The sequence below is a fragment of the Larus michahellis genome, chromosome 25 (assembly GCF_964199755.1).
Source record: "Larus michahellis chromosome 25, bLarMic1.1, whole genome shotgun sequence".
In the NCBI taxonomy this organism is placed as follows: Eukaryota; Metazoa; Chordata; class Aves; order Charadriiformes; family Laridae; genus Larus; species Larus michahellis.
In genome coordinates this window covers 943,401-1,010,489 of record NC_133920.1, presented here as the reverse complement: position 1 = coordinate 1,010,489, position 67,089 = coordinate 943,401, and positions in this window count along the sequence as shown.

The following is a 67,089-nucleotide window of genomic DNA, read 5'->3' as shown; positions in this document are numbered from 1 at the left end:
GAGGCTGACGGCCGCCGCAAAGCCCGCATCCCCACGGGCTGTGGGGCCACGCGAGCGGCTGCCAAAGAGCTTTCCAACGAGGCACGGCTTTCCCTCCTGGCTCTTCGGGCGTGGGAGCTGTGGCCAGAGCCGCGGCCCTACCGGAAAATGCTTCGGGGGCTGGCGCGGCGGCGCCAGGTGGGCGCCGGTGGCGCCGAGGCTGACGGCCGCCGCAAAGCCCGCAGCCCCACGGGCTCTGGGGCCACGCGAGCGGCTGCCAAAGAGCTTTGCAACGAGGCACGGCTTTCCCTCCTGGCTCTTCGGGCGTGGGAGCTGTGGCCAGAGCCGCGGCCCTACCGGAAAATTCTTCGGGGGCTGGCGCGGCGGCGCCAGGTGGGCGCCGGTGGCGCCGAGGCTGACGGCCGCCGCAAAGCCCGCAGCCCCACGGGCTCTGGGGCCACGCGAGCGGCTGCCAAAGAGCTTTCCAACGAGGCACGGCTTTCCCTCCTGGCTCTTCGGGCGTGGGAGCTGTGGCCAGAGCCGTGGCCCTACCGGAAAATGCTTCGGGGGCTGGCGCGGCGGCACCAGGTGGGCGCCGGTGGCGCCGAGGCTGACGGCCGCCGCAAAGCCCGCATCCCCACGGGCTGTGGGGCCACGCGAGCGGCTGCCAAAGAGCTTTCCAACGAGGCACGGTTTTCCCTCCTGGCTCTTCGGGCGTGGGAGCTGTGGCCAGAGCCGCGGCCCTACCAGAAAATGCTTCGGGGGCTGGCGCGGCGGCTCCAGGTGGGCGCCGGTGGCGCCGAGGCTGACGGCCGCCGCAAAGCCCGCAGCCCCACGGTGTGTGGGGCCACGCGAGCGGCTGCCAAAGAGCTTTCCAACGAGGCACGGCTTTCCCTCCTGGCTCTTCGGGCGTGGGAGCTGTGGCCAGAGCCGCGGCCCTACCGGAAAATGCTTCGGCGGCTGGCGCGGCGGCGCCAGCTGGGCGCCGGTGGCGCCGAGGCTGACGGCCGCCGCAAAGCCCGCAGCCCCACGGGCTGTGGGGCCACGCGAGCGGCTGCCAAAGAGCTTTCCAACGAGGCACGGCTTTCCCTCCTGGCTCTTCGGGCGTGGGAGCTGTGGCCAGAGACGCGGCCCTACCGGAAAATGCTTCGGGGGCTGGCGCGGCGGCGCCAGGTGTGCGCCGGTGGCGCCGAGGCTGACGGCCGCCGCAAAGCCCGCAGCCCCACGGGCTGTGGGGCCACGCGAGCGGCTGCCAAAGAGCTTTCCAACGAGGCACGGCTTTCCCTCCTGGCTCTTCGGGCGTGGGAGCTGTGGCCAGAGACGCGGCCCTACCGGAAAATGCTTCGCAGGCTGGCGCGGCGGCGCCAGGTGGGCGCCGGTGGCGCCGAGGCTGACGGCCGCCGCAAAGCCCGCAGCCCCACGGGCTGTGGGGCCACGCGAGCGGCTGCCAAAGAGCTTTCCAATGAGGCACGGCTTTCCCTCCTGGCTCTTCGGGCGTGGGAGCTGTGGCCAGAGCCGCGGCCCTACCAGAAAATGCTTCGCAGGCTGGCGCGGCGGCTCCAGGTGGGCGCCGGTGGCGCCGAGGCTGACGGCCGCCGCAAAGCCCGCAGCCCCACGGGCTGTGGGGCCACGCGAGCGGCTGCCAAAGAGCTTTCCAACGAGGCACGGCTTTCCCTCCTGGCTCTTCGGGCGTGGGAGCTGTGGCCAGAGCCGCGGCCCTACCGGAAAATGCTTCGGCGGCTGGCGCGGCGGCGCCAGGTGGGCGCCGGTGGCGCCGAGGCTGACGGCCGCCGCAAAGCCCGCAGCCCCACAGGCTGTGGGGCCACGCGAGCGGCTGCCAAAGAGCTTTCCAACGAGGCACGGCTTTCCCTCCTGGCTCTTCGGGCGTGGGAGCTGTGGCCAGAGCCGGGGCCCTACCGGAAAATGTTTCGGGGGCTGGCGCGGCGGCGCCAGGTGGGCGCCGGTGGCGCCGAGGCTGACGGCCGCCGCAAAGCCCGCAGCCCCACGGGCTGCGGGGCCACGCGAGCGGCTGCCAAAGAGGTTTCCAACGAGGCACGGCTTTCCCTCCTGGCTCTTCGGGCGTGGGAGCTGTGGCCAGAGCCGCGGCCCTACCGGAAAATGCTTTTGGGGCTGTCGTGGCGGCGCCAGGTGGGCGCCGGTGGCGCCGAGGCTGACGGCCGCCGCAAAGCCCGCAGCCCCACGGGCTGTGGGGCCACGCGAGCGGCTGCCAAAGAGCTTTCCAACGAGGCACGGCTTTCCCTCCTGGCTCTTCGGGCGTGGGAGCTGTGGCCAGAGCCGCGGCCCTACCGGAAAATGCTTCGCAGGCTGGCGCGGCGGCGCCAGATGGGCGCCGGTGGCGCCGAGGCTGACGGCCGCCGCAAAGCCCGCAGCCCCACGGGCTGTGGGGCCACGCGAGCGGCTGGCAAAGAGCTTTCCAACGAGGCACGGCTTTCCCTCCTGGCTCTTCGGGCGTGGGAGCTGTGGCCAGAGCCGCGGCCCTACCGGAAAATGCTTTTGGGGCTGTCGTGGCGGCGCCAGGTGGGCGCCGGTGGCACCGAGGCTGACGGCCGCCGCAAAGCCCGCAGCCCCACGGGCTGTGGGGCCACGCGAGCGGCTGCCAAAGAGCTTTCCAACGAGGCACGGCTTTCCCTCCTGGCTCTTCGGGCGTGGGAGCTGTGGCCAGAGCCGCGGCCCTACCGGAAAATGCTTCGGGGGCTGGCTCGGCGGCGCCAGGTGGGCGCCGGTGGCGCTGAGGCTGACAGCCGCCGCAAAGCCCGCAGCCCCTCGGGCTGTGGGGCCACGCGAGCGGCTGCCAAAGAGCTTTCCAAGGAGGCACGGCTTTCCCTCCTGGCTCTTCGGGCGTGGGAGCTGTGGCTAGAGCCGCGGCCCTACCGGAAAATGCTTCGGGGGCTGGCACGGCGGCGCCAGGTGGGCGCCGGTGGCGCCGAGGCTGACGGCCGCCGCAAAGCCCGCAGCCCCACGGGCTGTGGGGCCACGCGAGTGGCTGCCAAAGAGCTTTCCAACGAGGCACGGCTTTCCCTCCTGGCTCTTCGGGCGTGGGAGCTGTGGCCAGAGACGCGGCCCTACCGGAAAATGCTTCGCAGGCTGGCGCGGCGGCGCCAGGTGGGCGCCGGTGGCGCCGAGGCTGACGGCCGCCGGAAAGCCCGCAGCCCCACGGGCTGTGGGGCCACGCGAGCGGCTGCCAAAGAGCTTTCCAACGAGGCACGGCTTTCCCTCCTGGCTCTTCGGGCGTGGGAGCTGTGGCCAGAGCCGCAGCCCTACCGGAAAATGCTTCGGGGGCTGGCGCGGCGGCGCCAGGTGGGCGCCGGTGGCGCCGAGGCTGATGGCCGCCGCAAAGCCCGCAGCCCCACGGGCTGTGGGGCCACGCGAGCGGCTGCCAAAGAGCTTTCCAACGAGGCACGGCTTTCCCTCCTGGCTCTTCGGGCGTGGGAGCTGTGGCCAGAGACGCGGCCCTACCGGAAAATGCTTCGCAGGCTGGCGTGGCGGCGCCAGGTAGGCGCCGGTGGCGCCGAGGCTGACGGCCGCCGGAAAGCCCGCAGCCCCACGGGCTGTGGGGCCACGCGAGCGGCTGCCAAAGAGCTTTCCAACGAGGCACGGCTTTCCCTCCTGGCTCTTCGGGCGTGGGAGCTGTGGCCAGAGCCGCGGCCCTACCGGAAAATGCTTCGGGGGCTGGCGCGGCGGCGCCAGGTGGGCGCCGGTGGCGCCGAGGCTGACGGCCGCCGCAAAGCCCGCAGCCCCACGGGCTGTGGGGCCACGCGAGCGGCTGCCAAAGAGCTTTCCAACGAGGCACGGCTTTCCCTCCTGGCTCTTCGGGCGTGGGAGCTGTGGCCAGAGACGCGGCCCTACCGGAAAATGCTTCGCAGGCTGGCGCGGCGGCGCCACATAGGCGCCGGTGGCGCCGAGGCTGACGGCCGCCGCAAAGCCCGCATCCCCACGGGCTGTGGGGCCACGCGAGCGGCTGCCAAAGAGCTTTCCAACGAGGCATGGCTTTCCCTCCTGGCTCTTCGGGCGTGGCAGCTGTGGCCAGAGACGCGGCCCTACCGGAAAATGCTTCGCAGGCTGGCGCAGCGGCGCCACGTGGGCGTCGGTGGCGCCGAGGCTGACGGCCGCCGCAAAGCCCGCAGCCCCACGGGCTTTGGGGCCACGCGAGCGGCTGCCAAAGAGCTTTCCAACGAGGCACGGCTTTCCCTCCTGGCTCTTCGGGCGTGGGAGCTGTGGCCAGAGCCGCGGCCCTACCGGAAAATGCTTCGGGGGCTGGCGCGGCGGCGCCAGGTGGGCGCCGGTGTCGCCGAGGCTGACGGCCGCCGCAAAGCCCGCAGCCCCACGGGCTGTGGGGCCACGCGAGCGGCTGCCAAAGAGCTTTCCAACGAGGCACGGCTTTCCCTCCTGGCTCTTCGGGCGTGGGAGCTGTGGCCAGAGCCGCGGCCCTACCGGAAAATGCTTCGCAGGCTGGCGCGGCGGCGCCAGGTGGGCGCCGGTGGCGCCGAGGCTGACGGCCGCCGGAAAGCCCGCAGCCCCACGGGCTGTGGGGCCACGCGAGCGGCTGCCAAAGAGCTTTCCAACGAGTCACGGCTTTCCCTCCTGGCTCTTTGGGCGTGGGAGCTGTGGCCAGAGATGCGGCCCTACCGGAAAATGCTTCGGGGGCTGGCGCGGCGGCGCCAGGTGGGCGCCGGTGGCGCCGAGGCTGACGGCCGCCGCAAAGCCCGAAGCCCCACGGTGTGTGGGGCCACGCGAGCGGCTGCCAAAGAGCTTTCCAACGAGGCACGGCTTTCCCTCCTGGCTCTTTGGGCGTGGGAGCTGTGGCCAGAGATGCGGCCCTACCGGAAAATGCTTCGCAGGCTGGCGCGGCGGCGCCAGGTGGGCGCCGGTGGCGCCGAGGCTGACGGCCGCCGCAAAGCCCGCAGCCCCACGGGCTGTGGGGCCACGCGAGCGGCTGCCAAAGAGCTTTCCAACGAGGCACGGCTTTCCCTCCTGGCTCTTCGGGCGTGGGAGCTGTGGCCAGAGCGGCGGCCCTACCGGAAAATGCTTCGGGGGCTGGCGCGGCGGCACCAGGTGGGCGCCGGTAGCACCGAGGCTGACGGCCGCCGCAAAGCCCGCATCCCCACGGGCTGTGGGGCCACGCGAGCGGCTGCCAAAGAGCTTTCCAACGAGGCATGGCTTTCCCTCCTGGCTCTTCGGGCGTGGCAGCTGTGGCCAGAGACGCGGCCCTACCGGAAAATGCTTCGGGGGCTGGCGCGGCGGCGCCAGGTGGGCGCCGGTGGCGCCGAGGCTGACGGCCGCCGCAAAGCCCGCAGCCCCACGGGCTCTGGGGCCACGCGAGCGGCTGCCAAAGAGCTTTCCAACGAGGCACGGCTTTCCCTCCTGGCTCTTCGGGCGTGGGAGCTGTGGCCAGAGCCGTGGCCCTACCGGAAAATGCTTCGGGGGCTGGCGCGGCGGCGCCAGGTGGGCGCCGGTGGCGCCGAGGCTGACGGCCGCCGCAAAGCCCGCATCCCAACGGGCTGTGGGGCCACGCGAGCGGCTGCCAAAGAGCTTTCCAACGAGGCATGGTTTTCCCTCCTGGCTCTTCGGGCGTGGGAGCTGTGGCCAGAGCCGCGGCCCTACCAGAAAATGCTTCGGGGGCTGGCGCGGCGTCTCCAGGTGGGCGCCGGTGGCGCCGAGGCTGACGCCCGCCGCAAAGCCCGCAGCCCCACGGGCTGTGGGGCCACGCGAGCGGCTGCCAAAGAGCTTTCCAACGAGGCACGGCTTTCCCTCCTGGCTCTTCGGGCGTGGGAGCTGTGGCCAGAGCCGCGGCCCTACCGGAAAATGCTTCGGCGGCTGGCGCGGCGGCGCCAGCTGGGCGCCGGTGGCGCCGAGGCTGACGGCCGCCGCAAAGCCCGCAGCCCCACGGGCTGTGGGGCCACGCGAGCGGCTGCCAAAGAGCTTTCCAACGAGGCACGGCTTTCCCTCCTGGCTCTTCGGGCGTGGGAGCTGTGGCCAGAGCCGCGGCCCTACCGGAAAATGCTTCGGGGGCTGGCGCGGCGGCGCCAGGTGGGCGCCGGTGGCGCCGAGGCTGACGGCCGCCGCAAAGCCCGCAGCCCCACGGGCTGTGGGGCCACGCGAGCGGCTGCCAAAGAGCTTTCCAACGAGGCACGGCTTTCCCTCCTGGCTCTTCGGGCGTGGGAGCTGTGGCCAGAGACGCGGCCCTACCGGAAAATGCTTCGCAGGCTGGCGCGGCGGCGCCAGGTGGGCGCCGGTGGCGCCGAGGCTGACGGCCGCCGCAAAGCCCGCAGCCCCACGGGCTGTGGGGCCACGCGAGCGGCTGCCAAAGAGCTTTCCAACGAGGCACGGCTTTCCCTCCTGGCTCTTCGGGCGTGGGAGCTGTGGCCAGAGCCGCAGCCCTACCGGAAAATGCTTTTGGGGCTGTCGTGGCGGCGCCAGGTGGGCGCCGGTGGCGCCGAGGCTGACGGCCGCCGCAAAGCCCGCAGCCCCACGGGCTGTGGGGCCACGCGAGCGGCTGCCAAAGAGCTTTCCAACGAGGCACGGCTTTCCCTCCTGGCTCTTCGGGCGTGGGAGCTGTGGCCAGAGCCGCGGCCCTACCGGAAAATGCTTCGGGGGCTGGCGCGGCGGCGCCAGGTGGGCGCCGGTGGCGCCGAGGCTGACGGCCGCCGCAAAGCCCGCAGCCCCACGGGCTGTGGGGCCACGCGAGCGGCTGCCAAAGAGCTTTCCAACGAGGCACGGCTTTCCCTCCTGGCTCTTCGGGCGTGGGAGCTGTGGCCAGAGCCGCGGCCCTACCAGAAAATGCTTCGCAGGCTGGCGCGGCGGCTCCAGGTGGGCGCCGGTGGCGCCGAGGCTGACGGCCGCCGCAAAGCCCGCAGCCCCACGGGCTCTGGGGCCACGCGAGCGGCTGCCAAAGAGCTTTCCAACGAGGCACGGCTTTCCCTCCTGGCTCTTCGGGCGTGGGAGCTGTGGCCAGAGCCGCGGCCCTACCGGAAAATGCTTCGGCGGCTGGCGCGGCGGCGCCAGGTGGGAGCCGGTGGCGCCGAGGCTGACGGCCGCCGCAAAGCCCGCAGCCCCACAGGCTGTGGGGCCACGCGAGCGGCTGCCAAAGAGCTTTCCAACGAGGCACGGCTTTCCCTCCTGGCTCTTCGGGCGTGGGAGCTGTGGCCAGAGCCGCGGCCCTACCGGAAAATGTTTCGGGGGCTGGCGCGGCGGCGCCAGGTGGGCGCCGGTGGCGCCGAGGCTGACGGCCGCCGCAAAGCCCGCAGCCCCACGGGCTGCGGGGCCACGCGAGCGGCTGCCAAAGAGGTTTCCAACGAGGCACGGCTTTCCCTCCTGGCTCTTCGGGCGTGGGAGCTGTGGCCAGAGCCGCGGCCCTACCGGAAAATGCTTTTGGGGCTGTCGTGGCGGCGCCAGGTGGGCGCCGGTGGCGCCGAGGCTGACGGCCGCCGCAAAGCCCGCAGCCCCACGGGCTGTGGGGCCACGCGAGCGGCTGCCAAAGAGCTTTCCAACGAGGCACGGCTTTCCCTCCTGGCTCTTCGGGCGTGGGAGCTGTGGCCAGAGCCGCGGCCCTACCGGAAAATGCTTCGCAGGCTGGCGTGGCGGCGCCAGATGGGCGCCGGTGGCGCCGAGGCTGACGGCCGCCGGAAAGCCCGCAGCCCCACGGGCTGTGGGGCCACGCGAGCGGCTGGCAAAGAGCTTTCCAACGAGGCACGGCTTTCCCTCCTGGCTCTTCGGGCGTGGGAGCTGTGGCCAGAGCCGCGGCCCTAACGGAAAATGCTTTTGGGGCTGTCGTGGCGGCGCCAGGTGGGCGCCGGTGGCACCGAGGCTGACGGCCGCCGCAAAGCCCGCAGCCCCACGGGCTGTGGGGCCACGCGAGCGGCTGCCAAAGAGCTTTCCAACGAGGCATGGCTTTCCCTCCTGGCTCTTCGGGCGTGGGAGCTGTGGCCAGAGCCGCGGCCCTACCGGAAAATGCTTCGGGGGCTGGCGCGGCGGCGCCAGGTGGGCGCCGGTGGCGCCGAGGCTGACGGCCGCCGCAAAGCCCGCAGCCCCACGGGCTGTGGGGCCACGCGAGCGGCTGCCAAAGAGCTTTCCAACGAGGCACGGCTTTCCCTCCTGGCTCTTCGGGCGTGGGAGCTGTGGCCAGAGACGCGGCCCTACCGGAAAATGCTTCGCAGGCTGGCGCGGCGGCGCCACATAGGCGCCGGTGGCGCCGAGGCTGACGGCCGCCGCAAAGCCCGCATCCCCACGGGCTGTGGGGCCACGCGAGCGGCTGCCAAAGAGCTTTCCAACGAGGCATGGCTTTCCCTCCTGGCTCTTCGGGCGTGGCAGCTGTGGCCAGAGACGCGGCCCTACCGGAAAATGCTTCGCAGGCTGGCGCAGCGGCGCCACGTGGGCGTCGGTGGCGCCGAGGCTGACGGCCGCCGCAAAGCCCGCAGCCCCACGGGCTTTGGGGCCACGCGAGCGGCTGCCAAAGAGCTTTCCAACGAGGCACGGCTTTCCCTCCTGGCTCTTCGGGCGTGGGAGCTGTGGCCAGAGCCGCGGCCCTACCGGAAAATGCTTCGGGGGCTGGCGCGGTGGCGCCAGGTGGGCGCCGGTGGCGCCGAGGCTGACGGCCGCCGCAAAGCCCGCAGCCCCACGGGCTGTGGGGCCACGCGAGCGGCTGCCAAAGAGCTTTCCAACGAGGCACGGCTTTCCCTCCTGGCTCTTCGGGCGTGGGAGCTGTGGCCAGAGCCGCGGCCCTACCGGAAAATGCTTCGCAGGCTGGCGCGGCGGCGCCAGGTGGGCGCCGGTGGCGCCGAGGCTGACGGCCGCCGCAAAGCCCGCAGCCCCACGGGCTGTGGGGCCACGCGAGCGGCTGCCAAAGAGCTTTCCAACGAGTCACGGCTTTCCCTCCTGGCTCTTTGGGCGTGGGAGCTGTGGCCAGAGATGCGGCCCTACCGGAAAATGCTTCGGGGGCTGGCGCGGCGGCGCCAGGTGGGCGCCGGTGGCGCCGAGGCTGACGGCCGCCGCAAAGCCCGCAGCCCCACGGTGTGTGGGGCCACGCGAGCGGCTGCCAAAGAGCTTTCCAACGAGGCACGGCTTTCCCTCCTGGCTCTTTGGGCGTGGGAGCTGTGGCCAGAGATGCGGCCCTACCGGAAAATGCTTCGCAGGCTGGCGCGGCGGCGCCAGGTGGGCGCCGGTGGCGCCGAGGCTGACGGCCGCCGCAAAGCCCGCAGCCCCACGGGCTGTGGGGCCACGCGAGCGGCTGCCAAAGAGCTTTCCAACGAGGCACGGCTTTCCCTCCTGGCTCTTCGGGCGTGGGAGCTGTGGCCAGAGCCGCGGCCCTACCGGAAAATGCTTCGGGGGCTGGCGCGGCGGCACCAGGTGGGCGCCGGTGGCACCGAGGCTGACGGCCGCCGCAAAGCCCGCATCCCCACGGGCTGTGGGGCCACGCGAGCGGCTGCCAAAGAGCTTTCCAACGAGGCATGGCTTTCCCTCCTGGCTCTTCGGGCGTGGGAGCTGTGGCCAGAGACGCGGCCCTACCGGAAAATGCTTCGCAGGCTGGCGCAGCGGCGCCACGTGGGCGTCGGTGGCGCCGAGGCTGACGGCCGCCGCAAAGCCCGCAGCCCCACGGGCTTTGGGGCCACGCGAGCGGCTGCCAAAGAGCTTTCCAACGAGGCACGGCTTTCCCTCCTGGCTCTTCGGGCGTGGGAGCTGTGACCAGAGCCGCGGCCCTACCAGAAAATGCTTTTGGGGCTGGCACGGCGGCGCCAGGTGGGCGCCGGTGGCGCCGAGGCTGACGGCCGCCGCAAAGCCCGCAGCCCCTCGGGCTGTGGGGCCACGCGAGCGGCTGCCAAAGAGCTTTCCAATGAGGCACGGCTTTCCCTCCTGGCTCTTCGGGCATGGGAGCTGTGGCCAGAGCCGCGGCCCTACCGGAAAATGCTTTTGGGGCTGTCGTGGCGGCGCCAGGTGGGCGCCGGTGGCGCCGAGGCTGACGGCCGCCGCAAAGCCCGCAGCCCCACGGGCTGTGGGGCCACGCGAGCGGCTGCCAAAGAGCTTTCCAACGAGGCACGGCTTTCCCTCCTGGCTCTTCGGGCGTGGGAGCTGTGGCCAGAGCCGCGGCCCTACCGGAAAATGCTTCGCAGGCTGGCGCGGCGGCGCCAGATGGGCGCCGGTGGCGCCGAGGCTGACGGCCGCCGCAAAGCCCGCAGCCCCACGGGCTGTGGGGCCACGCGAGCGGCTGGCAAAGAGCTTTCCAACGAGGCACGGCTTTCCCTCCTGGCTCTTCGGGCGTGGGAGCTGTGGCCAGAGCCGCGGCCCTAACGGAAAATGCTTTTGGGGCTGTCGTGGCGGCGCCAGGTGGGCGCCGGTGGCACCGAGGCTGACGGCCGCCGCAAAGCCCGCAGCCCCACGGGCTGTGGGGCCACGCGAGCGGCTGCCAAAGAGCTTTCCAACGAGGCACGGCTTTCCCTCCTGGCTCTTCGGGCGTGGGAGCTGTGGCCAGAGCCGCGGCCCTACCGGAAAATGCTTCGGGGGCTGCCTCGGCGGCGCCAGGTGGGCGCCGGTGGCGCTGAGGCTGACAGCCGCCGCAAAGCCCGCAGCCCCTCGGGCTGTGGGGCCACGCGAGCGGCTGCCAAAGAGCTTTCCAAGGAGGCACGGCTTTCCCTCCTGGCTCTTCGGGCGTGGGAGCTGTGGCCAGAGCCGCGGCCCTACCGGAAAATGCTTCGGGGGCTGGCGCGGCGGCGCCAGGTGGGCGCCGGTGGCGCCGAGGCTGATGGCCGCCGCAAAGCCCGCAGCCCCACGGGCTGTGGGGCCACGCGAGCGGCTGCCAAAGAGCTTTCCAACGAGGCACGGCTTTCCCTCCTGGCTCTTCGGGCGTGGGAGCTGTGGCCAGAGACGCGGCCCTACCGGAAAATGCTTCGCAGGCTGGCGTGGCGGCGCCAGGTAGGCGCCGGTGGCGCCGAGGCTGACGGCCGCCGGAAAGCCCGCAGCCCCACGGGCTGTGAGGCCACGCGAGCGGCTGCCAAAGAGCTTTCCAACGAGGCATGGCTTTCCCTCCTGGCTCTTCGGGCGTGGGAGCTGTGGCCAGAGCCGCGGCCCTACCGGAAAATGCTTCGGGGGCTGGCGCGGCGGCGCCAGGTGGGCGCCGGTGGCGCCGAGGCTGACGGCCGCCGCAAAGCCCGCAGCCCCACGGGCTGTGGGGCCACGCGAGCGGCTGCCAAAGAGCTTTCCAACGAGGCACGGCTTTCCCTCCTGGCTCTTCGGGCGTGGGAGCTGTGGCCAGAGACGCGGCCCTACCGGAAAATGCTTCGCAGGCTGGCGCGGCGGCGCCACATAGGCGCCGGTGGCGCCGAGGCTGACGGCCGCCGCAAAGCCCGCATCCCCACGGGCTGTGGGGCCACGCGAGCGGCTGCCAAAGAGCTTTCCAACGAGGCATGGCTTTCCCTCCTGGCTCTTCGGGCGTGGCAGCTGTGGCCAGAGACGCGGCCCTACCGGAAAATGCTTCGCAGGCTGGCGCAGCGGCGCCACGTGGGCGTCGGTGGCGCCGAGGCTGACGGCCGCCGCAAAGCCCGCAGCCCCACGGGCTTTGGGGCCACGCGAGCGGCTGCCAAAGAGCTTTCCAACGAGGCACGGCTTTCCCTCCTGGCTCTTCGGGCGTGGGAGCTGTGGCCAGAGCCGCGGCCCTACCGGAAAATGCTTCGGGGGCTGGCGCGGCGGCGCCAGGTGGGCGCCGGTGGTGCCGAGGCTGACGGCCGCCGCAAAGCCCGCAGCCCCACGGGCTGTGGGGCCACGCGAGCGGCTGCCAAAGAGCTTTCCAACGAGGCACGGCTTTCCCTCCTGGCTCTTCGGGCGTGGGAGCTGTGGCCAGAGCCGCGGCCCTACCGGAAAATGCTTCGCAGGCTGGCGCGGCGGCGCCAGGTGGGCGCCGGTGGCGCCGAGGCTGACGGCCGCCGGAAAGCCCGCAGCCCCACGGGCTGTGGGGCCACGCGAGCGGCTGCCAAAGAGCTTTCCAACGAGGCACGGCTTTCCCTCCTGGCTCTTTGGGCGTGGGAGCTGTGGCCAGAGATGCGGCCCTACCGGAAAATGCTTTTGGGGCTGGCGCGGCGGCGCCAGGTGGGCGCCGGTGGCGCCGAGGCTGACGGCCGCCGCAAAGCCCGCAGCCCCACGGTGTGTGGGGCCACGCGAGCGGCTGCCAAAGAGCTTTCCAACGAGGCACGGCTTTCCCTCCTGGCTCTTTGGGCGTGGGAGCTGTGGCCAGAGATGCGGCCCTACCGGAAAATGCTTCGCAGGCTGGCGCGGCGGCGCCAGGTGGGCGCCGGTGGCGCCGAGGCTGACGGCCGCCGCAAAGCCCGCAGCCCCACGGGCTGTGGGGCCACGCGAGCGGCTGCCAAAGAGCTTTCCAACGAGGCACGGCTTTCCCTCCTGGCTCTTCGGGCGTGGGAGCTGTGGCCAGAGCCGCGGCCCTACCGGAAAATGCTTCGGGGGCTGGCGCGGCGGCACCAGGTGGGCGCCGGTGGCACCGAGGCTGACGGCCGCCGCAAAGCCCGCATCCCCACGGGCTGTGGGGCCACGCGAGCGGCTGCCAAAGAGCTTTCCAACGAGGCATGGCTTTCCCTCCTGGCTCTTCGGGCGTGGCAGCTGTGGCCAGAGACGCGGCCCTACCGGAAAATGCTTCGCAGGCTGGCGCAGCGGCGCCACGTGGGCGTCGGTGGCGCCGAGGCTGACGGCCGCCGCAAAGCCCGCAGCCCCACGGGCTTTGGGGCCACGCGAGCGGCTGCCAAAGAGCTTTCCAACGAGGCACGGCTTTCCCTCCTGGCTCTTCGGGCGTGGGAGCTGTGGCCAGAGCCGCGGCCCTACCGGAAAATGCTTCGGGGGCTGGCACGGCGGCGCCAGGTGGGCGCCGGTGGCGCCGAGGCTGACGGCCGCCGCAAAGCCCGCAGCCCCACGGGCTGTTTGGCCACGCGAGCGGCTGCCAAAGAGCTTTCCAATGAGGCACGGCTTTCCCTCCTGGCTCTTCGGGCATGGGAGCTGTGGCCAGAGCCGCGGCCCTACCGGAAAATGCTTTTGGGGCTGTCGTGGCGGCGCCAGGTGGGCGTCGGTGGCGCCGAGGCTGACGGCCGCCGCAAAGCCCGCAGCCCCACGGGCTGTGGGGCCACGCGAGCGGCTGCCAAAGAGCTTTCCAACGAGGCACGGCTTTCCCTCCTGGCTCTTCGGGCGTGGGAGCTGTGGCCAGAGCCGCGGCCCTACCGGAAAATGCTTCGCAGGCTGGCGCGGCGGCGCCAGATGGGCGCCGGTGGCGCCGAGGCTGACGGCCGCCGCAAAGCCCGCAGCCCCACGGGCTGTGGGGCCACGCGAGCGGCTGCCAAAGAGCTTTCCAACGAGGCACGGCTTTCCCTCCTGGCTCTTCGGGCGTGGGAGCTGTGGCCAGAGCCGCGGCCCTACCGGAAAATGCTTCGCAGGCTGGCGCGGCGGCGCCAGGTGGGCGCCGGTGGCGCCGAGGCTGACGGCCGCCGGAAAGCCCGCAGCCCCACGGGCTGTGGGGCCACGCGAGCGGCTGCCAAAGAGCTTTCCAACGAGGCACGGCTTTCCCTCCTGGCTCTTCGGGCGTGGGAGCTGTGGCCAGAGCCGCAGCCCTACCGGAAAATGCTTCGGGGGCTGGCGCGGCGGCGCCAGGTGGGCGCCGGTGGCGCCGAGGCTGATGGCCGCCGCAAAGCCCGCAGCCCCACGGGCTGTGGGGCCACGCGAGCGGCTGCCAAAGAGCTTTCCAACGAGGCACGGCTTTCCCTCCTGGCTCTTCGGGCGTGGGAGCTGTGGCCAGAGCCGCGGCCCTACCGGAAAATGCTTCGCAGGCTGGCGCGGCGGCGCCAGATGGGCGCCGGTGGCGCCGAGGCTGACGGCCGCCGCAAAGCCCGCAGCCCCACGGGCTGTGGGGCCACGCGAGCGGCTGCCAAAGAGCTTTCCAACGAGGCACGGCTTTCCCTCCTGGCTCTTCGGGCGTGGGAGCTGTGGCCAGAGCCGCGGCCCTACCGGAAAATGCTTCGCAGGCTGGCGCGGCGGCGCCAGGTGGGCGCCGGTGGCGCCGAGGCTGACGGCCGCCGGAAAGCCCGCAGCCCCACGGGCTGTGGGGCCACGCGAGCGGCTGCCAAAGAGCTTTCCAACGAGGCACGGCTTTCCCTCCTGGCTCTTCGGGCGTGGGAGCTGTGGCCAGAGCCGCAGCCCTACCGGAAAATGCTTCGGGGGCTGGCGCGGCGGCGCCAGGTGGGCGCCGGTGGCGCCGAGGCTGATGGCCGCCGCAAAGCCCGCAGCCCCACGGGCTGTGGGGCCACGCGAGCGGCTGCCAAAGAGCTTTCCAACGAGGCACGGCTTTCCCTCCTGGCTCTTCGGGCGTGGGAGCTGTGGCCAGAGACGCGGCCCTACCGGAAAATGCTTCGGGGGCTGGCGCGGCGGCGCCAGGTGGGCGCTGATGGCGCCGAGGCTGACGGCTGCCGCAAAGCCCGCAGCCCCACGGGCTGTGGGGCCACGCGAGCGGCTGCCAAAGAGCTTTCCAACGAGGCACGGCTTTCCCTCCTGGCTCTTCGGGCGTGGGAGCTGTGGCCAGAGCCGCGGCCCTACCGGAAAATGCTTCGGGGGCTGGCACGGCGGCGCCAGGTGGGCGCCGGTGGCGCCGAGGCTGACGGCCGCCGCAAAGCCCGCAGCCCCACGGGCTGTTTGGCCACGCGAGCGGCTGCCAAAGAGCTTTCCAATGAGGCACGGCTTTCCCTCCTGGCTCTTCGGGCATGGGAGCTGTGGCCAGAGCCGCGGCCCTACCGGAAAATGCTTCGCAGGCTGGCGCGGAGGTGCCAGGTGGGCGCCGGTGGCGCCGAGGCTGACGGCCGCCGCAAAGCCCGCAGCCCCACGGGCTGTGGGGCCACGCGAGCGGCTGCCAAAGAGCTTTCCAACGAGGCACGGCTTTCCCTCCTGGCTCTTCGGGCGTGGGAGCTGTGGCCAGAGCCGCGGCCCTACCGGAAAATGCTTTTGGGGCTGTCGTGGCGGCGCCAGGTGGGCGCCGGTGGCGCCGAGGCTGACGGCCGCCGCAAAGCCCGCAGCCCCACGGGCTGTGGGGCCACGCGAGCGGCTGCCAAAGAGCTTTCCAACGAGGCACGGCTTTCCCTCCTGGCTCTTCGGGCGTGGGAGCTGTGGCCAGAGACGCGGCCCTACCGGAAAATGCTTCGCAGGCTGGCGCGGCGGCGCCAGGTGGGCGCCGGTGGCGCCGAGGCTGACGGCCGCCGGAAAGCCCGCAGCCCCACGGGCTGTGGGGCCACGCGAGCGGCTGCCAAAGAGCTTTCCAACGAGGCACGGCTTTCCCTCCTGGCTCTTCGGGCGTGGGAGCTGTGGCCAGAGCCGCGGCCGTACCGGAAAATGCTTCGGGGGCTGGCGCGGCGGCGCCAGGTGGGCGCCGGTGGCGCCGAGGCTGATGGCCGCCGCAAAGCCCGCAGCCCCACGGGCTGTGGGGCCACGCGAGCGGCTGCCAAAGAGCTTTGCAACGAGGCACGGCTTTCCCTCCTGGCTCTTCGGGCGTGGGAGCTGTGGCCAGAGCCGCGGCCCTACCGGAAAATGCTTCGGGGGCTGGCGCGGCGGTGCCACGTGGGCGCTGGTGGCGCCGAGGCTGACGGCCGCCGCAAAGCCCGCAGCCCCACGGGCTGTGGGGCCACGCGACCGGCTGCCAAAGAGCTTTCCAACGAGGCACGGCTTTCCCTCCTGGCTCTTCGGGCGTGGGAGCTGTGGCCAGAGCCGCGGCCCTACCGGAAAATGCTTCGCAGGCTGGCGCGGCGGCGCCAGGTGGGCGCCGGTGGCGCCGAGGCTGACGGCCGCCGCAAAGCCCGCAGCCCCACGGGCTGTGGGGCCACGCGAGCGGCTGCCAAAGAGCTTTCCAACGAGGCACGGCTTTCCCTCCTGGCTCTTCGGGCGTGGGAGCTGTGGCCAGAGCCGCGGCCCTACCGGAAAATGCTTCGGGGGCTGGCGCGGCGGCGACAGGTGGGCGCCGGTGGCGCCGAGGCTGACGGCCGCTGCAAAGCCCGCAGCCCCACGGGCTGTGGGGCCACGCGAGCGGCTGCGAAAGAGCTTTCCAACGAGGCACGGCTTTCCCTCCTGGCTCTTTGGGCGTGGGAGCTGTGGCCAGAGCCGCGGCCCTACCGGAAAATGCTTCGCAGGCTGGCGCGGCGGCGCCATGTGGGCGCCGGTGGCGCCGAGGCTGACGGCCGCCGCAAAGCCCGCAGCCCCACGGGCTGTGGGGCCACGCGAGCGGCTGCCAAAGAGCTTTCCAACGAGGCACGGCTTTCCCTCCTGGCTCTTCGGGCGTGGGAGCTGTGGCCAGAGCCGCGGCCCTACCGGAAAATGCTTCGGGGGCTGGCGCGGCGGCGCCACGTGGGCGCTGGTGGCGCCGAGGCTGACGGCCGCCGCAAAGCCCGCAGCCCCACGGGGTGTGGGGCCACGCGACCGGCTGCCAAAGAGCTTTCCAACGAGGCACGGCTTTCCCTCCTGGCTCTTCGGGCGTGGGAGCTGTGGCCAGAGCCGCGGCCCTACCGGAAAATGCTTCGGGGGCTGGCGCGGCGGCGCCAGGTGGGCGCCGGTGGCGCCGAGGCTGACGGCCGCTGCAAAGCCCGCAGCCCCACGGGCTGTGGGGCCACGCGAGCGGCTGCCAAAGAGCTTTCCAATGAGGCACGGCTTTCCCTCCTGGCTCTTTGGGCGTGGGAGCTGTGGCCAGAGCCGCGGCCCTACTGGAAAATGCTTCGCAGGCTGGCGCAGCGGCGCCACGTGGGCGTCGGTGGCGCCGAGGCTGACGCCCGCCGCAAACCCCGCAGCCCCACGGGCTGTGGGGCCACGCGAGCGGCTGCCAAAGAGCTTTCCAACGAGGCACGGCTTTCCCTCCTGGCTCTTCGGGCGTGGGAGCTGTGGCCAGAGCCTCGGCCCTACCAGAAAAGGCTTCGGGGGCTGGCGCGGCGGCGCCAGGTTGGCGCCGGTGGCGCCGAGGCTGACGGCCGCCGCAAAGCCCGCAGCCCCACGGGCTGTGGGGCCACGCGAGCGGCTGCCAAAGAGCTTTCCAACGAGGCACGGCTTTCCCTCCTGGCTCTTCGGGCGTGGGAGCTGTGGCCAGAGCCGCGGCCCTACCGGAAAATGCTTCGGGGGCTGGCGCGGCGGCGCCAGGTGGGCGCCGGTGGCGCCGAGGCTGACGGCCGCCGCAAAGCCCGCAGCCCCACGGGCTGTGGGGCCACGCGAGCGGCTGCCAAAGAGCTTTCCAACGAGGCACGGCTTTCCCTCCTGGCTCTTCAGGCGTGGGAGCTGTGGCCAGAGCCGCGGCCCTACCGGAAAATGCTTCGCAGGCTGGCGCGGCGGCGCCACGTGGGCGCCGGTGGTGCCGAGGCTGACGGCCGCCGGAAAGCCCGCAGCCCCACGGGCTGTGGGGCCACGCGAGCGGCTGCGAAAGAGCTTTCCAAGCAGGCACGGCTTTCCCTCCTGGCTCTTTGGGCGTGGGAGCTGTGGCCAGAGCCGCGGCCGTACCGGAAAATGCTTCGCAGGCTGGCGCGGCGGCGCCAGGTGGGCGCCGGTGGCGCCGAGGCTGACGGCCGCCGCAAAGCCCGCAGCCCCACGGGCTGTGGGGCCACGCGAGCGGCTGCCAAAGAGCTTTGCAACGAGGCACGGCTTTCCCTCCTGGCTCTTCGGGCGTGGGAGCTGTGGCCAGAGCCGCGGCCCTACCGGAAAATGCTTCGGGGGCTGGCGCGGCGGTGCCACGTGGGCGCTGGTGGCGCCGAGGCTGACGGCCGCCGCAAAGCCCGCAGCCCCACGGGCTGTGGGGCCACGCGACCGGCTGCCAAAGAGCTTTCCAACGAGGCACGGCTTTCCCTCCTGGCTCTTCGGGCGTGGGAGCTGTGGCCAGAGACGCGGCCCTACCGGAAAATGCTTCGCAGGCTGGCGCGGCGGCGCCACATAGGCGCCGGTGGCGCCGAGGCTGATGGCCGCCGCAAAGCCCGCAGCCCCACGGGCTGTGGGGCCACGCGAGCGGCTGCCAAAGAGCTTTCCAACGAGGCACGGCTTTCCCTCCTGGCTCTTCGGGCGTGGGAGCTGTGGCCAGAGACACCGCCCTACCAGAAAAGGCTTCGGGGGCTGGCGCGGCGGCGCCAGGTGGGCGCCGGTGGCACCGAGGCTGACGGCCGCCGCAAAGCCCGCAGCCCCACAGGCTTTGGGGCCACGCGAGCGGCTGCCAAAGAGCTTTCCAACGAGGCACGGCTTTCCCTCCTGGCTCTTCGGGCGTGGGAGCTGTGGCCAGAGCCGCGGCCCTTCCAGAAAATGCTTCGCAGGCAGGCGCGGCGGCGCCACGTGGGCGCCGGTGGCGCCGAGGCTGACGGCCGCCGCAAAGCCCGCAGCCCTACGGGCTGTGGGGCCACGCGAGCGGCTGCCAAAGAGCTTTCCAACGAGGCATGGCTTTCCGTCCTCGCTCTTCGGGTGTGGGAGCTATGGCCAGAGACGCGGCCCTACCGGAAAATGCTTTTGGGGCTGTCGTGGAGGCGCCAGGTGGGCACCGGTGGCGCCGAGGCTGACGGCCGCCGGAAAGCCCGCAGCCCCACGGGGTGTGGGGCCACGTGAGCGGCTGCCAAAGAGCTTTCCAACGAGGCATGGCTTTCCGTCCTCGCTCTTCGGGTGTGGGAGCTATGGCCAGAGACGCGGCCCTACCGGAAAATGCTTCGGGGGCTGGCGCGGCGGCACCAGGTGGGCGCCGGTGGCGCCGAGGCTGACGGCCGCCGCAAAGCCCGCAGCCCCACGGGCTGTGGGGCCACGCGAGCGGATGCCAAAGGGCTTTCCAACGAGGCACGGCTTTCCCTCCTGGCTCTTCGGGCATGGGATCTGTGGCCAGAGATGCGGCCCTACCGGAAAATGATTCGCAGGCTGGCGCGGCGGTGCTACGTAGGCGCCGGTGGCCCCGAGGCTGACGGCAGACAGAAAGCCGCAGCCCCACGGGCTGTGGGGCCACGCGAGCGGCTGCCAAAGAGCTTTCCAACGAGGCACGGCTTTCCCTCCTGGCTCTTCGGGCGTGGGAGCTGTGGCCAGAGACGCGGACCTACCGGAAAATGCTTCGCAGGCTGGCGCGGCGGCGCCACATAGGTGCCGGTGGCGCCAAGGCTGACGGCCGCCGCAAAGCCCGCAGCCCCACGGGCTGTGGGGCCACGCGAGCGGCTGCCAAAGAGCTTTCCAACGAGGCACGGCTTTCCCTCCTGGCTCTTCGGGCGTGGGAGCTGTGGCCAGAGACGCGGCCCTACCGGAAAATGCTTCGGGGGCTGGCGCGGCGGCGCCAGGTGGGCGCCGATGGCGCCGAGGCTGACGGCCGCCGCAAAGCCCGCAGCCCCACGGGCTGTGGGGCCACGCGAGCGGCTGCCAAAGAGCTTTCCAACGAGGCACGGCTTTCCCTCCTGGCTCTTCGGGCGTGGGAGCTGTGGCCAGAGCCGCGGCCCTACCGGAAAATGCTTCGGGGGCTGGCGCGGCGGTGCCAGGTGGGCGCCGGTGGCGCCGAGGCTGACGGCCGCCGCAAAGCCCGCAGCCCCACGGACTCTGGGGCCACGCGAGCGGCTGCCAAAGAGCTTTCCAACGAGGCACGGCTTTCCCTCCTGGCTCTTCGGGCGTGGGAGCTGTGGCCAGAGACGCGGCCCTACCGGAAAATGCTTCGGCGGCTGGCGCGGCAGCGCCAGGTGGGCGCCGGTGGCGCCGAGGCTGACGGCCGCCGCAAAGCCCGCAGCCCCACGGGCTGTGGGGCCACGCGAGCGGCTGCCAAAGAGCTTTCCAAGGAGGCACGGCTTTCCCTCCTGGCTCTTCGGGCGTGGGAGCTGTGCCCAGAGCCGCGGCCCTACCGGAAAATGCTTCGCAGGCTGGCGCGGCAGCGCCACGTGGGCGCCGGTGGCGCCGAGGCTGACGGCCGCCGCAAAGCCCGCAGCCCCACGGGCTGTGGGGCCACGCGAGCGGCTGCCAAAGAGCTTTCCAACGAGGCACGGCTTTCCCTCCTGGCTCTTCGGGCGTGGGAGCTGTGGCCAGAGCCGCGGCCCTACCGGAAAATGCTTCGGGGGCTGGCGCGGCGGCGCCAGGTGGGCGCCGATGGCGCCGAGGCTGACGGCCGCCACAAAGCCCGCAGCCCCACGGGCTGTGGGGCCACGCGAGCGGCTGCCAAAGAGCTTTCCAACGAGGCACGGCTTTCCCTCCTGGCTCTTCGGGCGTGGGAGCTGTGGCCAGAGACGCGGCCCTACCGGAAAATGCTTCGGCGGCTGGCGCGGCGGCGCCAGGTGGGCGCCGGTGGCGCCGAGGCTGACGGCCGCCGCAAAGCCCGCAGCCCCACGGTGTGTGGGGCCACGCGAGCGGCTGCCAAAGAGCTTTCCAACGAGGCACGGCTTTCCCTCCTGGCTCTTCGGGCGTGGGAGCTGTGGCCAGAGACGCGGCCCTACCGGAAAATGCTTCGCAGGCTGGCTCAGCGGCGCCAGGTGGGCGCCGGTGGCGCCGAGGCTGACGGCCGCCGCAAAGCCCGCAGCCCCACGGGCTGTGGGGCCACGCGAGCGGCTGCCAAAGAGCTTTCCAACGAGGCACGGCTTTCCCTCCTGGCTCTTCGGGCGTGGGAGCTGTGGCCAGAGCCGCGGCCCTACCGGAAAATGCTTCGCAGGCTCGCGCGGTGGTGCCAGGTGGGCGCCGGTGGCGCCGAGGCTGACGGCCGCCGCAAAGCCCGCAGCCCCACGGGCTGTGGGGCCACGCGAGCGGCTGCCAAAGAGGTTTCCAACGAGGCACGGCTTTCCCTCCTGGCTCTTCGGGCGTGGGAGCTGTGGCCAGAGCCGCGGCCCTACCGGAAAATGCTTCGGGGGCTGGCGCGGCGGCGCCAGGTGGGCGCCGGTGGCACCGAGGCTGACAGCCGCCACAAAGCCCGCAGCCCCACGGAGTGTGGGGCCACGCGATCGGCTGCCAAAGAGCTTTCCAACGAGGCACGGCTTTCCCTCCTGGCTCTTCGGGCATGGGAGCTGTGGCCAGAGCCGCGGCCCTACCGGAAAATGCTTCGGGGGCTGGCGCGGCGGCGCCAGGTGGGCGCCGGTGGCGCCGAGGCTGACGGCCGCCGGAAAGCCCGCAGCCCCACGGTGTGTGGGGCCACGCGAGCGGCTGCCAAAGAGCTTTCCAACGAGGCACGGCTTTCCCTCCTGTCTCTTCGGGCGTGGGAGCTGTGGCCAGAGCCGCGGCCCTACCGGAAAATGCTTCGGGGGCTGGCGCGGCGGCGCCAGGTGGGCGCCGGTGGCGCCGAGGCTGACGGCCGCCGCAAAGCCCGCAGCCCCACGGGCTGTGGGGCCACGCGAGCGGCTGCCAAAGAGCTTTCCAACGAGGCACGGCTTTCCCTCCTGGCTCTTCGGGCGTGGGAGCTGTGGCCAGAGCCGCGGCCCTACCGGAAAATGCTTCGCAGGCTGGCGCGGCGGCGCCAGGTGGGCGCCGGTGGCGCCGAGGCTGACGGCCGCCGCAAAGCCCGCAGCCCCACGGTGTGTGGGGCCACGCGAGCGGCTGCCAAAGAGCTTTCCAACGAGGCACGGCTTTCCCTCCTGGCTCTTCGGGCGTGGGAGCTGTGGCCAGAGCCGCGGCCCTACCGGAAAATGCTTCGGGGGCTGGCGCGGCGGCGCCACGTGGGCGCCGGTGGCGCCGAGTCTGACGGCCGCCGCAAAGCCCGCAGCCCCACGGAGTGTGGGGCCACGCGAGCGGCTGCCAAAGAGCTTTCCAACGAGGCACGGCTTTCCCTCCTGGCTCTTCGGGCGTGGGAGCTGTGGCCAGAGCCGCGGCCCTACCGGAAAATGCTTCGGGGGCTGGCGCGGTGGTGCCAGGTGGGCGTCGGTGGCCCCGAGGCTGACGGCCGCCGCAAAGCCCGCAGCCCCACGGGCTGTGGGGCCACGCGAGCGGCTGCCAAAGAGCTTTCCAAGGAGGCACGGCTTTCCCTCCTGGCTCTTCGGGCGTGGGAGCTGTGGCCAGAGCCGCGGCCCTACCGGAAAATGCTTCGCAGGCTGGCGCGTCGGCGCCAGGTGGGCGGCGGTGGCGCCGAGGCTGACGGCCGCCGCAAAGCCCGCAGCCCCACGGTGTGTGGGGCCACGCGAGCGGCTGCCAAAGAGCTTTCCAACGAGGCACGGCTTTCCCTCCTGGCTCTTCGGGCGTGGGAGCTGTGGCCAGAGCCGCGGCCCTACCGGAAAATGCTTCGGGGGCTGGCGCGGCGGCAGCACGTGGGCGCCGGTGGCGCCGAGGCTGACGGGCGCCGCAAAGCCCGCAGCCCCACGGGCTGTGGGGCCACGCGAGCGGCTGCCAAAGAGCTTTCCAACGAGGCACGGCTTTCCCTCCTGGCTCTTCGGGCGTGGGAGCTGTGGCCAGAGCCGCGGCCCTACCGGAAAATGCTTCGCAGGCTGGCGCGGTGGTGCCAGGTGGGCGTCGGTGGCCCCGAGGCTGACGGCCGCCGCAAAGCCCGCAGCCCCACGGGCTGTGGGGCCACGCGAGCGGCTGCCAAAGAGCTTTCCAACGAGGCACAGCTTTCCCTCCTGGCTCTTCGGGCGTGGGAGCTGTGGCCAGAGCCGCGGCCCTACCGGAAAATGCTTCGGGGGCTGGCGCGGCGGCGCCAGGTGGGCGCCGGTGGCGCCGAGGCTGACAGCCGCCACAAAGCCCGCAGCCCCACGGAGTCTGGGGCCACGCGATCGGCTGCCAAAGACCTTTCCAACGAGGCACGGCTTTCCCTCCTGGCTCTTCGGGCGTGGGAGCTGTGGCCAGAGCCGCGGCCCTACCGGAAAATGCTTCGCAGGCTGGCGCGGTGGTGCCAGGTGGGCGCCGGTGGCGCCGAGGCTGACGGCCGCCGCAAAGCCCGCAGCCCCACGGGCTGTGGGGCCACGCGAGCGGCTGCCAAAGAGCTTTCCAACGAGGCACGGCTTTCCCTCCTGGCTCTTCGGGCGTGGGAGCTGTGGCCAGAGACGCGGCCCTACCGGAAAATGCTTCGCAGGCTGGCGCGGCGGCGCCAGGTGGGCGCCGGTGGCGCCGAGGCTGACGGCCGCCACAAAGCCCGCAGCCCCACGGAGTCTGGGGCCACGCGATCGGCTGCCAAAGAGCTTTCCAACGAGGCACGGCTTTCCCTCCTGGCTCTTCGGGCGTGGGAGCTGTGGCCAGAGCCGCGGCCCTACCGGAAAATGCTTCGCAGGCTCGCGCGGTGGTACCAGGTGGGCGCCGGTGGCGCCGAGGCTGACGGCCGCCGCAAAGCCCGCAGCCCCACGGTGTGTGGGGCCACGCAAGCGGCTGCCAAAGAGCTTTGCAACGAGGCACGGCTTTCCCTCCTGGCTCTTCGGGCGTGGGAGCTGTGGCCAGAGCCGCGGCCCTACCGGAAAATGCTTCGGGGGCTGGCGCAGCGGCGCCAGGTGGGCGCCGGCGGCGCCGAGGCTTACAGCCACCCCAAAGCCCGCAGCCCCACGGGCTGTGGGGCCACGCGAGCGGCTGCCAAAGAGCTTTCCAACGAGGCACGGCTTTCCCTCCTGGCTCTTCGGGCGTGGGAGCTGTGGCCAGAGCCGCGGCCCTACCGGAAAATGCTTCGGGGGCTGGCGCGGCGGCGCCAGGTGGGCGCCGGTGGCGCCAAGGCTGACGGCCGCCGCAAAGCCCGCAGCCCCACGGGCTGTGGGGCCACGCGAGCGGCTGCCAAAGAGCTTTGCAACGAGGCACGGCTTTCCCTCCTGGCTCTTCGGGCGTGGGAGCTGTGGCCAGAGCCGCGGCCCTACCGGAAAATGCTTCGGGGGCTGGCGCAGCGGCGCCACGTGGGCGCCGGCGGCGCCGAGGCTGACAGACACCCCAAAGCCCGCAGCCCCACGGGCTGTGGGGCCACGCGAGCGGCTGCCAAAGAGCTTTCCAACGAGGCACGGCTTTCCCTCCTGGCTCTTCGGGCGTGGGAGCTGTGGCCAGAGCCGCGACCCTACCGGAAAATGCTTCGGGGGCTGGCGCGGTGCTGCCAGGTGGGCGCCGGTGGCGCCGAGGCTGACGGCCGCCGCAAAGCCCGCAGCCCCACGGGCTGTGGGGCCACGCGAGCGGCTGCCAAAGAGCTTTCCAACGAGGCACGGCTTTCCCTCCTGGCTCTTCGGGCGTGGGAGCTGTGGCCAGAGACGCGGCCCTACCGGAAAATGCTTCGCAGGCTGGCGCGGCGGCTCCAGGTGGGCGCCGGTGGCGCCGAGGCTGACGGCCACCGCAAAGCCCGCAGCCCCACGGGCTGTGGGGCCACGCGAGCGGCTGCCAAAGAGCTTTCCAACGAGGCACGGCTTTCCCTCCTGGCTCTTCGGGCGTGGGAGCTGTGGCCAGAGCCGCGGCCCTACCGGAAAATGCTTCGGGGGCTGGCGCGGCGGCGCCAGGTGGGCGCCGGTGGCGCCGAGGCTGACGGCCGCCGCAAAGCCTGCAGCCCCACGGGCTGTGGGGCCACGCGAGCGGCTGCCAAAGGGATTTCCAACGAGGCACGGCTTTCCCTCCTGGCTCTTCGGGCGTGGGAGCTGTGGCCAGAGCCGCGGCCCTACCGGAAAATGCTTCGGGGGCTGGCGCGGCGGCGCCAGGTGGGCGCCGGTGGCGCCGAGGCTGACGGCCGCCGCAAAGCCCGCAGCCCCACGGGCTGTGGGGCCACGCGAGCGGCTGCCAAAGAGCTTTGCAACGAGGCACGGCTTTCCCTCCTGGCTCTTCGGGCGTGGGAGCTGTGGCCAGAGCCGCGGCCCTACCGGAAAATGCTTCGGGGGCTGGCGCAGCGGCACCAGGTGGGCGCCGGTGGCGCCGAGGCTGACGGCCACCGCAAAGCCCGCAGCCCCACGGGCTGTGGGGCCACGCGAGCGGCTGCCAAAGAGCTTTCCAACGAGGCACGGCTTTCCCTCCTGGCTCTTCGGGCGTGGGAGCTGTGGCCAGAGCCGCGGCCCTACCGGAAAATGCTTCGGGGGCTGGCGGGGCGGCGCCAGGTGGGCGCCGGTGGCGCCGAGGCTGACGGCCGCCGCAAAGCCCGCAGCCCCACGGGCTGTGGGGCCACGTGAGCGGCTGCCAAAGAGCTTTGCAACGAGGCATGGCTTTCCCTCCTCGCTCTTCGGGTGTGGGAGCTTTGGCCAGAGACGCGGCCGTACCGGAAAATGCTTCGGGGGCTGGCGCGGCGGCACCAGGTGAGCGCCAGTGGCGCCGAGGCTGACGGCCGCCGCAAAGCCTGCAGCCCCACGGGCTGTGGGGCCACGCGAGCGGCTGCCAAAGGGATTTCCAACGAGGCACGGCTTTCCCTCCTGGCTCTTCGGGCGTGGGAGCTGTGGCCAGAGCCGCGGCCCTACCGGAAAATGCTTCGCAGGCTGGCGCGGCGGCGCCAGGTGGGCGCCGGTGGCTCCGAGGCTGACGGCCGCCGCAAAGCCCGCAGCCCCACGGACTGTGGGGCCACGCGAGCGCCTGCCAAAGAGCTTTCCAACGAGGCACGGCTTTCCCTCCTGGCTCTTCGGGCGTGGGAGCTGTGGCCAGAGCCGCGGCCCTACCAGAAAATGCTTCGGGGGCTGGCGCGGCGGCGCCAGGTGGGCGCCGGTGGCGCCGAGGCTGACGGCCGCCGCAAAGCCCGCAGCCCCACGGGCTGTGGGGCCACGCGAGCAGCTGCCAAAGAGCTTTCCAACGAGGCACGGCTTTCCCTCCTGGCTCTTCGGGCGTGGGAGCTGTGGCCAGAGCCGCGGCCCTACTGGAAAATGCTTTTGTGGCTATCGTGGCGGCGCCATGTGGGCGCCGGTGGCGCCGAGGCTGACGGCCGCCGCAAAGCCCGCAGCCCCACGGGCTGTGGGGCCACGCGAGCGGCTGCCAAAGAGCTTTGCAACGAGGCACGGCTTTCCCTCCTGGCTCTTCGGGCGTGGGAGCTGTGGCCAGAGCCGCGGCCCTACCGGAAAATGCTTCGGGGGCTGGCGCGGCGGCGCCAGGTGGGCGCCGGTGGCGCCGAGGCTGACGGCCGCCGCAAAGCCCGCAGCCCCACGGGCTGTGGGGCCACGCGAGCGGCTGCCAAAGAGCTTTCCAACGAGGCACGGCTTTCCCTCCTGGCTCTTCGGGCGTGGGAGCTGTGGCCAGAGACGCGGCCCTACCGGAAAATGCTTCGGGGGCTGGCGCGGCGGCGCCAGGTGGGCGCCGGTGGCGCTGAGGCTGACGGCCGCCGCAAAGCCCGCAGCCCCACGGTGTGTGGGGCCACGCGAGCGGCTGCCAAAGAGCTTTCCAACGAGGCACGGCTTTCCCTCCTGGCTCTTCGGGCGTGGGAGCTGTGGCCAGAGCCGTGGCCCTACCGGAAAATGCTTCGGGGGCTGGCGCGGCGGCGCCAGGTGGACGCCGGTGGCGCCGAGGCTGACGGCCGCCGCAAAGCCCGCAGCCCCACGGGCTGTGGGGCCACGCGAGCGGCTGCCAAAGAGCTTTCCAACGAGGCACGGCTTTCCCTCCTGGCTCTTCAGGCGTGGGAGCTGTGGCCAGAGACGCGGCCGTACCGGAAAATGCTTCGGGGGCTGGCGCGGCGGCACCAGGTGAGCGCCAGTGGCGCCGAGGCTGACGGCCGCCGCAAAGCCTGCAGCCCCACGGGCTGTGGGGCCACGCGAGCGGCTGCCAAAGGGATTTCCAACGAGGCACGGCTTTCCCTCCTGGCTCTTCAGGCATGGGAGCGGCGGCCAGAGATGCGGCCCTACCGGAAAATGCTTCGGGGGCTGGCGCGGCGGTGCTACGTAGGCGCCGGTGGCGCCGAGGCTGACGGCTGACAGAAAGCCCGCAGCCCCACGGGCTGTGGGGCCACGCGAGCGGCTGCCAAAGAGCTTTCCAACGAGGCACGGCTTTCCCTCCTGCCTCTTCGGGCATGGGAGCTGTGGCCAGAGATGTGGACCTACCGGAAAATGCTTCGCAGGCTGGCGCGGCGGCGCCACATAGGTGCCAGTGGCGCCAAGGCTGACGGCCGCCGCAAAGCTCGCAGCCCCACGGGGTGTGGGGCTACGCGAGCGGCTGCCAAAGAGCTTTCCAACGAGGCATGGCTTTCCCTCCTGGCTCTTCGGGCGTGGGAGCTGTGGCCAGAGCCGCGGCCCTACCAGAAAATGCTTCGCAGGCTGGCGCGGCGGCGCCACGTGGGCACCGGTGGCGCCGAGGCTGACGGCCGCCGCAAAGCCCGCAGCCCCACGGGCTGTGGGGCCACGCGAGCGGCTGCCAAAGAGCTTTCCAACGAGGCACGGCTTTCCCTCCTGGCTCTTCGGGCGTGGGAGCTGTGGCCAGAGCCGCGGCCCTACCGGAAAATGCTTCGCAGGATGGCGCGGCGGCGCCAGGTGGGCGCCGGTGGCGCCGAGGCTGACGGCCGCCGCAAAGCCCGCAGCCCCACGGGCTGTGGGGCCACGCGAGCGGCTGCCAAAGAGCTTTCCAACGAGGCATGGCTTTCCCTCCTGGCTCTTCGGGCGTGGGAGCTGTGGCCAGAGCCGCGGCCCTACCAGAAAATGCTTCGCAGGCTGGCGCGGCGGCGCCAGGTGGGCACCGGTGGCACCGAGGCTGACGGCCGCCGCAAAGCCCGCAGCCCCACGAGCTGTGGGGCCACGCGAGCGGCTGCCAAAGAGCTTTCCAACGAGGCACGGCTTTCCCTCCTGGCTTTTCGGGCGTGGGAGCTGTGGCCAGAGCCGCGGCCGTACCGGAAAATGCTTCGGTGGCTGGCGCGGCGGCGCCAGGTGGGCGCCGGTGGCTCCGAGGCTGACGGCCGCCGCAAAGCCCGCAGCCCCACGGACTGTGGGGCCACGCGAGCGGCTGCCAAAGAGCTTTCCAACAAGGCACGGCTTTCCCTCCTGGCTCTTCGGGCGTGGGAGCTGTGGCCAGAGACGCGGCCCTACCGGAAAATGCTTCGGGGGCTGGCGCGGCGGCGCCAGGTGGGCGCCGGTGGCGCCGAGGCTGACGGCCGCCGCAAAGCCCGCAGCCCCACGGGGTGTGGGGCCACGCGAGCGGCTGCCAAAGAGCTTTCCAACGAGGCACGGCTTTCCCTCCTGGCTCTTCGGGCGTGGGAGCTGTGGCCAGAGCCGCGGCCCTACTGGAAAATGCTTTTGGGGCTGTCGTGGCGGCGCCAGGTGGGCGCCGGTGGCGCCGAGGCTGACGGCCACCGCAAAGCCCGCAGCCCCACGGGCTGTGGGGCCACGCGAGCGGCTGCCAAAGAGCTTTCCAACGAGGCACGGCTTTCCCTCCTGGCTCTTCGGGCGTGGGAGCTGTGGCCAGAGACGCGGCCCTACCGGAAAATGCTTCGGGGGCTGGCGTGGCGGCGCCAGGTGGGCGCCGGTGGCGCCGAGGCTGACAGCCGCCGCAAAGCCCACAGCCCCACGGGCTGTGGGGCCACGCGAGCGGCTGCCAAAGAGCTTTCCAACGAGGCACGGCTTTCCCTCCTGGCTCTTCGGGCGTGGGAGCTGTGGCCAGAGCCGCGGCCCAACCGGAAAATGCTTCGGGGGCTGGCGCGGCGGCGCCACGTGGGCGCCGGTGGCGCTGAGGCTGACGGCCGCCGCAAAGCCCGCAGCCCCACGGGCTGTGGGGCCACGCGAGCGGCTGCCAAAGAGCTTTCCAACGAGGCACGGCTTTCCCTCCTGGCTCTTTGGGCGTGGGACCTGTGGCCTGAGATGCGGCCGTACCGGAAAATGCTTCGGGGGCTGGCGCGGCGGCACCAGGTGAGCGCCAGTGGCGCCGAGGCTGACGGCCGCCGCAAAGCCTGCAGCCCCACGGGCTGTGGGGCCACGCGAGCGGCTGCCAAAGGGATTTCCAACGAGGCACGGCTTTCCCTCCTGGCTCTTCAGGCATGGGAGCGGTGGCCAGAGATGCGGCCCTACCGGAAAATGCTTCGGGGGCTGGCGCGGCGGTGCTACGTAGGCGCCGGTGGCGCCGAGGCTGACGGCTGACAGAAAGCCCGCAGCCCCACGGGCTGTGGGGCCACGCGAGCGGCTGCCAAAGAGCTTTCCAACGAGGCACGGCTTTCCCTCCTGGCTCTTCGGGCGTGGGAGCTGTGGCCAGAGATGTGGACCTACCGGAAAATGCTTCGCAGGCTGGCGCGGCGGCGCCAGGTGGGCGCCGGTGGCGCCGAGGCTGACGGCCACCGCAAAACCCGCAGCCCCACGGGCTGTGGGGCCACGCGAGCGGCTGCCAAAGAGCTTTCCAAGGAGGCACGGCTTTCCCTCCTGGCTTTTCGGGCGTGGGAGCTGTGGCCAGAGCCGCGGCCCTACCGGAAAATGCTTCGGGGGCTGGCGCGGCGGCCCCAGGTGGACGCCGGTGGCGCCGAGGCTGACGGCCGCCGGAAAGCCCGCAGCCCCACGGGCTGTGGGGCCACGTGAGCGGCTGCCAAAGAGCTTTCCAACGAGGCACGGCTTTCCCTCCTCGCTCTTCGGGTGTGGGAGCTGTGGCCAGAGCCGCGGCCCTACCGGAAAATGCTTCGGGGGCTGGCGCGGCGGCGCCAGGTGGGCGCCGGTGGCGCCGAGGCTGACGGCCGCCGCAAAGCCCGCAGCCCCACGGAGTGTGGGGCCACGCGAGCGGCTGCCAAAGGGATTTCCAACGAGGCACGGCTTTCCCTCCTGGCTCTTCGGGCGTGGGAGCTGTGGCCAGAGCCGCGGCCCTACCGGAAAATGCTTCGGGGGCTGGCGCGGCGGCGCCAGATGGGCGCCGGTGGCGCCGAGGTTGACGGCCGCCGCAAAGCCCGCAGCCCCACAGGCTGTGGGGCCACGAGAGCGGCTGCCAAAGAGCTTTCCAACGAGGCACGGCTTTCCCTCCTGGCTCTTCGGGCGTGGGAGCTGTGGCCAGAGCCGCGGCCCTACCGGAAAATTCTTTTGGGGCTGTCGTGGCGGCGCCAGGTGGGCGCCGGTGGCGCCGAGGCTGACGGCCGCCGGAAAGCCCGCAGCCCCACGGGCTGTGGGGCCACGCGAGCGGCTGCCAAAGAGCTTTCCAACGAGGCACGGCTTTCCCTCCTGGCTCATCGGGCGTGGGAGCTGTGGCCAGAGACGCGGCCCTACCGGAAAATGCTTCGGGGGCTGGCGCGGCGGCGCCAGGTGGGCGCCGGTAGCGCCGAGGCTGACGGCCGCCGCAAAGCCCGCAGCCCGACGGGCTGTGGGGCCACGCGAGCGGCTGCCAAAGAGCTTTCCAACGAGGCACGGCTTTCCGTCCTGGCTCTTCGGGCGTGGGAGCTGTGGCCAGAGCCGCAGCCCTACCGGAAAATGCTTCGCAGGCTGGCGCGGCGGCGCCAGGTGGGTGCCAGTGGCGCCGAGGCTGATGGCCGCCGCAAAGCCAGCAGCCCAACAGGCTGTGGGGCCACGCGAGCGGCTGCCAAAGAGCTTTCCAACGAGGCATGGCTTTCCCTCCTGGCTCTTCGGGCGTGGGAGCTGTGGCCAGAGCCGCGGCCCTACCGGAAAATGCTTCGCAGGCAGGCGCGGCGGCGCCAGGTGGGCGCCGGTGGCGCCGAGGCTGACGGCCGCCGCAAAGCCCGCAGCCCCACGGGCTGTGGGGCCACGCGAGCGGCTGCCAAAGAGCTTTCCAACGAGGCACGGCTTTCCCTCCTGGCTCTTCGGGCGTGGGAGCTGTGGCCAGAGACGCGGCCCTACCAGAAAATGCTTTTGGGGCTGGCGCGGCGGCGCCAGGTGGGCGCCGGTGGCGCCGAGGCTGACGGCCGCCGCAAAGCCCGCAGCCCCACGGGCTGTGGGGCCACGCGAGCGGCTGCCAAAGAGCTTTCCAACGAGGCACGGCTTTCCCTCCTGGCTCTTCGGCCGTGGGAGCTGTGGCCAGAGCCGCGGCCCTACGGGAAAATGCTTCGGGGGCTGGCGCGGTGGCGCCACGTGGGTGCCAGTGGCGCCGAGGCTGACGGCCGCCGCAAAGCCCACAGCCCAACAGGCTGTGGGGCCACGCGAGCGGCTGCCAAAGAGCTTTCCAACGAGGCACGGCTTTCCCTCCTGGCTCTTCAGGCGTGGGAGCTGTGGCCAGAGCCGCGGCCCTACCGGAAAATGCTTCGGGGGCTGGCGCGGCGGCGCCAGGTGGGCGCCGGTGGCGCCGAGGCTGACGGCCGCCACAAAGCCCGCAGCCCCACGGGCTGTGGGGCCACGCGAGCGGCTGCCAAAGAGCTTTCCAAGCAGGCACGGCTTTCCCTCCTGGCTCTTCGGGCGTGGGAGCTGTGGCCAGAGACGCGGCCCTACCGGAAAATGCTTCGCAGGCTGGCGCGGCGGCGCCAGGTGGGCGCCGGTGGCGCCGAGGCTGACGGCCGCCGGAAAGCCCGCAGCCCCACGGGCTGTGGGGCCACGCGAGCGGCTGCCAAAGAGCTTTCCAAGCAGGCACGGCTTTCCCTCCTGGCTCTTCGGGCGTGGGAGCTGTGGCCAGAGACGCAGCCCTACCGGAAAATGATTCACAGGCTGGCGCGGCAGCGCTACGTAGGCGTCGGCGGCGCCGAGGCTGACGGCCGCCGCAAAGCCCGCAGCCCCACGGGCTGTGGGGCCACGCGAGCGACTGCCAAAGGGATTTCCAATGAGGCACGGCTTTCCCTCCTGGCTCTTCGGGCATGGGAGCGGTGGCCAGAGATGCGGCCCTACCGGAAAATGCTACGCAGCCTGGCGCGGCGGTGCTACGTAGGCGCCGGTGGCGCCGATGCTGACGGCTGACAGAAAGCCCGCAGCCCCACGGGGTGTGGGGCCACGCGAGCGGCTGCCAAAGAGCTTTCCAACGAGGCACGGCTTTCCCTCCTGGCTCTTCGGGCGTGGGAGCTGTGGCCAGAGCCGCGGCCCTACCGGAAAATGCTTCGGGGGCTGGCGCGGCGGCGCCAGGTGGGCGCCGGTGGCGCCGAGGCTGACGGCCGCCACAAAGCCCGCAGCCCCACGGGCTGTGGGGCCACGCGAGCGGCTGCCAAAGAGCTTTCCAACGAGGCACGGCTTTCCCTCCTGGCTCTTCGGGCGTGGGAGCTGTGGCCAGAGACGCGGCCCTACCGGAAAATGCTTCGGGGGCTGGCGCGGCGGCGCCACATAGGCGCCGGTGGGGCTGAGGCTGACGGCCGCCGGAAAGCCCGCAGCCCCACGGTGTGTGGGGCCACGCGAGCGGCTGCCAAAGAGCTTTCCAACGAGGCACGGCTTTCCCTCCTGGCTCTTTGGCGTGGGAGCTGTGGCCAGAGCCGCGGCCGTACCGGAAAATGCTTCGCAGGCTGGCGCGGTGGTGCCAGGTGGGCGCCGGTGGCACCGAGGCTGACGGCCGCCGGAAAGCCCGCAGCCCCACGGGCTGTGGGGCCACGCGAGCGGCTGCCAAAGAGCTTTCCAAGGAGGCACGGCTTTCCCTCCTGGCTCTTCGGGCGTGGGAGCTGTGGCCAGAGACGCGGCCCTACGGGAAAATGCTTTTGGGGCTGTCGTGGCGGCGCCAGGTGGGCGCCGGTGGCGCCGAGGCTGACGGCCACCGCAAAGCCCGCAGCCCCACGGGCTGTGGGGCCACGCGAGCGGCTGCCAAAGAGCTTTCCAACGAGGCACGGCTTTCCCTCCTGGCTCTTCGGGCGTGGGAGCTGTGGCCAGAGACGCGGCCCTACCGGAAAATGCTTCGGGGGCTGGCGCGGCGGCGCCAGGTGGGCGCCGGTGGCGCCGAGGCTGACGGCCGCCGCAAAGCCCGCAGCCCCACGGGCTGTGGGGCCACGCGAGCGGCTGCCAAAGAGCTTTCCAACGAGGCACGGCTTTCCCTCCTGGCTCTTCGGGCGTGGGAGCTGTGGCCAGAGACGCGGCCCTACCGGAAAATGCTTCGGGGGCTGGCGCGGCGGCGCCAGGTGGGCGCCGGTGGCGCCGAGGCTGACGGCCGCCGCAAAGCCCGCAGCCCCACGGGGTGTGGGGCCACGCGAGCGGCTGCCAAAGAGCTTTCCAACGAGGCACGGCTTTTCCTCCTGGCTCTTCGGGCGTGGGAGCTGTGGCCAGAGCCGCGGCCCTACTGGAAAATGCTTTTGGGGCTGTCGTGGCGGCGCCAGGTGGGCGCCGGTGGCGCCGAGGCTGACGGCCACCGCAAAGCCCGCAGCCCCACGGGCTGTGGGGCCACGCGAGCGGCTGCCAAAGAGCTTTCCAACGAGGCACGGCTTTCCCTCCTGGCTCTTCGGGCGTGGGAGCTGTGGCCAGAGACGCGGCCCTACCGGAAAATGCTTCGGGGGCTGGCGTGGCGGCGCCAGGTGGGCGCCGGTGGCGCCGAGGCTGACAGCCGCCGCAAAGCCCACAGCCCCACGGGCTGTGGGGCCACGCGAGCGGCTGCCAAAGAGCTTTCCAACGAGGCACGGCTTTCCCTCCTGGCTCTTCGGGCGTGGGAGCTGTGGCCAGAGCCGCGGCCCTACCGGAAAATGCTTCGGGGGCTGGCGCGGCGGCGCCACGTGGGCGCCGGTGGCGCTGAGGCTGACGGCCGCCGCAAAGCCCGCAGCCCCACGGGCTGTGGGGCCACGCGAGCGGCTGCCAAAGAGCTTTCCAACGAGGCACGGCTTTCCCTCCTGGCTCTTTGGGCGTGGGAGCTGTGGCCAGAGATGCGGCCGTACCGGAAAATGCTTCGGGGGCTGGCGCGGCGGCACCAGGTGAGCGCCAGTGGCGCCGAGGCTGACGGCCGCCGCAAAGCCTGCAGCCCCACGGGCTGTGGGGCCACGCGAGCGGCTGCCAAAGGGATTTCCAACGAGGCACGGCTTTCCCTCCTGGCTCTTCAGGCATGGGAGCGGTGGCCAGAGATGCGGCCCTACCGGAAAATGCTTCGGGGGCTGGCGCGGCGGTGCTACGTAGGCGCCGGTGGCGCCGAGGCTGACGGCTGACAGAAAGCCCGCAGCCCCACGGGCTGTGGGGCCACGCGAGCGGCTGCCAAAGAGCTTTCCAACGAGGCACGGCTTTCCCTCCTGGCTCTTCGGGCGTGGGAGCTGTGGCCAGAGATGTGGACCTACCGGAAAATGCTTCGCAGGCTGGCGCGGCGGCGCCAGGTGGGCGCCGGTGGCGCCGAGGCTGACGGCCACCGCAAAACCCGCAGCCCCACGGGCTGTGGGGCCACGCGAGCGGCTGCCAAAGAGCTTTCCAAGGAGGCACGGCTTTCCCTCCTGGCTTTTCGGGCGTGGGAGCTGTGGCCAGAGCCGCGGCCCTACCGGAAAATGCTTCGGGGGCTGGCGCGGCGGCCCCAGGTGGACGCCGGTGGCGCCGAGGCTGACGGCCGCCGGAAAGCCCGCAGCCCCACGGGCTGTGGGGCCACGTGAGCGGCTGCCAAAGAGCTTTCCAACGAGGCATGGCTTTCCCTCCTCGCTCTTCGGGTGTGGGAGCTGTGGCCAGAGCCGCGGCCCTACCGGAAAATGCTTCGGGGGCTGGCGCGGCGGCGCCAGGTGGGCGCCGGTGGCGCCGAGGCTGACGGCCGCCGCAAAGCCCGCAGCCCCACGGAGTGTGGGGCCACGCGAGCGGCTGCCAAAGGGATTTCCAACGAGGCACGGCTTTCCCTCCTGGCTCTTCGGGCGTGGGAGCTGTGGCCAGAGCCGCGGCCCTACCGGAAAATGCTTCGGGGGCTGGCGCGGCGGCGCCAGATGGGCGCCGGTGGCGCCGAGGCTGACGGCCGCCGCAAAGCCCGCAGCCCCACAGGCTGTGGGGCCACGAGAGCGGCTGCCAAAGAGCTTTCCAACGAGGCACGGCTTTCCCTCCTGGCTCTTCGGGCGTGGGAGCTGTGGCCAGAGCCGCGGCCCTACCGGAAAATTCTTTTGGGGCTGTCGTGGCGGCGCCAGGTGGGCGCCGGTGGCGCCGAGGCTGACGGCCGCCGGAAAGCCCGCAGCCCCACGGGCTGTGGGGCCACGCGAGCGGCTGCCAAAGAGCTTTCCAACGAGGCACGGCTTTCCCTCCTGGCTCATCGGGCGTGGGAGCTGTGGCCAGAGACGCGGCCCTACCGGAAAATGCTTCGGGGGCTGGCGCGGCGGCGCCAGGTGGGCGCCGGTAGCGCCGAGGCTGACGGCCGCCGCAAAGCCCGCAGCCCGACGGGCTGTGGGGCCACGCGAGCGGCTGCCAAAGAGCTTTCCAACGAGGCACGGCTTTCCGTCCTGGCTCTTCGGGCGTGGGAGCTGTGGCCAGAGCCGCAGCCCTACCGGAAAATGCTTCGCAGGCTGGCGCGGCGGCGCCAGGTGGGTGCCAGTGGCGCCGAGGCTGATGGCCGCCGCAAAGCCAGCAGCCCAACAGGCTGTGGGGCCACGCGAGCGGCTGCCAAAGAGCTTTCCAACGAGGCATGGCTTTCCCTCCTGGCTCTTCGGGCGTGGGAGCTGTGGCCAGAGCCGCGGCCCTACCGGAAAATGCTTCGCAGGCAGGCGCGGCGGCGCCAGGTGGGCGCCGGTGGCGCCGAGGCTGACGGCCGCCGCAAAGCCCGCAGCCCCACGGGCTGTGGGGCCACGCGAGCGGCTGCCAAAGAGCTTTCCAACGAGGCACGGCTTTCCCTCCTGGCTCTTCGGGCGTGGGAGCTGTGGCCAGAGACGCGGCCCTACCAGAAAATGCTTTTGGGGCTGGCGCGGCGGCGCCAGGTGGGCGCCGGTGGCGCCGAGGCTGACGGCCGCCGCAAAGCCCGCAGCCCCACGGGCTGTGGGGCCACGCGAGCGGCTGCCAAAGAGCTTTCCAACGAGGCACGGCTTTCCCTCCTGGCTCTTCGGCCGTGGGAGCTGTGGCCAGAGCCGCGGCCCTACGGGAAAATGCTTCCGGGGCTGGCGCGGTGGCGCCACGTGGGTGCCAGTGGCGCCGAGGCTGACGGCCGCCGCAAAGCCCACAGCCCAACAGGCTGTGGGGCCACGCGAGCGGCTGCCAAAGAGCTTTCCAACGAGGCACGGCTTTCCCTCCTGGCTCTTCAGGCGTGGGAGCTGTGGCCAGAGCCGCGGCCCTACCGGAAAATGCTTCGGGGGCTGGCGCGGCGGCGCCAGGTGGGCGCCGGTGGCGCCGAGGCTGACGGCCGCCACAAAGCCCGCAGCCCCACGGGCTGTGGGGCCACGCGAGCGGCTGCCAAAGAGCTTTCCAAGCAGGCACGGCTTTCCCTCCTGGCTCTTCGGGCGTGGGAGCTGTGGCCAGAGCCGCGGCCCTACCGGAAAATGCTTCGCAGGCTGGCGCGGCGGCGCCAGGTGGGCGCCGGTGGCGCCGAGGCTGACGGCCGCCGGAAAGCCCGCAGCCCCACGGGCTGTGGGGCCACGCGAGCGGCTGCCAAAGAGCTTTCCAAGCAGGCACGGCTTTCCCTCCTGGCTCTTCGGGCGTGGGAGCTGTGGCCAGAGACGCAGCCCTACCGGAAAATGATTCACAGGCTGGCGCGGCAGCGCTACGTAGGCGTCGGCGGCGCCGAGGCTGACGGCCGCCGCAAAGCCCGCAGCCCCACGGGCTGTGGGGCCACGCGAGCGACTGCCAAAGGGATTTCCAATGAGGCACGGCTTTCCCTCCTGGCTCTTCGGGCATGGGAGCGGTGGCCAGAGATGCGGCCCTACCGGAAAATGCTACGCAGCCTGGCGCGGCGGTGCTACGTAGGCGCCGGTGGCGCCGATGCTGACGGCTGACAGAAAGCCCGCAGCCCCACGGGGTGTGGGGCCACGCGAGCGGCTGCCAAAGAGCTTTCCAACGAGGCACGGCTTTCCCTCCTGGCTCTTCGGGCGTGGGAGCTGTGGCCAGAGACGCGGCCCTACCGGAAAATGCTTCGCAGGCTGGCGCGGCGGCGCCAGGTGGGCGCCGGTGGCACCGAGGCTGACGGCCGCCGCAAAGCCCGCAGCCCCACGGGCTGTGGGGCCACGCGAGCGGCTGCCAAAGAGCTTTCCAACGAGGCACGGCTTTCCCTCCTGGCTCTTCGGGCGTGGGAGCTGTGGCCAGAGCCGCGGCCCTACCGGAAAATGCTTCGGGGGCTGGCGCGGCGGCGCCAGGTGGGCGCCGGTGGCGCCGAGGCTGACGGCCGCCACAAAGCCCGCAGCCCCACGGGCTGTGGGGCCACGCGAGCGGCTGCCAAAGAGCTTTCCAACGAGGCACGGCTTTCCCTCCTGGCTCTTCGGGCGTGGGAGCTGTGGCCAGAGACGCGGCCCTACCGGAAAATGCTTCGGGGGCTGGCGCGGCGGCGCCACATAGGCGCCGGTGGGGCTGAGGCTGACGGCCGCCGGAAAGCCCGCAGCCCCACGGTGTGTGGGGCCACGCGAGCGGCTGCCAAAGAGCTTTCCAACGAGGCACGGCTTTCCCTCCTGGCTCTTTGGCGTGGGAGCTGTGGCCAGAGCCGCGGCCGTACCGGAAAATGCTTCGCAGGCTGGCGCGGTGGTGCCAGGTGGGCGCCGGTGGCACCGAGGCTGACGGCCGCCGGAAAGCCCGCAGCCCCACGGGCTGTGGGGCCACGCGAGCGGCTGCCAAAGAGCTTTCCAAGGAGGCACGGCTTTCCCTCCTGGCTCTTCGGGCGTGGGAGCTGTGGCCAGAGACGCGGCCCTACGGGAAAATGCTTTTGGGGCTGTCGTGGCGGCGCCAGGTGGGCGCCGGTGGCGCCGAGGCTGACGGCCACCGCAAAGCCCGCAGCCCCACGGGCTGTGGGGCCACGCGAGCGGCTGCCAAAGAGCTTTCCAACGAGGCACGGCTTTCCCTCCTGGCTCTTCGGGCGTGGGAGCTGTGGCCAGAGACGCGGCCCTACCGGAAAATGCTTCGGGGGCTGGCGCGGCGGCGCCAGGTGGGCGCCGGTGGCGCCGAGGCTGACGGCCGCCGCAAAGCCCGCAGCCCCACGGGCTGTGGGGCCACGCGAGCGGCTGCCAAAGAGCTTTCCAACGAGGCACGGCTTTCCCTCCTGGCTCTTCGGGCGTGGGAGCTGTGGCCAGAGACGCGGCCCTACCGGAAAATGCTTCGGGGGCTGGCGCGGCGGCGCCAGGTGGGCGCCGGTGGCGCCGAGGCTGACGGCCGCCGCAAAGCCCGCAGCCCCACGGGCTGTGGGGCCACGCGAGCGGCTGCCAAAGAGCTTTCCAACGAGGCACGGCTTTCCCTCCTGGCTCTTCGGGCGTGGGAGCTGTGGCCAGAGACGCGGCCCTACCGGAAAATGCTTCGCAGGCTGGCGCGGCGGCGCCACGTGGGCGCCGGTGGCACCGAGGCTGACGGCCGCCGGAAAGCCCGCAGCCCCACGGGCTGTGGGGCCACGCGAGCGGCTGCCAAAGAGCTTTCCAACGAGGCACGGCTTTCCCTCCTGGCTCTTCGGCCGTGGGAGCTGTGGCCAGAGACGCGGCCCTACCGGAAAATGCTTCGGGGGCTGGCGCGGCAGCGCCAGGTGGGTGCCGGTGGCGCCGAGGCTGACGGCCGCCGCAAAGCCCGCAGCCCCACGGGCTGAGGCGCCATGCGAGCGGCTGCCAAAGAGCTTTCCAACGAGGCACGGCTTTCCCTCCTGGCTCTTCGGGCGTGGGAGCTGTGGCCAGAGCCGTGGCCCTACCGGAAAATGCTTCGGGGGCTGGCGCGGCGGCGCCAGGTGGGCGCCGGTGGCGCCGAGGCTGACAGCCGCCGCAAAGCCCGCAGCCCCACGGTGTGTGGGGCCACGCGAGCGGCTGCCAAAGAGCTTTCCAACGAGGCACGGCTTTCCCTCCTGGCTCTTCGGGCGTGGGAGCTGTGGCCAGAGCCGCGGCCCTACTGGAAAATGCTTCGGGGGCTGGCGCGGCGGCACCAGGTGGGCGCCGGTGGCGCCGAGGCTGACGGCCGCCGCAAAGCCCGCAGCCCCACGGTGTGTGGGGCCACGCGAGCGGCTGCCAAAGACCTTTCCAACGAGGCACGGCTTTCCCTCCTGGCTCTTCGGGCGTGGGAGCTGTGGCCAGAGACGCGGCCCTACCGGAAAATGCTTCGCAGGCTGTCGCGGCGGCGCCAGGTGGGTGCCGGTGGCACCGAGGCTGACGGCCGCCCCAAAGCCCGCAGCCCCACGGGCTGTGGGGCCACGCGAGCGGCTGCCAAAGAGCTTTCCAACGAGGCACGGCTTTCCCTCCTGGCTCTTCGGGCGTGGGAGCTGTGGCCAGAGCCGCGGCCCTACCGGAAAATGCTTCGGGGGCTGGCGCGGCGGCGCCAGGTGGGCGCCGGTGGCGCCGAGGCTGACGGCCGCCGCAAAGCCCGCAGCACCACGGGCTGTGGGGCCACGCGAGCGACTGCCAAAGAGCTTTCCAACGAGGCACGGCTTTCCCTCCTGGCTCTTCGGGTGTGGGAGCTGTGCCCAGAGCCATGGCCCTACCAGAAAATGCTTCGGGGGCTGGCGCGGCGGCGCCAGGTGGGCGCCGGTGGCGCCAAGGCTGACGGCCGCCGCAAAGCCCGCAGCCCCACGGTGTGTGGGGCCACGCGAGCGGCTGCCAAAGAGCTTTCCAACGAGGCACGGCTTTCCCTCCTGGCTCTTTGGCGTGGGAGCTGTGGCCAGAGCCGCGGCCCTACCGGAAAATGCTTCGCAGGCTGGCGCGGTGGTGCCAGGTGGGCGCCGGTGGCACCGAGGCTGACGGCCGCCGGAAAGCCCGCAGCCCCACGGCCTGTGGGGCCACGCGAGCGGCTGCCAAAGAGCTTTCCAAGGAGGCACGGCTTTCCCTCCTGGCTCTTCGGGCGTGGGAGCTGTGGCCAGAGACGCGGCCCTACGGGAAAATGCTTTTGGGGCTGTCGTGGCGGCGCCAGGTGGGCGCCGGTGGCGCCGAGGCTGACGGCCACCGCAAAGCCCGCAGCCCCACGGGCTGTGGGGCCACGCGAGCGGCTGCCAAAGAGCTTTCCAACGAGGCACGGCTTTCCCTCCTGGCTCTTCGGGCGTGGGAGCTGTGGCCAGAGACGCGGCCCTACCGGAAAATGCTTCGGGGGCTGGCGCGGCGGCGCCAGGTGGGCGCCGGTGGCGCCGAGGCTGACGGCCGCCGCAAAGCCCGCAGCCCCACGGGCTGTGGGGCCACGCGAGCGGCTGCCAAAGAGCTTTCCAACGAGGCACGGCTTTCCCTCCTGGCTCTTCGGGCGTGGGAGCTGTGGCCAGAGACGCGGCCCTACCGAAAAATGCTTCGGGGGCTGGCGCGGCGGCGCCAGGTGGGCGCCGGTGGCGCCGAGGCTGACGGCCGCCGCAAAGCCCGCAGCCCCACGGTGTGTGGGGCCACGCGAGCGGCTGCCAAAGAGCTTTCCAACGAGGCACGGCTTTCCCTCCTGGCTCTTCGGGTGTGGGAGCTGTGGCCAGAGACGCGGCCCTACCGGAAAATGCTTCGGGGGCTGGCGCGGCGGCGCCAGGTGGGCGCCGGTGGCGCCGAGGCTGACGGCCGCCGCAAAGCCCGCAGCCCCACGGGCTGTGGGGCCACGCGAGCGGCTGCCAAAGAGCTTTCCAACGAGGCACGGCTTTCCCTCCTGGCTCTTCGGGCGTGGGAGCTGTGGCCAGAGACGCGGCCCTACCGAAAAATGCTTCGGGGGCTGGCGCGGCGGCGCCAGGTGGGCGCCGGTGGCGCCGAGGCTGACGGCCGCCGCAAAGCCCGCAGCCCCACGGGCTGTGGGGCCACGCGAGCGGCTGCCAAAGAGCTTTCCAACGAGGCACGGCTTTCCCTCCTGGCTCTTCGGCCGTGGGAGCTGTGGCCAGAGACGCGGCCCTACCGGAAAATGCTTCGCAGGCTGGCGCGGCGGCGCCACGTGGGCGCCGGTGGCGCCGAGGCTGACGGCCGCCGGAAAGCCCGCAGCCCCACGGGCTGTGGGGCCACGCGAGCGGCTGCCAAAGAGCTTTCCAACGAGGCACGGCTTTCCCTCCTGGCTCTTCGGGCGTGGGAGCTGTGGCCAGAGACGCGGCCCTACCGGAAAATGCTTCGGGGGCTGGCGCGGCAGCGCCAGGTGGGTGCCGGTGGCGCCGAGGCTGACGGCCGCCGCAAAGCCCGCAGCCCCACGGGCTGAGGCGCCATGCGAGCGGCTGCCAAAGAGCTTTCCAACGAGGCACGGCTTTCCCTCCTGGCTCTTCGGGCGTGGGAGCTGTGGCCAGAGCCGTGGCCCTACCGGAAAATGCTTCGGGGGCTGGCGCGGCGGCGCCAGGTGGGCGCCGGTGGCGCCGAGGCTGACGGCCGCCGCAAAGCCCGCAGCCCCACGGGCTGTGGGGCCACGCGAGCGGCTGCCAAAGAGCTTTCCAACGAGGCACGGCTTTCCCTCCTGGCTCTTCGGGCGTGGGAGCTGTGGCCAGAGCCGCGGCCCTACTGGAAAATGCTTCGGGGGCTGGCGCGGCGGCACCAGGTGGGCGCCGGTGGCGCCGAGGCTGACGGCCGCCGCAAAGCCCGCAGCCCCACGGTGTGTGGGGCCACGCGAGCGGCTGCCAAAGAGCTTTCCAAGGAGGCACGGCTTTCCCTCCTGGCTCTTCGGGCGTGGGAGCTGTGGCCAGAGACGCGGCCCTACCGGAAAATGCTTCGCAGGCTGTCGCGGCGGCGCCAGGTGGGTGCCGGTGGCACCGAGGCTGACGGCCGCCGCAAAGCCCGCAGCCCCACGGGCTGTGGGGCCACGCGAGCGGCTGCCAAAGAGCTTTCCAACGAGGCACGGCTTTCCCTCCTGGCTCTTCGGGCGTGGGAGCTGTGGCCAGAGCCGCGGCCCTTCCGGAAAATGCTTCGGGGGCTGGTGCGGCGGCGCCACGTAGGCGCCGGTGGCGCCGAGGCTGACGGCCGCCAGAAAGCCCGCAGCCCCACGGTGTGTGGGGCCACGCGAGCGGCTGCCAAAGAGCTTTCCAACGAGGCACGGCTTTCCCTCCTGGCTCTTCGGCCGTGGGAGCTGTGGCCAGAGACGCGGCCCTACCGGAAAATGCTTCGGGGGCTGGCGCGGCAGCGCCAGGTGGGTGCCGGTGGCGCCGAGGCTGACGGCCGCCGCAAAGCCCGCAGCCCCACGGGCTGAGGCGCCATGCGAGCGGCTGCCAAAGAGCTTTCCAACGAGGCACGGCTTTCCCTCCTGGCTCTTCGGGCGTGGGAGCTGTGGCCAGAGCCGTGGCCCTACCGGAAAATGCTTCGGGGGCTGGCGCGGCGGCGCCAGGTGGGCGCCGGTGGCGCCGAGGCTGACAGCCGCCGCAAAGCCCGCAGCCCCACGGTGTGTGGGGCCACGCGAGCGGCTGCCAAAGAGCTTTCCAACGAGGCACGGCTTTCCCTCCTGGCTCTTCGGGCGTGGGAGCTGTGGCCAGAGCCGCGGCCCTACTGGAAAATGCTTCGGGGGCTGGCGCGGCGGCACCAGGTGGGCGCCGGTGGCGCCGAGGCTGACGGCCGCCGCAAAGCCCGCAGCCCCACGGTGTGTGGGGCCACGCGAGCGGCTGCCAAAGACCTTTCCAACGAGGCACGGCTTTCCCTCCTGGCTCTTCGGGCGTGGGAGCTGTGGCCAGAGACGCGGCCCTACCGGAAAATGCTTCGCAGGCTGTCGCGGCGGCGCCAGGTGGGTGCCGGTGGCACCGAGGCTGACGGCTGCCCCAAAGCCCGCAGCCCCACGGGCTGTGGGGCCACGCGAGCGGCTGCCAAAGAGCTTTCCAACGAGGCACGGCTTTCCCTCCTGGCTCTTCGGGCGTGGGAGCTGTGGCCAGAGCCGCGGCCCTACCGGAAAATGCTTCGGGGGCTGGCGCGGCGGCGCCAGGTGGGCGCCGGTGGCGCCGAGGCTGACGGCCGCCGCAAAGCCCGCAGCACCACGGGCTGTGGGGCCACGCGAGCGACTGCCAAAGAGCTTTCCAACGAGGCACGGCTTTCCCTCCTGGCTCTTCGGGTGTGGGAGCTGTGCCCAGAGCCATGGCCCTACCAGAAAATGCTTCGGGGGCTGGCGCGGCGGCGCCAGGTGGGCGCCGGTGGCGCCGAGGCTGACGGCCGCCGCAAAGCCCGCAGCCCCACGGTGTGTGGGGCCACGCGAGCGGCTGCCAAAGAGCTTTCCAACGAGGCACGGCTTTCCCTCCTGGCTCTTTGGCGTGGGAGCTGTGGCCAGAGCCGCGGCCCTACCGGAAAATGCTTCGCAGGCTGGCGCGGTGGTGCCAGGTGGGCGCCGGTGGCACCGAGGCTGACGGCCGCCGGAAAGCCCGCAGCCCCACGGCCTGTGGGGCCACGCGAGCGGCTGCCAAAGAGCTTTCCAAGGAGGCACGGCTTTCCCTCCTGGCTCTTCGGGCGTGGGAGCTGTGGCCAGAGACGCGGCCCTACGGGAAAATGCTTTTGGGGCTGTCGTGGCGGCGCCAGGTGGGCGCCGGTGGCGCCGAGGCTGACGGCCACCGCAAAGCCCGCAGCCCCACGGGCTGTGGGGCCACGCGAGCGGCTGCCAAAGAGCTTTCCAACGAGGCACGGCTTTCCCTCCTGGCTCTTCGGGCGTGGGAGCTGTGGCCAGAGACGCGGCCCTACCGGAAAATGCTTCGGGGGCTGGCGCGGCGGCGCCAGGTGGGCGCCGGTGGCGCCGAGGCTGACGGCCGCCGCAAAGCCCGCAGCCCCACGGGCTGTGGGGCCACGCGAGCGGCTGCCAAAGAGCTTTCCAACGAGGCACGGCTTTCCCTCCTGGCTCTTCGGGCGTGGGAGCTGTGGCCAGAGACGCGGCCCTACCGAAAAATGCTTCGGGGGCTGGCGCGGCGGCGCCAGGTGGGCGCCGGTGGCGCCGAGGCTGACGGCCGCCGCAAAGCCCGCAGCCCCACGGGCTGTGGGGCCACGCGAGCGGCTGCCAAAGAGCTTTCCAACGAGGCACGGCTTTCCCTCCTGGCTCTTCGGGCGTGGGAGCTGTGGCCAGAGACGCGGCCCTACCGGAAAATGCTTCGGGGGCTGGCGCGGCGGCGCCAGGTGGGCGCCGGTGGCGCCGAGGCTGACGGCCGCCGCAAAGCCCGCAGCCCCACGGGCTGTGGGGCCACGCGAGCGGCTGCCAAAGAGCTTTCCAACGAGGCACGGCTTTCCCTCCTGGCTCTTCGGGCGTGGGAGCTGTGGCCAGAGACGCGGCCCTACCGAAAAATGCTTCGGGGGCTGGCGCGGCGGCGCCAGGTGGGCGCCGGTGGCGCCGAGGCTGACGGCCGCCGCAAAGCCCGCAGCCCCACGGGCTGTGGGGCCACGCGAGCGGCTGCCAAAGAGCTTTCCAACGAGGCACGGCTTTCCCTCCTGGCTCTTCGGGCGTGGGAGCTGTGGCCAGAGACGCGGCCCTACCGGAAAATGCTTCGCAGGCTGGCGCGGCGGCGCCACGTGGGCGCCGGTGGCGCCGAGGCTGACGGCCGCCGGAAAGCCCGCAGCCCCACGGGCTGTGGGGCCACGCGAGCGGCTGCCAAAGAGCTTTCCAACGAGGCACGGCTTTCCCTCCTGGCTCTTCGGGCGTGGGAGCTGTGGCCAGAGACGCGGCCCTACCGGAAAATGCTTCGGGGGCTGGCGCGGCAGCGCCAGGTGGGTGCCGGTGGCGCCGAGGCTGACGGCCGCCGCAAAGCCCGCAGCCCCACGGGCTGAGGCGCCATGCGAGCGGCTGCCAAAGAGCTTTCCAACGAGGCACGGCTTTCCCTCCTGGCTCTTCGGGCGTGGGAGCTGTGGCCAGAGCCGTGGCCCTACCGGAAAATGCTTCGGGGGCTGGCGCGGCGGCGCCAGGTGGGCGCCGGTGGCGCCGAGGCTGACGGCCGCCGCAAAGCCCGCAGCCCCACGGGCTGTGGGGCCACGCGAGCGGCTGCCAAAGAGCTTTCCAACGAGGCACGGCTTTCCCTCCTGGCTCTTCGGGCGTGGGAGCTGTGGCCAGAGCCGCGGCCCTACTGGAAAATGCTTCGGGGGCTGGCGCGGCGGCACCAGGTGGGCGCCGGTGGCGCCGAGGCTGACGGCCGCCGCAAAGCCCGCAGCCCCACGGTGTGTGGGGCCACGCGAGCGGCTGCCAAAGAGCTTTCCAAGGAGGCACGGCTTTCCCTCCTGGCTCTTCGGGCGTGGGAGCTGTGGCCAGAGACGCGGCCCTACCGGAAAATGCTTCGCAGGCTGTCGCGGCGGCGCCAGGTGGGTGCCGGTGGCAACGAGGCTGACGGCCGCCGCAAAGCCCGCAGCCCCACGGGCTGTGGGGCCACGCGAGCGGCTGCCAAAGAGCTTTCCAACGAGGCACGGCTTTCCCTCCTGGCTCTTCGGGCGTGGGAGCTGTGGCCAGAGCCGCGGCCCTACCGGAAAATGCTTCGGGGGCTGGCGCGGCGGCGCCACGTGGGCGCCGGTGGCGCCGAGGCTGACGGCCGCCGCAAAGCCCGCAGCCCCACGGGCTGTGGGGCCACGCGAGCGGCTGCCAAAGAGCTTTCCAACGAGGCACGGCTTTCCCTCCTGGCTCTTCGGGCATGGGAGCTGTGGCCAGAGACGCGGCCCTACCGGAAAATGCTTCGGGGGCTGGCGCGGCGGCGCCAGGTGGGCGCCGGTGGCGCCGAGGCTGACGGCCGCCGCAAAGCCCGCAGCCCCACGGGCTGTGGGGCCACGCGAGCGGCTGCCAAAGAGCTTTCCAACGAGGCACGGCTTTCCCTCCTGGCTCTTCGGGCGTGGGAGCTGTGGCCAGAGATGCGGCCCTACCGGAAAATGCTTCGCAGGCTGGCGCGGCGGCGCCAGGTGGGCACCGGTGGCGCCGAGGCTGACGGCCGCCGCAAAGCCCGCAGCCCCACGGGCTGTGGGGCCACGCGAGCGACTGCCAAAGAGCTTTCCAACGAGGCACGGCTTTCCCTCCTGGCTATTCGGGCGTGGGAGCTGTGGCCAGAGACGCGGCCCTACCGGAAAATGCTTCGGGGGCTGGCGCAGCGGCGCAAGGTGGGCGCCGGTGGCGCCGAGGCTGACGGCCGCCGCAAAGCCCGCAGCCCCACGGGCTGTGGGGCCACGCGAGCGGCTGCCAAAGAGCTTTCCAACGAGGCACGGCTTTCCCTCCTGGCTCTTTGGCGTGGGAGCTGTGGCCAGAGACGCGGCTGTACCGGAAAATGCTTCGCAGGCTGGCGCGGTGGTGCCAGGTGGGCGCCGGTGGCGCCGAGGCTGACGGCCGCCGCAAAGCCCGCAGCCCCACGGGCTGTGGGGCCACGCGAGCGGCTGCCAAAGAGCTTTCCAACGAGGCACGGCTTTCCCTCCTGGCTCTTCGGGCGTGGGAGCTGTGGCCAGAGCCACGGCCCTACGGGAAAATGCTTCGGGGGCTGGCGCGGCGGCGCCACGTGGGCGCCGGTGGCGCCGAGGCTGACGGCCGCCGCAAAGCCCGCAGCCCCACGGGCTGTGGGGCCACGCGAGCGACTGCCAAAGAGCTTTCCAACGAGGCACGGCTTTCCCTCCTGGCTCTTCGGGCGTGGGAGCTGTGGCCAGAGCCGTGGCCCTACCGGAAAATGCTTCGGGGGCTGGCGCGGCGGCGCCAGGTGGGCGCCGGTGGCGCCGAGGCTGACGGCCGCCGCAAAGCCCGCAGCCCCACGGTGTGTGGGGCCACGCGAGCGGCTGCCAAAGAGCTTTCCAACGAGGCACGGCTTTCCCTCCTGGCTCTTCGGGCGTGGGAGCTGTGGCCAGAGACGCGGCCCTACCGGAAAATGCTTCGGGGGCTGGCGCGGCGGCGCCAGGTGGGCGCCGGTGGCGCCGAGGCTGATGGCCGCCGCAAAGCCCGCAGCCCCACGGGCTGTGGGGCCACGCGAGCGGCTGCCAAAGAGCTTTCCAACGAGGCACGGCTTTCCCTCCTGGCTCTTCGGGCGTGGGAGCTGTGGCCAGAGCCGCGGCCCTACCAGAAAATGCTTCGCAGGCTGGCGCGGTGGTGCCAGGTGGGCGCCGGTGGCACCGAGGCTGACGGCCGCCGGAAAGCCCGCAGCCCCACGGGCTGTGGGGCCACGCGAGCGGCTGCCAAAGAGCTTTCCAACGAGGCACGGCTTTCCCTCCTGGCTCTTCGGGCGTGGGAGCTGTGGCCAGAGACGCGGCCCTTCGGGAAAATGCTTTTGGGGCTGTCGTGGCGGCGCCAGGTGGGCGCCGCTGGCGCCGAGGCTGACGGCCGCCGCAAAGCCCGCAGCCCCACGGGCTGTGGGGCCACGCGAGCGGCTGCCAAAGAGCTTTCCAAGGAGGCACAGCTTTCCCTCCTGGCTCTTCGGGCGTGGGAGCTGTGGCCAGAGCCGCGGCCCTACCGGAAAATGCTTCGCAGGCTGGCGCGGCGGCGCCAGGTGGGCGCCGGTGGGGCCGAGGCTGACGGCCGCCGGAAAGCCCGCAGCCCCACGGGCTGAGGCGCCACGCGAGCGGCTGCCAAAGAGCTTTCCAACGAGGCACGGCTTTCCCTCCTGGCTCTTCGGGCGTGGGAGCTGTGGCCAGAGCCGCGGCCCTACCGGAAAATGCTTCGGGGGCTGGCGCGGCGGCGCCAGGTGGGCGCCGGTGGCGCCGAGGCTGACGGCCGCCGCAAAGCCTGCAGCCCCACGGGCTGTGGGGCCACGCGAGCGGCTGCCAAAGAGCTTTCCAACGAGGCACGGCTTTCCCTCCTGGCTCTTCGGGCGTGGGAGCTGTGGCCAGAGCCGCGGCCCTACCGGAAAATGCTTCAGGGGCTGGCGCGGCGGCGCCACGTGGGCGCCGGTGGCGCCGAGGCTGACGGCCGCCGCAAAGCCCGCAGCCCCATGGGCTGTGGGGCCACGCGAGCGGCTGCCAAAGAGCTTTCCAACGAGGCACGGCTTTCCCTCCTGGCTCTTCGGGCGTGGGAGCTGTGGCCAGAGCCGCGGCCCTACCGGAAAATGCTTCGGGGGCTGGCGCGGCGGCGCCAGGTGGGCGCCGGTGGCGCCGAGGCTGACGGCCGCCGCAAAGCCCGCAGCCCCACGGGCTGTGGGGCCACGCGAGTGGCTGCCAAAGAGCTTTCCAACGAGGCACGGCTTTCCCTCCTGGCTCATCGGGCGTGGGAGCTGTGGCCAGAGACGCGGCCCTACCGGAAAATGCTTCGGGGGCTGGCGCGGCAGCGCCAGGTGGGTGCCGGTGGCGCCGAGGCTGACGGCCGCCGCAAAGCCCGCAGCCCCACGGGCTGTGGGGCCACGCGAGCGACTGCCAAAGAGCTTTCCAACGAGGCACGGCTTTCCCTCCTGGCTCTTCGGGCGTGGGAGCTGTGGCCAGAGCCGTGGCCCTACCGGAAAATGCTTCGGGGGCTGGCGCGGCGGCGCCAGGTGGGCGCCGGTGGCGCCGAGGCTGACGGCCGCCGCAAAGCCCGCAGCCCCACGGGCTGTGGGGCCACGCGAGCGGCTGCCAAAGAGCTTTCCAACGAGGCACGGCTTTCCCTCCTGGCTCTTCGGGCGTGGGAGCTGTGGCCAGAGCCGCGGCCCTACCGGAAAATGCTTCGGGGGCTGGCGCGGCGGCGCCAGGTGGGCGCCGGTGGCGCCGAGGCTGATGGCCGCCGCAAAGCCCGCAGCCCCACGGGCTGTGGGGCCACGCGAGCGGCTGCCAAAGAGCTTTCCAACGAGGCACGGCTTTCCCTCCTGGCTCTTCGGGCGTGGGAGCTGTGGCCAGAGCCGCGGCCCTACCGGAAAATGCTTCGGGTGCTGGCGCGGCGGCGCCAGGTGGGCGCCGGTGGCGCCGAGGCTGACGGCCGCCGCAAAGCCCACAGCCCCACGGGCTGTGGGGCCACGCGAGCGACTGCCAAAGAGCTTTCCAACGAGGCACGGCTTTCCCTCCTGGCTCTTCGGGCGTGGGAGCTGTGGCCAGAGCCGTGGCCCTACCGGAAAATGCTTCGGGGGCTGGCGCGGCGGCGCCAGGTGGGCGCCGGTGGCGCCGAGGCTGACGGCCGCCGCAAAGCCCGCAGCCCCACGGGCTGTGGGGCCACGCGAGCGGCTGCCAAAGAGCTTTCCAACGAGGCACGGCTTTCCCTCCTGGCTCTTCGGGCGTGGGAGCTGTGGCCAGAGCCGCGGCCCTACCGGAAAATGCTTCGGGGGCTGGCGCGGCGGCGCCAGGTGGGCGCCGGTGGCGCCGAGGCTGACGTCCGCCACAAAGCCCGCAGCCCCACGGGCTGTGGGGCCACGCGAGCGGCTGCCAAAGAGCTTTCCAAGGAGGCACGGCTTTCCCTCCTGGCTCTTCGGGCGTGGGAGCTGTGGCCAGAGCCGCGGCCCTACCGGAAAATGCTTCGGGGGCTGTCGCGGCGGCGCCAGGTCGGCGCCGGTGGCTCCGAGGCTGACGGCCGCCGCAAAGCCCGCAGCCCCACGGGCTGTGGGGCCACGCGAGCGACTGCCAAAGAGCTTTCCAACGAGGCACGGCTTTCCCTCCTGGCTCTTCGGGCGTGGGAGCTGTGGCCAGAGCCGTGGCCCTACCGGAAAATGCTTCGGGGGCTGGCGCGGCAGCACCAGGTGGGTGCCGGTGGCGCCGAGGCTGACGGCCGCCGCAAAGCCCGCAGCCCCACGGGCTGAGGCGCCACGCGAGCGGCTGCCAAAGAGCTTTCCAACGAGGCACGGCTTTCCCTCCTGGCTCTTCGGGCGTGGGAGCTGTGGCCAGAGCCGCGGCCCTACCGGAAAATGCTTCGCAGGCTGGCGCGGCGGCGCCAGGTGGGCGCCGGTGGCGCCGAGGCTGACGGCCGCCGCAAAGCCCGCAGCCCCACGGGCTGTGGGGCCACGCGAGCGACTGCCAAAGAGCTTTCCAACGAGGCACGGCTTTCCCTCCTGGCTCTTCGGGCGTGGGAGCTGTGGCCAGAGCCGCGGCCCTACGGGAAAATGCTTCGGGGGCTGGCGCGGCGGCGCCAGGTGGGCGCCGGTGGCGCCGAGGCTGACGGCCGCCGCAAAGCCCGCAGCCCCACGGGCTGTGGGGCCACGCGAGCGGCTGCCAAAGAGCTTTCCAACGAGGCACGGCTTTCCCTCCTGGCTCTTCGGGCGTGGGAGCTGTGGCCAGAGACGCGGCCCTACCAGAAAATGCTTCGGGGGCTGGCGCGGCAGCGCCAGGTGGGTGCCGGTGGCGCCGAGGCTGACGGCCGCCGCAAAGCCCGCAGCCCCACGGGCTGTGGGGCCACGCGAGCGGCTGCCAAAGAGCTTTCCAACGAGGCACGGCTTTGCCTCCTGGCTCTTCGGGCGTGGGAGCTGTGGCCAGAGCTGCGGCCCTACCGGAAAATGCTTCAGGGGCTGGCGCAGCGGCGCCAGGTGGGCGCCGGTGGCGCCGAGGCTGACGGCCGCCGCAAAGCCCGCAGCCCCACGGGCTGTGGGGCCACGCGAGCGGCTGCCAAAGAGCTTTCCAACGAGGCACGGCTTTCCCTCCTGGCTCTTCGGGCGTGGGAGCTGTGGCCAGAGCTGCGGCCCTACCGGAAAATGCTTCGGGGGCTGGCGCGGCGGCGCCACATAGGCGCGGGTGGCGCCGAGGCTGACGGCCGCCGGAAAGCCCGCAGCCCCACGGGCTGTGGGGCCACGTGAGCGGCTGCCAAAGAGCTTTCCAATGAGGCACGGCTTTCCCTCCTGGCTCTTCCGGCGTGGGAGCTGTGGCCAGAGCCGCGGCCCTACCGGAAAATGCTTCGGGGGCTGGCGCGGCGGCGCCAGGTGGGCGCCGGTGGCGCCGAGGCTGACGGCCGCCACAAAGCCCACAGCCCCACGGGCTGTGGGGCCACGCGAGCGACTGCCAAAGAGCTTTCCAACGAGGCACAGCGTTCCCTCCTGGCTCTTCGGGCGTGGGAGCTGTGGCCAGAGCCGCGGCCCTACCGGAAAATGCTTCGGGGGCTGGCGCGGCGGCGCCAGGTGGGCGCCGGTGGCGCCGAGGCTGACGGCCGCCGCAAAGCCCGCAGCCCCACGGGCTGTGGGGCCACGCGAGCGGCTGCCAAAGAGCTTTCCAAGGAGGCACGGCTTTCCCTCCTGGCTCTTTGGGCGTGGGAGCTGTGGCCAGAGCCGCGGCCCTACCAGAAAATGCTTCGCAGGCTGGCGCGGTGGTGCCAGGTGGGCGCCGGTGGCGCCGAGGCTGACGGCCGCCGCAAAGCCCGCAACCCCACGGGCTGTGGGGCCACGCGAGCGGCTGCCAAAGAGCTTTCCAACGAGGCACGGTTTTCCCTCCTGGCTCTTCGGGCGTGGGAGCTGTGGCCAGAGACGCGGCCCTACGGGAAAATGCTTTTGGGTCTGTCGTGGCGGCGCCACGTGGGCGCCGGTGGCGCCGAGGCTGACGGCCGCCGCAAAGCCCGCAGCCCCACGGGCTGTGGGGCCACGCGAGCGGCTGCCATAGAGCTTTCCAACGAGGCACGGCTTTCCCTCCTGGCTCTTCGGGCGTGGGAGCTGTGGCCAGAGACGCGGCCCTACCGGAAAATGCTTCGGGGGCTGGCGCGGCGGCACCGGGTGGGCGCCGGTGGCGCCGAGGCTGACGGCCGCCGCAAAGCCCGCAGCCCCACGGGCTGTGGGGCCACGCGAGCGGCTGCCAAAGAGCTTTCCAACGAGGCACGGCTTTCCCTCCTGGCTCTTCGGGCATGGGAGCTGTGGCCAGAGACGCGGCCCTACCGGAAAATGCTTCGGGGGCTGGCGCGGCGGCGCCAGGTGGGCGCCGGTGGCGCCGAGGCTGACGGCCGCCGCAAAGCCCGCAGCCCCACGGGCTGTGGGGCCACGCGAGCGGCTGCCTAAGAGCTTTCCAACGAGGCACGGCTTTCCCTCCTGGCTCTTCGGGCGTGGGAGCTGTGGCCAGAGACGCGGCCCTACCGGAAAATGCTTCGCAGGCTGGCGCGGCGGCGCCACGTGGGCGCCGGTGGCGCCGAGGCTGACGGCCGCCGGAAAGCCCGCAGCCCCACGGGGTGTGGGGCCACGCGAGCGGCTGCCAAAGAGCTTTCCAACGAGGCACGGCTTTCCCTCCTGGCTCTTCGGGCGTGGGAGCTGTGGCCAGAGCCGCGGCCCTACCGGAAAATGCTTCGCAGGCTGGCGCGGCGGCGCCAGGTGGGCGCCGGTGGCGCCGAGGCTGACGGCCGCCGCAAAGCCCGCAGCCCCACGGGCTGAGGCGCCACGCGAGCGGCTGCCAAAGAGCTTTCCAACGAGGCACGGCTTTCCCTCCTGGCTCTTCGGGCGTGGGAGCTGTGGCCAGAGCTGCGGCCCTACCGGAAAATGCTTCGGGGGCTGGCGCGGTGGTGCCAGGTGGGCGCCGGTGGCGCCGAGGCTGACGGCCGCCGCAAAGCCCGCAGCCCCACGGGCTGTGGGGCCACGCGAGCGGCTGCCAAAGAGCTTTCCAACGAGGCACGGCTTTCCCTCCTGGCTCTTCGGGCGTGGGAGCTGTGGCCAGAGCCGCGGCCCTACCGGAAAATGCTTCGGGGGCTGGCGCGGCGGCGCCAGGTGGGCGCCGGTGGCGCCGAGGCTGACGGCCGCCGCAAAGCCCGCAGCCCCACGGGCTGTGGGGCCACGTGAGCGACTGCCAAAGAGCTTTCGAACGAGGCACGGCTTTCCCTCCTGGCTCTTTGGGCGTGGGAGATGTGGCCAGAGCCGCGGCCCTACCGGAAAATGCTTCGCAGGCTGGCGCGTTGGTGCCAGGTGGGCGCCGGTGGCGCCGAGGCTGACGGCCGCCGCAAAGCCCGCAACCCCACGGGCTGTGGGGCCACGCGAGTGGCTGCCAAAGAGCTTTCCAACGAGGCACGGTTTTCCCTCCTGGCTCTTCGGGCGTGGGAGCTGTGGCCAGATACGCGGCCCTACGGGAAAATGCTTTTGGGGCTGTCGTGGCGGCGCCAGGTGGGCGCCGGTGGCGCCGAGGCTGACGGCCGCCGCAAAGCCCGCAGCCCCACGGGCTGTGGGGCCACACGAGCGGCTGCCAAAGAGCTTTCCAACGAGGCATGGCTTTCCCTCCTGGCTCTTCGGGCGTGGGAGCTGTGGCCAGAGCCGCGGCCCTACCGGAAAATGCTTCGGGGGCTGGCGCGGCGGCGCCAGGTGGGCGCCGGTGGCGCCGAGGCTGACGGCCGCTGCAAAGCCCGCAGCCCCACGGGCTGTGGGGCCACGCGAGTGGCTGCCAAAGAGCTTTCCAACGAGGCACGGCTTTCCCTCCTGGCTCTTCGGGCGTGGGAGCTGTGGCCAGAGACGCGGCCCTACCGGAAAATGCTTCGGGGGCTGGCGCGGCGGCGCCAGGTGGGCGCCGGAGGCGCCGAGGCTGACGGCCGCCGCAAAGCCCGCAGCCCCACGGGCTGAGGCGCCACGCGAGCGGCTGCCAAAGAGCTTTCCAACGAGGCACGGCTTTCCCTCCTGGCTCTTCGGGCGTGGGAGCTGTGGCCAGAGCTGTGGCCCTACCGGAAAATGCTTCGGGGGCTGGCGCGGCGGCGCCACATAGGCGCCGGTGGCGCCGAGGCTGACGGCCGCCGCAAAGCCCGCAGCCCCACGGGCTGAGGCGCCACGCGAGCGGCTGCCAAAGAGCTTTCCAACGAGGCACGGCTTTCCCTCCTGGCTCTTCGGGCGTGGGAGCTGTGGCCAGAGCCGCGGCCCTACCGGAAAATGCTTCGGGGGCTGGCGCGGCGGCGCCACATAGGCGCCGGTGGCGCCGAGGCTGACGGCCGCCGCAAAGCCCGCAGCCCCACGGGGTGTGGGGCCACGCGAGCGGCTGCCAAAGAGCTTTCCAACGAGGCACGGCTTTCCCTCCTGGCTCTTCGGGCGTGGGAGCTGTGGCCAGAGCCGCGGCCCTACCGGAAAATGCTTCGGGGGCTGGCGCGGCGGCGCCAGGTGGGCGCCGGTGGCGCCGAGGCTGACGGCCGCCGCAAAGCCCGCAGCCCCACGGGCTGTGGGGCCACGCGAGCGGCTGCCAAAGAGCTTTCCAACGAGGCACGGCTTTCCCTCCTGGCTCTTCGGGCGTGGGAGCTGTGGCCAGAGCCGCGGCCCTACCGGAAAATGCTTCGGGGGCTGGCGCGGCGGCGCCAGGTGGGCGCCGGTGGCGCCGAGGCTGACGGCCGCCGCAAAGCCCGCAGCCCCACGGGCTGTGGGGCCACGCGAGTGGCTGCCAAAGAGCTTTCCAACGAGGCACGGCTTTCCCTCCTGGCTCTTCGGGCGTGGGAGCTGTGGCCAGAGACGCGGCCCTACCGGAAAATGCTTCGGGGGCTGGCGCGGCAGCGCCAGGTGGGTGCCGGTGGCGCCGAGGCTGACGGCCGCCGCAAAGCCCGCAGCCCCACGGGCTGAGGCGCCACGCGAGCGGCTGCCAAAGAGCTTTCCAACGAGGCACGGCTTTCCCTCCTGGCTCTTCGGGCGTGGGAGCTGTGGCCAGAGCCGCGGCCCTACCGGAAAATGCTTCGCAGGCTGGCGCGGCGGCACCAGGTGGGCGCCGGTGGCGCCGAGGCTGACGGCCGCCGGAAAGCACGCAGCCCCACGGGCTGTGGGGCCACGCGAGCGACTGCCAAAGAGCTTTCCAACGAGGCACGGCTTTCCCTCCTGGCTCTTCGGGCGTGGGAGCTGTGGCCAGAGCCGCGGCCCTACCGGAAACTGCTTCGGGGGCTGGCGCGGCGCCGGTGGCGCCGAGGCTGACGGCCGCCGCAAAGCCCGCAGCCCCACGGGCTGTGGGGCCACGTGAGCGACTGCCAAAGAGCTTTCCAACGAGGCACAGCTTTCCCTCCTGGCTCTTCGGGCGTGGGAGCTGTGGCCAGAGCCGTGGCCCTATTGGAAAATGCTTCGGGGGCTGGCGCGGCGGCGCCGAGTGGGCGCCGGTGGCGCCGAGGCTGACGGCCGCCGCAAAGCCCGCAGCCCCACGGGCTGTGGGGCCACGCGAGCGGCTGCCAAAGAGCTTTCCAACGAGGCACGGCTTTCCCTCCTGGCTCTTCGGGCGTGGGAGCTGTGGCCAGAGACGCGGCCCTACCGGAAAATGCTTCGCAGGCTGGCGCGGCGGCGCCACGTGGGCGCCGGTGGCGCCGAGGCTGACGGCCGCTGCAAAGCCCGCAGCCCCACGGGCTGTGGGGCCACGCGAGCGGCTGCCTAAGAGCTTTCCAACGAGGCACGGCTTTCCCTCCTGGCTCTTCGGGCGTGGGAGCTGTGGCCAGAGACGCGGCCCTACCAGAAAATGCTTCGCAGGCTGGCGCGGCGGCGCCACGTGGGCGCCGGTGGCGCCGAGGCTGACGGCCGCCGGAAAGCCCGCAGCCCCACGGGGTGTGGGGCCACGCGAGCGGCTGCCAAAGAGCTTTCCAACGAGGCACGGCTTTCCCTCCTGGCTCTTCGGGCGTGGGAGCTGTGGCCAGAGCCGCGGCCCTACCGGAAAATGCTTTGCAGGCTGGCGCGGCGGCGCCAGGTGGGCGCCGGTGGCGCCGAGGCTGACGGCCGCCGCAAAGCCCGCAGCCCCATGGGCTGTGGGGCCACGCGAGCGACTGCCAAAGAGCTTTCCAACGAGGCACGGCTTTCCCTCCTGGCTCTTCGGGCGTGGGAGCTGTGGCCAGAGACGCGGCCCTACGGGAAAATGCTTTTGGGGCTGTCGTGGCGGCGCCAGGTGGGCGCCGGTGGCGCCGAGGCTGACGGCCGCCGCAAAGCCCGCAGCCCCACGGGCTGTGGGGCCACGCGAGCGGCTGCCAAAGAGCTTTCCAAGGAGGCACGGCTTTCCCTCCTGGCTCTTCGGGCGTGGGAGCTGTGGCCAGAGCCGCGGCCCTACCGGAAAATGCTTTTGGGGCTGGCGCGGCGGCGCCAGGTGGGCGCCGGTGGCGCCGAGGCTGACGGCCGCCGCAAAGCCCGCAGCCCCACGGGCTGTGGGGCCACGCGAGCGGCTGCCAAAGAGCTTTCCAACGAGGCACGGCTTTCCCTCCTGGCTCTTCGGGCGTGGGAGCTGTGGCCAGAGCCGCGGCCCTACCGGAAAATGCTTCGCAGGCTGGCTCGGCGGCGCCACATAGGCGCCGGTGGCGCCGAGGCTGACGGCCGCCGGAAAGCCCGCAGCCCCACGGGCTGTGGGGCCACGCGAGCGGCTGCCAAAGAGCTTTCCAACGAGGCACGGCTTTCCCTCCTGGCTCTTCGGGCGTGGGAGCTGTGGCCAGAGCCGCGGCCCTCCCGGAAAATGCTTCGGGGGCTGGCGCGGTGGCGCCACGTGGGCGCCGGTGGCACCGAGGCTGACGGCCGCCGCAAAGCCCGCAGCCCCACGGGCTGTGGGGCCACGTGAGCGGCTGCCAAAGAGCTTTCCAACGAAGCACGGCTTTCCCTCCTGGCTCTTCGGGCGTGGGAGCTGTGGCCAGAGCCGCGGCCCTACCGGAAAATGCTTCGCAGGCTGGCACGGTGGTGCCAGGTGGGCGCCGGTGGCGCCGAGGCTGACGGCCGCCGCAAAGCCCGCAGCCCCACGGGCTGTGGGGCCACGCGAGCGGCTGCCAAAGAGCTTTCCAACGAGGCACGGCTTTCCCTCCTGGCTCTTCGGGCGTGGGAGCTGTGGCCAGAGCCGCGGCCCTACCGGAAAATGCTTCGCAGGCTGGCGCGGCGGCGCCAGGTGGGCGCCGGTGGCGCCGAGGCTGACGGCCGCCGCAAAGCCCGCAGCCCCACGGGCTGAGGCGCCACGCGAGCGGCTGCCAAAGAGCTTTCCAACGAGGCACGGCTTTCCCTCCTGGCTCTTCGGGCGTGGGAGCTGTGGCCAGAACCGCGGCCCTACCGGAATATGTTTCGGGGGCTGGCGCGGCGGCGCCAGGTGGGCGCCGGTGGCGCCGAGGCTGACGGCCGCCGGAAAGCCCGCAGCCCCACGGGCTGTGGGGCCACACGAGCAGCTGCCAAAGAGCTTTCCAACGAGGCACGGCTTTCCCTCCTGGCTCTTCGGGCGTGGGAGCTGTGGCCAGAGACGCGGCCCTACCGGAAAATGCTTCGGGGGCTGGCGCGGCGGCGCCAGGTGGGCGCCGGTGGCGCCGAGGCTGACGGCCGCCGCAAAGCCCGCAGCCCCACGGGCTGTGGGGCCACGCGAGTGGCTGCCAAAGAGCTTTCCAACGAGGCACGGCTTTCCCTCCTGGCTCTTCGGGCGTGGGAGCTGTGGCCAGAGCCGCGGCCCTACCGGAAAATGCTTCGCAGGCTGGCGCGGCGGCGCCAGGTGGGCGCCGGTGGCGCCGAGGCTGACGGCCGCCGCAAAGCCCGCAGCCCCACGGGCTGTGGGGCCACGCGAGCGGCTGCCTAAGAGCTTTCCAACGAGGCACGGCTTTCCCTCCTGGCTCTACGGGCGTGGGAGCTGTGGCCAGAGCCGCGGCCCTACCGGAAAATGCTTCGCAGGCTGGCTCGGCGGCGCCACATAGGCGCCGGTGGCGCCGAGGCTGACGGCCGCCGCAAAGCCCGCAGCCCCACGGGCTGTGGGGCCACGCGAGCGGCTGCCAAAGAGCTTTCCAACGAGGCACGGCTTTCCCTCCTGGCTCTTTGGGCGTGGGAGCTGTGGCCAGAGCCGCGGCCCTACCGGAAAATGCTTCGGGGGCTGGCGCGGCGGCGCCAGGTGGGCGCCGGTGGCGCCGAGGCTGACGGCCGCCGGAAAGCCCGCAGCCCCACGGGCTGTGGGGCCACGCGAGCGGCTGCCAAAGAGCTTTCCAACGAAGCACGACTTTCCCTCCTGGCTCTTCGGGCGTGGCAGCTCTGGCCAGAGCTGCGGCCCTACCGGAAAATGCTTCGCAGGCTGGCACGGTGGTGCCAGGTGGGCGCCGGTGGCGCCGAGGCTGACGGCCGCCGGAAAGCCCGCAGCCCCACGGGCTGTGGGGCCACGCGAGCGGCTGCCAAAGAGCTTTCCAACGAGGCACGGCTTTCCCTCCTGGCTCTTCGGGCGTGGGAGCTGTGGCCAGAGCCACGGCCCTACCGGAAAATGCTTCGGGGGCTGGCTCGGCGGCCCCACGTGGGCGCCGGTGACGCCGAGGCTGACGGCCGCCGCAAAGCCCGCAGCCCCACGGGCTGAGGCGCCACGCGAGCGGCTGCCAAAGAGCTTTCCAACGAGGCACGGCTTTCCCTCCTGGCTCTTCGGGCGTGGGAGCTGTGGCCAGAGACGCGGCCCTACCGGAAAATGTTTCGGGGGCTGGCGCGGCGGCGCCAGGTGTGCGCCGGTGGCGCCGAGGCTGACGGCCGCCGCAAAGCCCGCAGCCCCACGGTGTGTGGGGCCACACGAGCGGCTGCCAAAGAGCTTTCCAAGGAGGCACGGCTTTCCCTCCTGGCTCTTCGGGCGTGGGAGCTGTGGCCAGAGCCGCGGCCCTACCGGAAAATGCTTCGGGGGCTGGCGCGGCAGCGTTACGTAGGCGTCGGTGGCACCGAGGCTGACAGCCGCCGGAAAGCCCGCAGCCCCACGGGCTGTGGGGCCACGCGAGCGGCTTCCAAAGAGTTTTCCAACGAGGCACGGCTTTCCCTCCTGGCTCTTCGGGCGTGGGAGCTGTGGCCAGAGCCGCGGCCCTACCGGAAAATGCTTCGCAGGCTGGCGCGGCGGCGCCACGTGGGCGTCGGTTGCACCGAGGCTGACGGCCGCCGCAAAGCCCGCAGCCCCACGGGCTGTGGGGCCACGCGAGCGGCTGCCAAAGAGCTTTCCAACGAGGCACGGCTTTCCCTCCTGGCTCTTCGGGCGTGGGTGCTGTGGCCAGAGCCGCGGCCCTACCGGAAAATGCTTCGCAGGCTGTCGTGGCGGCGCCAGGTGGACGCCGGTGGCGCCGAGGCTGACGGCCGCCGGAAAGCACGCAGCCCCACGGGCTGTGGGGCCACGCGAGTGGCTGCCAAAGAGCTTTCCAACGAGGCACGGCTTTCCCTCCTGGCTCTTCGGGCGTGGGAGCTGTGGCCAGAGACGCGGCCCTACCGGAAAATGCTTCGGGGGCTGGCGCGGCAGCGCCAGGTGGGTGCCGGTGGCGCCGAGGCTGACGGCCGCCGCAAAGCCCGCAGCCCCATGGGCTGAGGCGCCACGCGAGCGGCTGCCAAAGAGCTTTCCAACGAGGCACGGCTTTCCCTCCTGGCTCTTCGGGCGTGGGAGCTGTGGCCAGAGCCGCGGCCCTACCGGAAAATGCTTCGGGGGCTGGCGCGGCAGCGTTACATAGGCGTCGGTGGCGCCGAGGCTGACAGCCGCCGGAAAGCCCGCAGCCCCACGGGCTGTGGGGCCACGCGAGCGGCTTCCAAAGAGCTTTCCAACGAGGCACGGCTTTCCCTCCTGGCTCTTCGGGCGTGGGAGCTGTGGCCAGAGCCGCGGCCCTACCGGAAAATGCTTCGCAGGCTGGCGCGGCGGCGCCACGTGGGCGTCGGTTGCACCGAGGCTGATGGCCGCCGCAAAGCCCGCAGCCCCACGGTGTGTGGGGCCACGCGAGCGGCTGCCAAAGAGCTTTCCAACGAGGCACGGCTTTCCCTCCTGGCTCTTCGGGCGTGGGAGCTGTGGCCAGAGACGCGGCCCTACCGGAAAATGCTTCGCAGCTTGGCGCGGCGGCGCCAGGTGGGCGCCGGTGGCGCCGAGGCTGACGGCCGCCGCAAAGCCCGCAGCCCCACGGGGTGTGGGGCCACGCGAGCGGCTGCCAAAGAGCTTTCCAACGAGGCACGGCTTTCCCTCCTGGCTCTTTGGGCGTGGGAGCTGTGGCCAGAGCCGCGGCCCTACCAGAAAATGCTTCGCAGGCTGGCGCGGTGGTGCCAGGTGGGCACCGGTGGCGCCGAGGCTGACGGCCGCCGCAAAGCCCGCAGCCCCACGGGCTGTGGGGCCACGCGAGCGGCTGCCAAAGAGCTTTCCAACGAGGCACGGTTTTCCCTCCTGGCTCTTCGGGCGTGGGAGCTGTGGCCAGAGACGCGGCCCTACGGGAAAATGCTTTTGGGGCTGTCGTGGCGGCGCCAGGTGGGCGCCGGTGGCGCCGAGGCTGACGGCCGCCGCAAAGCCCGCAGCCCCACGGGCTGTGGGGCCACGCGAGCGGCTGCCAAAGAGCTTTCCAACGAGGCACGGCTTTCCCTCCTGGCTCTTCGGGCGTGGGAGCTGTGGCCAGAGACGCGGCCCTACCGGAAAATGCTTCGGGGGCTGGCGCGTCGGCGCCGGGTGGGCGCCGGTGGCGCCGAGGCTGACGGCCGCCACAAAGCCCGCAGCCCCACGGGCTGTGGGGCCACGCGAGCGACTGCCAAAGAGCTTTGCAACGAGGCACGGCTTTCCCTCCTGGCTCTTCGGGCGTGGGAGCTGTGGCCAGAGCCGCGGCCCTACCGGAAAATGCTTCGGGGGCTGGCGCGGCGGCGCCAGGTGGGCGCCGGTGGCGCCGAGGCTGACGGCCGCTGCAAAGCCCGCAGCCCCACGGGCTGTGGGGCCACGCGAGCGGCTGCCTAAGAGCTTTCCAACGAGGCACGGCTTTCCCTCCTGGCTCTTCGGGCGTGGGAGCTGTGGCCAGAGACGCGGCCCTACCGGAAAATGCTTCGCAGGCTGGCGCGGCGGCGCCACGTGGGCGCCGGTGGCGCCGAGGCTGACGGCCGCCGGAAAGCCCGCAGCCCCACGGGCTGTGGGGCCACGCGAGCGGCTGCCAAAGAGCTTTCCAACGAGGCACGGCTTTCCCTCCTGGCTCTTCGGGCGTGGGAGCTGTGGCCAGAGCCGCGGCCCTACCGGAAAATGCTTCGCAGGCTGGCGCGGCGGCGCCAGGTGGGCGCCGGTGGCGCCGAGGCTGACGGCCGCCGCAAAGCCCGCAGCCCCACGGGCTGAGGCGCCACGCGAGCGGCTGCCAAAGAGCTTTCCAACGAGGCACGGCTTTCCCTCCTGGCTCTTCGGGCGTGGGAGCTGTGGCCAGAGCTGCGGCCCTACCGGAAAATGCTTCGGGGGCTGGCGCGGCGGCGCCACATAGGCGCCGGTGGCGCCGAGGCTGACGGCCGCCAGAAAGCCCGCAGCCCCACGGGCTGTGGGGCCACGCGAGTGGCTGCCAAAGAGCTTTCCAACGAGGCACGGCTTTCCCTCCTGGCTCTTCGGGCGTGGGTGCTGTGGCCAGAGCCGCGGCCCTACCGGAAAATGCTTCGCAGGCTGGCGCGGCGGCGCCAGGTGGACGCCGGTGGCGCCGAGGCTGACGGCCGCCGCAAAGCCCGCAGCCCCACGGGCTGTGGGGCCACGCGAGTGGCTGCCAAAGAGCTTTCCAACGAGGCACGGCTTTCCCTCCTGGCTCTTCGGGCGTGGGAGCTGTGGCCAGAGACGCGGCCCTACCGGAAAATGCTTCGGGGGCTGGCGCGGCGGCGCCAGGTGGGCGCCGGTGGCGCCGAGGCTGACGGCCGCCGCAAAGCCCGCAGCCCCACGGGCTGTGGGGCCACGCGAGTGGCTGCCAAAGAGCTTTCCAACGAGGCACGGCTTTCCCTCCTGGCTCTTCGGGCGTGGGAGCTGTGGCCAGAGCCGCGGCCCTACCGGAAAATGCTTCGGGGGCTGGCGCGGCAGCGCCAGGTGGGTGCCGGTGGCGCCGAGGCTGACGGCCGCCGCAAAGCCCGCAGCCCCACGGGCTGTGGGGCCACGCGAGCGGCTGCCAAAGAGCTTTCCAACGAGGCACGGCTTTCCCTCCTGGCTCTTCGGGCGTGGGAGCTGTGGCCAGAGCTGCGGCCCTACCGGAAAATGCTTCGGGGGCTGGCGCGGCGGCGCCACATAGGCGCGGGTGGCGCCGAGGCTGACGGCCGCCGGAAAGCCCGCAGCCCCACGGGGTGTGGGGCCACGCGAGCGGCTGCCAAAGAGCTTTCCAACGAGGCACGGCTTTCCCTCCTGGCTCTTCGGGCGTGGGAGCTGTGGCCAGAGACGCGGCCCTACCGGAAAATGCTTCGGGGGCTGGCGCGGCGGCGCCAGGTGGGCGCCGGTGGCGCCGAGGCTGACGGCCGCCGCAAAGCCCGCAGCCCCACGGGCTGTGGGGCCACGTGAGCGACTGCCAAAGAGCTTTCCAACGAGGCACAGCTTTCCCTCCTGGCTCTTCGGGCGTGGGAGCTGTGGCCAGAGCCGTGGCCCTACCGGAAAATGCTTCGGGGGCTGGTGCCGCGGCGCCAGGTGGGCGCCGGTGGCGCCGAGGCTGACGGCCGCCGCAAAGCCCGCAGCCCCATGGTGTGTGGGGCCACGCGAGCGGCTGCCAAAGAGCTTTCCAACGAGGCACGGCTTTCCCTCCTGGCTCTTTGGGCGTGGGAGCTGTGGCCATAGCCGCGGCCCTACCGGAAAATGCTTCGCAGGCTGGCGCGGTGGTGCCAGGTGGGCGCCGGTGGCGCCGAGGCTGACGGCCGCCGCAAAGCCCGCAACCCCACGGGCTGTGGGGCCACGCGAGCGGCTGCCAAAGAGCTTTCCAACGAGGCACGGTTTTCCCTCCTGGCTCTTCGGGCGTGGGAGCTGTGGCCAGAGACGCGGCCCTACCGGAAAATGCTTTTGGGGCTGTCGTGGCGGCGCCAGGTGGGCGCCGGTGGCGCCGAGGCTGACGGCCGCCGCAAAGCCCGCAGCCCCACGGGCTGTGGGGCCACGCGAGCGGCTGCCAAAGAGCTTTCCAACGAGGCACGGCTTTCCCTCCTGGCTCTTCGGGCGTGGGAGCTGTGGCCAGAGACACGGCCCTACCGGAAAATGCTTCGGGGGCTGGCGCGGCGGCGCCGGGTGGGCGCCGGTGGCGCCGAGGCTGACGGCCGCCGCAAAGCCCGCAGCCCCACGGGCTGTGGGGCCACGCGAGCGGCTGCCAAAGAGCTTTCCAACGAGGCACGGCTTTCCCTCCTGGCTCTTTGGGCGTGGGAGCTGTGGCCAGAGACGCGGCCCTACCGGAAAATGCTTCGGGGGCTGGCGCGGCGGCGCCAGGTGGGCGCCGGTGGCGCCGAGGCTGACGGCCGCCGCAAAGCCCGCAGCCCCACGGGCTAAGGCGCCACGCGAGCGGCTGCCAAAGAGCTTTCCAACGAGGCACGGCTTTCCCTCCTGGCTCTTCGGGCGTGGGAGCTGTGGCCAGAGCCGCGGCCCTACCGGAAAATGCTTCGGGGGCTGGCGCGGCGGCGTCACATAGGCGCCAGTGGCGCCGAGGCTGACGGCCGCCGGAAAGCCCGCAGCCCCACGGGCTGTGGGGCCACGCGAGCGGCTGCCAAAGAGCTTTCCAACGAGGCACGGCTTTCCCTCCTGGCTCTTCGGGCGTGGGAGCTGTGGCCAGAGACGCGGCCCTACCGGAAAATGTTTCGGGGGCTGGCGCGGCGGCGCCAGGTGGGCGCCGGTGGCGCCGAGGCTGACGGCCGCCGCAAAGCCCGCAGCCCCACGGGCTGTGGGGCCACGCGAGCGGCTGCCAAAGAGCTTTCCAACGAGGCACGGCTTTCCCTCCTGGCTCTTCGGGCGTGGGAGCTGTGGCCAGAGCCGCGGCCCTACCGGAAAATGCTTCGGGGGCTGGCGCGGCGGCGCCAGGTGGGCGCCGGTGGCGCCGAGGCTGACGGCCGCCGCAAAGCCCGCAGCCCCACGGGCTGTGGGGCCACGCGAGCGGCTGCCAAAGAGCTTTCCAACGAGGCACGGCTTTCCCTCCTGGCTCTTCGGGCGTGGGAGCTGTGGCCAGAGACGCGGCCCTACCGGAAAATGCTTCGGGGGCTGGCGCGGCAGCGCCAGGTGGGTGCCGGTGGCGCCGAGGCTGACGGCCGCCGCAAAGCCCGCAGCCCCATGGGCTGAGGCGCCACGCGAGCGGCTGCCAAAGAGCTTTCCAACGAGGCACGGCTTTCCCTCCTGGCTCTTCGGGCGTGGGAGCTGTGGCCAGAGCTGAGGCCCTACCGGAAAATGCTTCGGGGGCTGGCGCGGCGGCGTCACATAGGCGCGGGTGGCGCCGAGGCTGACGGCCGCCGCAAAGCCCGCAGCCCCACGGGCTGTGGGGCCACGCGAGCGGCTGCCAAAGAGCTTTCCAACGAGGCACGGCTTTCGCTCCTGGCTCTTCGGGCGTGGGAGCTGTGGCCAGAGACGCGGCCCTACCGGAAAATGCTTCGGGGGCTGGCGCGGCGGCGCCACGTGGGCGCCGGTGGCGCCGAGGCTGACGGCCGCCGCAAAGCCCGCAGCCCCACGGGCTGTGGGGCCACGTGAGCGACTGCCAAAGAGCTTTCCAACGAGGCACAGCTTTCCCTCCTGGCTCTTCGGGCGTGGGAGCTGTGGCCAGAGCCGCGGCCCTACCGGAAAATGCTTCGGGGGCTGGCGCGGCGGCGCCAGGTGGGCGCCGGTGGCGCCGAGGCTGACGGCCGCCGCAAAGCCCGCAGCCCCACGGGCTGAGGCGCCACGCGAGCGGCTGCCAAAGAGCTTTCCAACGAGGCACGGCTTTCCCTCCTGGCTCTTCGGGCGTGGGAGCTGTGGCCAGAGCCGCGGCCCTACCGGAAAATGCTTCGGGGGCTGGCGCGGCGGCGTCACATAGGCGCCAGTGGCGCCGAGGCTGACGGCCGCCGGAAAGCCCGCAGCCCCACGGGCTGTGGGGCCACGCGAGCGGCTGCCAAAGAGCTTTCCAACGAGGCACGGCTTTCCCTCCAGGCTCTTCGGGCGTGGGAGCTGTGGCCAGAGCCGCGGCCCTACCGGAAAATGCTTCGGGGGCTGGCGCGGCGGCGCCAGGTGGGCGCCGGTGGCGCCGAGGCTGACGGCCGCCGCAAAGCCCGCAGCCCCACGGGCTGTGGGGCCACGCGAGCGGCTGCCAAAGAGCTTTCCAACGAGGCACGGCTTTCCCTCCTGGCTCTTCGGGCGTGGGAGCTGTGGCCAGAGACGCGGCCCTACCGGAAAATGCTTCGGGGGCTGGCGCGGCAGCGCCAGGTGGGTGCCGGTGGCGCCGAGGCTGACGGCCGCCGCAAAGCCCGCAGCCCCATGGGCTGAGGCGCCACGCGAGCGGCTGCCAAAGAGCTTTCCAACGAGGCACGGCTTTCCCTCCTGGCTCTTCGGGCGTGGGAGCTGTGGCCAGAGCTGAGGCCCTACCGGAAAATGCTTCGCAGGCTGGCGCGGCGGCGTCACATAGGCGCGGGTGGCGCCGAGGCTGACGGCCGCCGCAAAGCCCGCAGCCCCACGGGCTGTGGGGCCACGCGAGCGGCTGCCAAAGAGCTTTCCAACGAGGCACGGCTTTCCCTCCTGGCTCTTCGGGCGTGGGAGCTGTGGCCAGAGACGCGGCCCTACCGGAAAATGCTTCGGGGGCTGGCGCGGCGGCGCCACGTGGGCGCCGGTGGCGCCGAGGCTGACGGCCGCCGCAAAGCCCGCAGCCCCACGGGCTGTGGGGCCACGTGAGCGACTGCCAAAGAGCTTTCCAACGAGGCACAGCTTTCCCTCCTGGCTCTTCGGGCGTGGGAGCTGTGGCCAGAGCCGCGGCCCTACCGGAAAATGCTTCGGGGGCTGGCGCGGCGGCGCCAGGTGGGCGCCGGTGGCGCCGAGGCTGACGGCCGCCGCAAAGCCCGCAGCCCCACGGGCTGAGGCGCCACGCGAGCGGCTGCCAAAGAGGTTTCCAACGAGGCACGGCTTTCCCTCCTGGCTCTTCGGGCGTGGGAGCTGTGGCCAGAGCCGCGGCCCTACCGGAAAATGCTTCGCAGGCTGGCTCGGTGGCGCCAGGTGGGCGCCGGTGGCGCCAAGGCTGACGGCCGCCGCAAAGCCCGCAGCCCCACGGGCTGTGGGGCCACGCGAGCGGCTGCCAAAGAGCTTTCCAACGAGGCACGGCTTTCCCTCCTGGCTCTTCGGGCGTGGGAGCTGTGGCCAGAGACGCGGCCCTACCCGAAAATGCTTCGCAGGCTGGCTCGGCGGCGCCAGGTGGGCGCCGGTGGCGCCGAGGTTGACGGCCGCCGCAAAGCCCGCAGCCCCACGGGCTGTGGGGCCACGCGAGCGGCTGCCAAAGAGCTTTCCAACGAGGCACGGCTTTCCCTCCTGGCTCTTTGGGCGTGGGAGCTGTGGCCAGAACCGCGGCCCTACCGGAAAATGCTTCGCAATCTGGCGCGGCGGCACCACGTGGGCGCCGGTGGCGCCAAGGCTGACGGCCGCCGCAAAGCCCGCAGCTCCACGGGCTGTGGGGCCACGCGAGCGGCTGCCAAAGAGCTTTCCAACGAGGCACAGCTTTCCCTCCTGGCTCTTCGGGCGTGGGAGCTGTGGCCAGAGCCGCGGCCCTACCGGAAAATGCTTCGCAGGCTGGCTCGGCGGCGCCAGGTGGGCGCCGGTGGCGCCGAGGCTGACGGCCGCCGCAAAGCCCGCAGCCCCACGGGCTGTGGGGCCACGCGAGCGGCTGCCAAAGAGCTTTCCAACGAGGCACGGCTTTCCCTCCTGGCTCTTTGGGCGTGGGAGCTGTGGCCAGAGCCGCGGCCCTACCGGAAAATGCTTCGCAGGCTGGCTCGGCGGCGCCAGGTGGGCGCCGGTGGCGCCGAGGCTGACGGCCGCCGCAAAGCCCGCAGCCCCACGGGCTGTGGGGCCACGCGAGCGGCTGCCAAAGAGTTTTCCAACGAGGCACGGCTTTCCCTCCTGGCTCTTCGGGCGTGGGAGCTGTGGCCAGAGCCGCGGCCCTACCGGAAAATGCTTCGCAATCTGGCGCGGCGGCGCCAGGTGGGCGCCGGTGGCGCCAAGGCTGACGGCCGCCGCAAAGCCCGCAGCCCCACGGGCTGTGGGGCCATGCGAGCGGCTGCCAAAGAGCTTTCCAACGAGGCACGGCTTTCCCTCCTGGCTCTTCGGGCGTGGGAGCTGTGGCCAGAGCCGCGGCCCTACCGGAAAATGCTTCGCAGGCTGGCTCAGCGGCGCCAGGTGGGCGCCGGTGGCGCCGAGGCTGACGGCCGCCGCAAAGCCCGCAGCCCCACGGGCTGTGGGGCCACGCGAGCGGCTGCCAAAGAGCTTTCCAACGAGGCACGGCTTTCCCTCCTGGCTCTTCGGGCGTGGGAGCTGTCGCCAGAGCCGCGGCCCTACCGGAAAATGCTTCGCAATCTGGCGCGGCGGCACCACGTTGGCGCCGGTGGCACCGAGGCTGACGGCCGCCGCAAAGCCCGCAGCCCCACGGGCTGTGGGGCCACGCGAGCGGCTGCCAAAGAGCTTTCCAACGAGGCACGGCTTTCCCTCCTGGCTCTTTGGGCGTGGGAGCTGTGGCCAGAGACGCGGCCCTACCGGAAAATGCTTCGGGTGCTGGCGCGGCGGCGCCAGGTGGGCGCCGGTGGCGCCGAGGCTGACGGCCGCCGCAAAGCCCGCAGCCCCACGGGCTGTGGGGCCACGCGAGCGGCTGCCAAAGAGCTTTCCAACGAGGCACGGCATGCCCTCCTGGCTCTTCGGGCGTGGGAGCTGTCGCCAGAGCCGCAGCCCTACCGGAAAATGCTTCGCAGGCTGGCTCGGCGGCGCCAGGTGGGCGGCGGTGGCGCCGAGGCTGACGGCCGACGCAAAGCCCGCAGCCCCACGGGCTGTGGGGCCACGCGAGCGGCTGCCAAAGAGCTTTCCAACGAGGCACGGCTTTCCCTCCTGGCTCTTCGGGCGTGGGAGCTGTGGCCAGAGCCACGGCCCTACCGGAAAATGCTTCGCAGGCTGGCTCGGCGGCGCCAGGTGGGCGCCGGTGGCGCCGAGGCTGACGGCCGCCGCAAAGCCCGCAG